Raw genomic sequence first — 72,089 nt, forward strand, 5'->3', positions numbered from 1 at the left:
GGAACCACACACAGAAATGGCAATGTCGGGTATAGGTACATTAGTAGCGGGAGGAAACACAAGGAGTTCAGTCTTTGACAGGTTCAGTTTCAGATATAGTGAGGACATGATATTAGACACAGCGTTTAGACAATCGCCAGTGTTTTCTAGAAAGGCTGGCGTGATGTCAGGAGAAGAAGCGTATAATTGGGTGTCATCAGCATAGAGATGGTACTGGAAACCAAATCTACTGATTGTTTGACCAATAGGGGCAGTGTACAAGGAGAAGAGGAGGGGGCCTAGAACCGATCCTTGAGGAACCCCAACAGTAAGGGGAAGGTGAGAGGAGGAGGAACCGGCAAAAGAAACAGTAAAGGAGCGGTCGGCGAGATAGGAGGAGAACCAGGAGAGAACGGTGTCCTTGATGCCAATGGAGCGGAGCATAGTGAGGAGGAGCTGATGATCCACAGTGTCGAATGCTGCAGAGAGATCCAAGAGAATTAGCATGGAGTAATGACCATTTGATTTAGCTATTAACAGATCATTAGAGACTTTAGTGAGGGCAGTTTCAGTGGAGTGTAAAGAGCGGAAACCGGATTGGAGAGGGTCGAGAACAGAGTTTTCTGAGAGATAGCGGATAAGACGGGAGTGGACCAGGCGTTCCAGGAGTTTAGAGATGAAGGGAAGATTAGAGACAGGTCTATAGTTAGCGGCACAGTTTTGGTCAAGGGATGGTTTTTTAAGTAGTGGATGTATGATGGCATGCTTAAATGAGGAGGGAAAAATACCAGCAGAGAGAGAGAGGTTAAATATTTTAGTTAGGTGAGGGGTGACAGCAGGGGAAAGGGACTGGAGGAGATGTGACGGAAATGGGTCACTGGTGCAAGTAGTTGGGCGAGAAGATGCAAGGAGCCTGCTTACTTCTTCTTCTGTGACTGGTTCAAAATCAGAGAGTGAGTTAGATGCAGTGGGGGAGGGAGGACAGTGCATGGTATGAGGGGATTTGGAGATAATTTCCTGTCGGATCTGGTCAATTTTTTCTTTGAAGTAATTGGCCAGATCGTCAGCTCGGAGCTCCGTGGTTGGGGCCTGTACTCTTGGATTGAGTAGAGAATGAAAAGTGTCAAAGAGACGTTTCGGGTTATTGGACAGTGAGATGATGAGGGTGTTGAAATAGGTTTGTTTGGAGAGGTGAAGGGCAGTGTTGTATGTTCTAAGCATAAACTTAAAATGGATGAAATCTTCGTGTAGATTGGATTTTCTCCACAGACGTTCGGCGCACCTGGAGCACCGCTGCAGGAAACGTGTTTGCACCGTGTGCCAGGGTTGTCGCCGTCTGCGTAGAGTAGAGTAGAGAAGAGTAGGGATCCTAGGACAGAGCCTTTATGGGCTCCAACAGAGAGAGGATAGGATAAGGAGGTAGAGTGGGAGTGGGAGAAGCTAAATGTGCGGTTGGAAAGGTATGAGGAAATCAAGGTTAGGGCGAGGTCTTTGATGCCAAGAGGAGAGAGGATGTGCAGTAGGAGGCAGTGGACAATTGTGTCGAAAGCAGAGGACGGGTCTAGAAGGAGGAGTATAGAAAATTGGCTTTGGCTGTAAGTAAGTCATTAGTAATATTGGTCAAGGCAGTTTCACTGGAATGTTTGTGAGGAAAGCCAAATTGTAGGTTGTCAAAGAGTGAGTTAGATGAGAGTTAGGAGGAAAGTTCAGCGGGAACATGTTGCTTAAGGAGTTTGGGAGCATCGATATGGGGTGATAACTGGACATAGCGGTTGGGTTGAGGGATGGTTTTTTGAGGATAGGAGTGATTGTGGCATGTTTGAAAGCAGAAGTGAAGATACCAAAAGTTAGTGATGGATTGAAGAAATGGATAGAGATGGGATAAATGTGGTGGTGAGGTTGAGGAGGAGGTGAGATGGTATCGGGTCAAGTGCACAAGTGGTGAGGTGTGATTTGGAGAGCAGATGACTAAGCTCTCCTTCAGTGATGTTGGGGAACGAAGTTATGGGGGAAGGGTATTGGTATGGCATATAAATGGGTTGTGGTCGTCGAACAATAAAGACTTGCCTTGTTTGCTTGATCTTATTTTTGAAGTGTGTGGCAAAGTCTTCAGCAGAGATTAGGGAGGTTGGAGGGGGTAGTGGAGGGCGGAGGATGGAGTCAAAAGTTTTGAATAACTGTTTGGGTTCATAGGATAAGGAAGATACGAGGGTTGTGAAGTAGGCCTGTTTAGCGGAGATGAGGGCTGATTTGAATACGAGTGTTGCTTATTTAACTGCACTGAAGTGATCTTGCAAATGTGTTTTCTTCTAATGCCACTCTGCAATTGTAGACACTTGCCAAAGCTTTTTAGTGAGGTTATTGTGCCAGGGTTTTGAGCAACACAAAAGAGGGCTGACTGCGTCAATAGCTGATGCGAGAGTGGCATTGTAGAAAGCAGTGTCACTGTCTTTGTCATGGAGTAAATATATGAATGCCAGTGGTAGAATAGAGACAGAAAGTGTATGAGTGCCTGGATGTGCAAAGTTTCTGTTGGGGTTCACTATTTGCTGGAGATTGATGACAGGTGAGGAGGACAGTGATGAGAATGTGAGTAGATAGTGGTCAGATAAGGTTAGCGGGGAGGTTGTGAGGTTACATAGGAAAAAAAGTCAAGTTAAGATAAAGTGAATAATATCCTCCATTTCTGCCCTTATAAATAAAGAATATCCCCCTAATTCCAGTCCCCATATGTTAATAATGTCTGGCAATTCCGGCCCTCATGAGTTTATATTGTCCTCCAATTCTGACCCCTATAGGTTAATAATGTGCTCCATTTCTATTCCCCATATAGTAACAATGTCCTTAAATTCTAGCCACCTTATAGTACTTTTACACCCCCACACACACACACACTCACAGTCTGTCCCCACAGTGCTTCATTATTATAAAAAAAACCTTGTCTCTCACCTGTAAGCTCTCCTATACCAAGTGTCTCAGTTATTTTACTTCTTCTCACAATTGACTTCTTACTTTCTCTACAGTTGCAGGCCTATCAGAGACATACATTACAAAGCTCGCTGTAATAAATTACGTCATGCCGGCTGTTATGCCCAATGGTGTTGCATGTGGATTTGTGGACCCACTGTACCGCCGGACCGGGCCTGCCTAGGAAGGGGCATAGCTAAGGGCTTACTAGCTGTTAACAGGACTGGCCGCACTGGGACTAGGGGACTTTGGATTCAGGACTGTCGATTCCAGGACTAGAGGACAATATTTGGGCACTGGCCACACCAGGACCAGGGGACTTCGGGAACAGGACTGGCTTTTCCCAGACCAGGGGCTAATGTCATGCTGCATCACTGCAGGTAAATGCAGAGTAACGCAAACTCCACTAGATGGCAGCAGAGTGAAGAGAGGGCTGAAATCCTGCTCAGAGCAGACCAGCAGAACTGCAGCGAGGCTACCACCAGGTGGCAGCAGAATAGTCAGACAAGCCGGGTCGATAGTAGCGTAGTACCAATGGTAATCCCAAACACAGAGCCATCGGAGCGCCAAAAGGTCAGTACTGGTCCGTAGCAGATGTGCCAGAAGGAATAGACAGAATCAGGTCAGAGCCAACACAGAGTCAAGAACCGAGGAATCCAAACACACAGGGACACACAGAGTAGGGATGGGTAGGAGAGGAGTGCACAGACACGGGCAAAGTCAGCTAAACGCAGCAGGACAAATCAGGGTTTCATCAGAGCCAGCTACACGCGCCGTAGGCAGGAAATATAACTGGCACTGCCTGCAAGATGCAGCGCAGAGAAATAGCAGACCCGACACCGGAACGAGGCAGAGAAAGTTAACCCCTGACATGACCAGACCGGGAAAGGAGAGACAAGACCCAAAACCCGGTCTGGATCATGACAACTACTTTCTGGCAGTGGCCACAATGGGACCAGGGGATGAGGATCAGGACTTTTGCCACATCGGGACAAGGGATTCGGGTTCAGGGCACTGGCCTCACTGGGACCAGGAGACCTCACAACTTCACTGGTAGAACACCAAATACCAACTACCAACTCCACTTGTTGCTTGTAGAGTTGAGCGACTTTTGGTTTTTTAGGGTCGCGTTTCGTTTCGTGAAACCCGACTTTTCCAAAAGTCGGGTCGAGCAAGATCGTCCGATTATAGGGAAAAGTCGGGGTCGTCCCGAAACACGAAACCCAATGTAAGTCAATGGGGAATAAAAGTCGGCAGTGAGAGGAGGACAGGAAACACACCTACAGTGCCCATTTGAATGCCAAAAGCATCAATTCTTCTTACTTAAGCTTGTCAACCTTAATTAACTTCATAATACAAGTTACGCACTGAAAAATGGGGGTTATTTGGCTAAAGTTGTGGGGGGGGGCTGGCTCCAGGTTTTCATGTGCCCTGGGCGAAAGAGTGCCCCTTTAACACATACCACAACTCATCATGCTCCGATACGGCAGAGAAATAGCGGTATAGTACAATGAAAAATACTTCACTTTTTACATCTCATGACAAGGCCCATCTATTTCTCCATACAGAATCATTGGTCCCATATAATGTTTGAAACAGTATATGATGAGCTCCACATAATGCTACAGTATATGTTGGTCCCCATGGATGAAGCTCCACTGTCTTATGGGCCCAAATAATGCTCCAAACATAATGGGCACCATTTCTAATGCTCTAGTGTATAATGGGCCCTGTAAATGCTGCTCCAGTGTCTGATGTCCACCTTTGGAATGTTCCAGTGTATGGTGGGCCCCATCTATCATTCTCCAGAGTATAGTGCTCCCCAAAAATTGCTGTCCCAACATTGAAAACAATCAAATAAGTCTCCTCGCTAGGGAATCCCTGTACTAGTCTGGACTCCTCGTCGTCCCCATCTTCCATCTCACTGCACAGTATTTCAACCTTGCAAGTGCTGTGATCCTGAGCAAGCAGGGGGGGCACACTCGTTGGCGACGGCACTGGCACAGGGCCTCTGATAGTACGGTGGTGTATCTGATGGCGGGTGGGCCGAACCTGCACTTTCATCTGCAGCTTCCTCTTTGTCACCGTGTAAGATGGAACTGTATATGGGAAGGGTAACCTGAGTTTCATCAGGGTCAGATTCAGGCCGTGTAGCGTGCAAGGGGAATGTAGTGGTCTGGGTCAATGTACCAGCAGATTCATCGAGCAGTGGCTGGGCATCAGTGCACTTGTGTCGCCCCCAGGAGTACGGTCGCCACAGTGGCATTACCTTCTTCCTAGGGAGTGTGATGTCATGCTTGGGAGCAACGAACGATCTCTCTAGCAGGTTAACTGATTGGGCGGCATTATTCCCACGAGTCATGACCCTCCAAACAGCATTCATGAAGGCAAAGTGTTTGTTTTACGTGGGCAGTATGGTTGCAAAGCTGAACCTTAAAGGAATGTCCAGAAGGGCACCACCAGGATTGGAGCCTACGGTTAAATTCGACTCCACCTGGGAAACCTCAACCATGCCAGCTACAGAACAGATGCACACATTGCAAGCTTAATTCCGTTAACGAACGAGACTTCGTCATGCCCCGCGGTCCGAGTCCGGCTTACTAGAGGGACACGTGAGGCTCTGGAACATGAGATTGGCCAATAACTGGTGTGTCATGCCCTTACATGTCCGTGGCTGCATGTGCGCTACACTGAAAAGGCCAGCGTTTGTCGCTTACAGGTGCAGATAACCCGCTGAACAACGTTAGTGATGGGGATCACTGATTACAATTATTACCCGCGAACAATGATTTCCCAGTAAGTGCAGGTCAACTGCAGTTCCGGAATTAGGCCTAACCGTCATTCCTGAAAAAATGAAAAACTTACGTGTGCAAACCACAGGTGCTGTAGCTTGCTTAACAGCTCGCCAGCCGTTCTCACGCCCAGTATGGATTACACGTGATTGCACAAAGGTTAGAAAGGGTACCGTATCCCCAGATAACATGTATGGATAGCGTACACATTCAAAATATATGTCTCAGGAGGCAGGCTCAGACGGTGTTAGGCCCAGTATAGATTGCACGTGATTGCACAAAGGTTAGAAAGGGTACCGTTTCCCCGGATAACATGTATGGATAGCGTACACATTCAAAATATATGTCTCAGGAGGCAGGCTCAGACGGTGTTAGGCCCAGTATGGATTGCACGTGATTGCACAAAGGTTAGAAAGGGTACCGTATCCCCGGATAACATGTATGGATAGCGTACACATTCAAAATATATGTCTCAGGAGGCAGGCTCAGACGGTGTTAGGCCCAGTATGGATTGCACGTGATTGCACAAAGGTTAGAAAGGGTACCGTATCCCCGGATAACATGTATGGATAGCGTACACATTCAAAATATATGTCTCAGGAGGCAGGCTCAGATGGTGTTAGGCCCAGTATGGATTGCACGTGATTGCACAAAGGTTAGAAAGGGTACCGTATCCCCGGATAACATGTATGGATAGCGTACACATTCAAAATATATGTCTCAGGAAGCAGGCTCAGACGGTGTTAGGCCCAGTATGGATTGCACGTGATTGCACAAAGGTTAGAAAGGGTACCGTATCCCCGGATAACATGTATGGATAGCGTACACATTCAAAATATATGTCTCAGGAGGCAGGCTCAGACGGTGTTAGGTCCAGTATGGATTGCACGTGATTGCACAAAGGTTAGAAAGGATACCGTATCCCCGGATAACATGTATGGATAGCGTACACATTCAAAATATATGTCTCAGGAGGCAGGCTCAGACGGTGTTAGGCCCAGTATGGATTGCACGTGATTGCACAAAGGTTAGAAAGGGTACCGTATCCCCGGATAACATGTATGGATAGCGTACACATTCAAAATATATGTCTCAGGAGGCAGGCTCAGACGGTGTAAGGCCCAGTATGGATTGCACGTGATTGCACAAAGGTTAGAAAGGGTACCGTATCCCCGGATAACATGTATGGATAGCGTACACATTCAGAATATATGTCTCAGGAGGCAGGCTCAGACGGTGTTAGGCCCAGTATGGATTGCACGTGATTGCACAAAGGTTAAAAAGGGTACCGTATCCCCGGATAACATGTATAGATAGCGTACACATTCAAAATATATGTCTCAGGAGGCAGGCTCAGACGGTGTTAGGCCCAGTATGGATTGCACGTGATTGCACAAAGGTTAGAAAGGGTACCGTATCCCCGGATAACATGTATGGATAGCATAAACATTCAAAATATATGTCTCAGGAGGCAGGCTCAGACGGTGTTAGGCCCAGTATGGATTGCACGTGATTGCACAAAGGTTAGAAAGGGTACCGTATCCCCGGATAACATGTATGGATAGCGTACACATTCAAAATATATGTCTCAGGAGGCAGGCTCAGACGGTGTTAGGCCCAGTATGGATTGCACGTGATTGCACAAAGGTTAGAAAGCGTACCGTATCCCCGGATAACATGTATGGGTAGCGTACACATTCAAAATATATGTCTCAGGAGGCAGGCTCAGACGGTGTTAGGCCCAGTATGGATTGCACGTGATTGCACAAAGGTTAGAAAGGGTACCGTATCCCCGGATAACATGTATGGATAGCGTACACATTCAAAATATATGTCTCAGGAGGCAGGCTCAGACGGTGTTAGGCCCAGTATGGATTGCACGTGATTGCACAAAGGTTAGAAAGGGTACCGTATCCCCGGATAACATGTATGGATAGCGTACACATTCAAAATATATGTCTCAGGAGGCAGGCTCAGACGGTGTTAGGCCCAGTATGGATTGCACGTGATTGCACAAAGGTTAGAAAGGGTACCGTATCCCCGGATAACATGTATGGATAGCATAAACATTCAAAATATATGTCTCAGGAGGCAGGCTCAGACGGTGTTAGGCCCAGTATGGATTGCACGTGATTGCACAAAGGTTAGAAAGGGTACCGTATCCCCGGATAACATGTATGGATAGCGTACACATTCAAAATATATGTCTCAGGAGGCAGGCTCAGACGGTGTTAGGCCCAGTATGGATTGCACGTGATTGCACAAAGGTTATAAAGGGTACCGTATCCCCGGATAACATGTATGGATAGCGTACACATTCAAAATATATGTCTCAGGAGGCAGGCTCAGACGGTGTTAGGCCCAGTATGGATTGCACGTGATTGCACAAAGGTTAGAAAGGGTACCGTATCCCCAGATAACATGTATGGATAGCGTACACACTCACAATATATGTCTCAGGAGGCAGGCTCAGACGGTGTCAGGCACAGTATGGATTTGACGGCCCAGATTACACAGCGGAGGAGCAGGGAGAGGTAAAGATTGCAAATGCTGGGGCCCTGCCCAAGCAAGGGGGGCCCACTCGTGGGCGTCGGTACTGGCACTGGGCCCCTCATAGTACAGCGGTGTGTCTGACGGCGGGTGTGCACCACCACCGTCAGAGACACTTGATTGCACTATGAGGGACCCTGTGCCAGTGCCCGCGCCCAAGAGTCGGCCTACCCACCTGTCCATGGCAACGGCACTCGCACGGTGTCGTGCGCTAGGTGGTGACCCCGGCCATGGGGGGGAGGCAGCACAGTTAGGGAGTTTTAGAAAGTGGCATATGTTGATGTTGGACATTCAGCTGATGCAAAAGGCGAAATAGGTCAAGTCCCAGGAAGAGGTGGACCAAAGCAAGCCATTTTTCTGTCACCCTATGTGTCATCAGGGGAAGGTGGGACAAAATCCTTGGAAACCCATGCATGGTTCATTTTAATGAAGGTTAGATCATCCACATTTTGGGTTGACAGACGGGTCCTTTTTTCTGTCAGGATTGATCCAGCTGCACTGAAGACTCTTTCCGATAGCACACTTGCAGCTGGGCAAGCGAGCTCCTGTAAGGCATATTGTGCCAATTCAGGCCAGGTGTCCAGTTTAGCGGCCCAATAGTCAAAGGGGAATGACCTGTGTGGGAGAACATCGATATGGGAGGAAAAGTAGTTTGTAACCATGGTTGACAACTGCTGTCTCCTGTCACTTTCCATCGATGCAGTATTACCAGTTGTGTGAGCGGTATTTGAAAAATCAGTCCACAACATTGTCATGAAACCCCTGTCTCCAACGCCACTTCTGCTGTGTGCACCACGAACACCTCGGCCAAGCTGCCCCCGGCCCGTACGGCTCGTGTGAGAACCATCACCGCTGCTGTGTGCTGGGAATGCCTCAAGCAACCGATTTACCAGAGTTGCTTGTTTATTAGCCAATATTAGGTCAAGGTTCTCCTGTGGCATGATGTTTTGTAATTTGCCTTTATAGCGTGGATCCAGGATGCTGGCCAACCAGTAGTCGTCATCGTTCATCATTTTGGCAATGCGGGGGTCCCTTTTTAGGATCCGCAAGGCATAATCTGACATGTGGGCCAATGTTCCCGGTGTCAATGATGCACTGCGAGTGCTGGTTGGAGGAGCACTTTCTGGCAAATCCACATCCCTCCAGTCACGCACAAACCCTGTACCAGACCTTGCCACGCCAACATTTTCACTTGCCCCATGAGATGCATCCTCCTCCCCTAAGTAATCATCCCCATCATCATCCTCCTCCTCCTCTTCTTCCTCCACCTCGTCCAGGAGAGGTCCCTGAGCAGACAATGGCTGAATGTCATCAAGGATTCCCTCCTCCTCTTCCTCCTCATCAACATTGGCTGCAGACGCCTGCTCCTTAAGGTGCGTCAAAGTTTGCATGAGCAGACGCATAAGTGGGATGCTCATGCTTAGGATGGCGTCGTCTGCGCTTACCAGCCGTGTGCATTCCTCAAAACACTGAAGGACTTTACAGAGGTCTTTCAGCTTCGACCACTGCACACCTGTCAACTCCATGTCTGCTCTCAAAGTGCCTGGCCGTGTATCCTCCCACAAATGCATTATGGCCTGCCTCTGCTCGCACAGCCGCTCCACCAGGTGCAGGGTGGAGTTCCACCTTGCTGCAATGTCGATAATGAGGCGGTGGTTGGGAAGGTGGAGCAATCGCTGCAGCTTCTGCATACGAACGGAGTGTACAGGCGACCGGCGGATGTGCGCGCACAGTCTTCGCACCTTCTGGAGCAGGGCTGTTAACTCCGGATAATTTTTGAGGAAGCACTGCACCACCAGGTTCAAGGTGTGAGCCAAGCAAGGTATGTGGCTGAGTTTTGAAAGGGCTATGGCTGCCACAAAATTACGGCCGTTATCACTAACTACCTTGCCTGCCTCAGATGTACACTGCCCAGCCATGACTCAGTTTGTCGCTTCAAGTACTCGGCCAGCACCTCGGCGGTATGTCTGTCGCCCAAACACATCATCTGCAACACAGCCTGCTGACGCTTTCCACTAGCTGCTTGATAGGGGGACACATCGTGTGCAACAGTGGCAGCTGCAGATGGAGTGCTCGTACGACTGCGCTCTGTGGACGAGCTTTCGCTTCTGGAGGAGGAGGAGGAGGGTGGAACGCCTACAGCCAACTGTTTCCTATACCGTGGGCTAGGCAGCACTGTCCCACCACCGCTGTCCCCTGTGGACCCTGCATCCACCACATTAACCCAGTGCGCAGTGATGGACACGTAACGGCCCTGGCCATGCCGACTGGACCATGCATCAGTTGTGAGGTGCACCTTTCCGCTCACTGACTGCTTGAGTGCATGGACAATGCGGTCTTTCACATGATGGTGGAGGGCTGGGATGGCTTTGCGAGAGAAAAAGTGGCGACTGGGTAGGTCATAGCGTGGTACTGCATAGGCCATGAGTTCGCGGAAAGCTGTGCTTTCCACCAACCGAAAGGGCATCATCTCAAACGAGATTAGTTTGGCAATGTGGGCGTTCAAACCCAGTGTACGCGGATGAGAGACTGAGTACTTTCTTGACCTACTCATAGTGTCTGGGAGGGTGAGCTGGACTTGAGAGCTGCATATGGTGGAAGTAGCGGTGGACAGGGCGGACTGAGAGAGGGTTGATGATGGTGATGGAGTTGGTGTTCTTTCTGATGGCCTAGAATCAGTCTTTCGTTGATATAACAGTGGGATTCCCTGACTGCTGTGGCCTTGCAACGACACCTCAACATTTGCTGCTGTGCTAACCGGTGGGCTTATAGTGGGGGAAACAATGTAGCGTTGATGACTACCTTCGTTGTGATCAGTTGCACATGTGGCACTTGAGGTTTGGTGTTGTGTCCACGCTTGCAAGTGCATGCTGGTTAAATGTCTAAGCATGCAACTGGTATTCAAATTTTTCAGATTTTTCCCTCGGCTAAAGGTCTTTGCGCACTTCTTACAGATAACCTTGGCCTGATCATGAGGATTTTGTTCAAAAAAGTGCCACACTGCACTCTTCCTACTTTGGCAGACATTTTGCGGCCTAGCACGCTGTGATCTTTTGACCCTCTGGACAAGCTGTCCAGCAACTCTTTTGATGTTTGGAACCTGTCTTTGGAGTGCTCCGGGCCTGCCAGATAACAGCTGTTGCGATGTCGATGTCTGCTGTGGATGCTCCTCATCTGAGCTATTGGAAGCAGCACCCTCTTCCCCAATGGATGCCAATCTGGGTCAACAACTGGGTCATCCATCACCTCCTCTTCTATGTCATGTGCACCTTCCTCTGTGTCACCGTGTATGGTGGTATAGTGTGCGGGAAGGGGCACCTGAGTCTCATCAGGGTCAGAATCTGGCTCTGTACACTGCGAGGACAATGTAGTGCTCTGAGTGAATGTACCAGCAGAATCATCCATCAGCGGCTGTGCATCAGTGCACTCCATGTCAGATTCATCTTGGCCTGGGTAATTCACCATTTCACTTGATAATCCAGGCATGGTATGTGAAAACAGCTCCATGGAGTAATCAGTAGTATGGCCTGCGTCATCCTTCAATCTTGGTTGGGGTGAAGGACACAAGGAAAGGTGTGGTTCATGAACATGAGCCTCCAATGACGACTCAGTGCTTTTACTTTTTACAACTGAAGAAGAGGAGGCGATAGAGCTGGAGGCTGAGTCAGCAATGTAAGACAAAACTTTTTCCTGATGCTCTGGCTTTAAAAGCGGTTTGCCAACTCCTAGAAAACTAAGCGTTCGAGGCCTTATGTAGCCAGACGATGACGCAGGCTCAACACCTCCTGCATTTGGTCCTATTTTGCTCTTGCCACTACCATCAGATCCACCACCAACACCATCATTACCAGCTGCCAACCCCCGCCCAATTCCACGGCCTCTTCCACCAGCCTTCCTCATTTTTGGTAGAAATGTAGACAAAATCCAACAAACTATATAGTATGTAAAACAAGGTACAAGGTGTCTATAGGACAGGGGAGATTTTGAATTTCTGCACACACTTTTGGACACTGGACACTTTTGGATTGTGTGAGGCCCACTGATATCTGAGCGCTATGTGACAGGCTTGATGGCACAGCTGTGACCTAAGTGACTAGAGGATAAGTGAGATTTTGAATCTCTGCACACACTTTTGGACACTGGACACTTTTGGATTGTGTGAGGCCCAATGAATATCTGAGCGCTATGTGACAGGCTCGATGGCACAGCTGTGACCTAAGTGACTAGAGGATAAGTGAGATTTTGAATCTCTGCACACACTTTTGGACACTGGACACTTTTGGATTGTGTGAGGCCCACTGATATCTGAGCGCTATGTGACAGGCTTGATGGCACAGCTGTGACCTAAGTGACTAGAGGATAAGTGAGATTTTGAATCTCTGCACACACTTTTGGACACTGGACACTTTTGGATTGTGTGAGGCCCAATGAATATCTGAGCGCTATGTGACAGGCTCGATGGCACAGCTGTGACCTAAGTGACTGGAGGATAAGTGAGATTTTGAATCTCTGCACACACTTTTGGACACTGGACACTTTTGGATTGTGTGAGGCCCACTGATATCTGAGCGCTATGTGACAGGCTTGATGGCACAGCTGTGACCTAAGTGACTAGAGGATAAGTGAGATTTTGAATCTCTGCACACACTTTTGGACACTGGACACTTTTGGATTGTGTGAGGCCCAATGAATATCTGAGCGCTATGTGACAGGCTCGATGGCACAGCTGTGACCTAAGTGACTAGAGGATAAGTGAGATTTTGAATCTCTGCACACACTTTTGGACACTGGACACTTTTGGATTGTGTGAGGCCCACTGATATCTGAGCGCTATGTGACAGGCTTGATGGCACAGCTGTGACCTAATTGACTAGAGGATAAGTGAGATTTTGAATCTCTGCACACACTTTTGGACACTGGACACTTTTGGATTGTGTGAGGCCCAATGAATATCTGAGCGCTATGTGACAGGCTCGATGGCACAGCTGTGACCTAAGTGACTAGAGGATAAGTGAGATTTTGAATCTCTGCACACACTTTTGGACACTGGACACTTTTGGATTGTGTGAGGCCCACTGATATCTGAGCGCTATGTGACAGGCTTGATGGCACAGCTGTGACCTAAGTGACTAGAGGATAAGGGAGATTGGATTGCTTTTAAAAAAGCAGTTTGCGGAGCAGTGGGTAAACAGCAATGCCAGCCTGTCAGGAAGCCTTAAAAGGCAGCCCAACAACCAACACCACTGATACACCACAATATAGCCTCCCCTTGCACTGCACACACAGTGACTGGTGTGTTGTGCATGCCAAATTGCTATCAGCAGCAGAAGCAGTTTTTTTTTCTTCTCAGCAGGACAAAAAAAAAAAATTGGGATTGCTTTTAAAAAAGCAGTTTGAGGCCCAATGAATATCTGAGCGCTATGTGACAGGCTCGATGGCACAGCTGTGACCAAAGTGACTAGAGGATAAGGGAGATTGGATTGCTTTTAAAAAAGCAGTTTGCGGAGCAGTGGGTAAACAGCAATGCCAGCCTGTCAGGAAGCCTTAGAAGGCAGCCCAACAACCAACACCACTGATACACCACTATATAGCCTCCCCTTGCACTGCACACACAGTGACTGGTGTGTTGTGCAGGCCAAATCGCTAGCAGCAGAAGCAGTTTTTTGGTCTTCTTCCCTGCCTAACGCTCTCCCTACAGAATCAGCAGCAACCTCTCCCTATACTGAGATCGGCAGAAGTAAGATGGCGGTCGGCGTGCACGCCCTTTTATACCCCCTGTGAAGCCCACCAAAGCAAGCCAATCACTTGCATGCCCTTCTGAAAGATGGTGGTGACCCGTGCCTATGTCATCACGTTGCCCACAGTGTCCGTGGATCCTGATTGGCTGAAAAAGAGCGCAAAACAAACTTTTGAAACGCGACTTTGGCGCGTAAGTCGCCGACCTCGTGGCCGACCTCATCCTAGGGTCGGGTTTCGTTTCATGAAACCCGACTTTGCCAAAAGTCGGCGACTTTTGAATTTTTTCGACCCGTTTCGCTCAACTCTAGTTGCTTGGCAACTCCCTAAAGGAGAGTGAGTCTTTTATACAGGATGAGTCCCAGCAATTGGCTGGAAGCCATCTTGCAGGTGCTCACATTTTAATATATGCTTCTCAGCTTCAAGCTGTGGGCATTTACTATATGAGCACTGCACCTTTAAGAGCACTAGGTACATCCAATAAATGACCTAATGTAAAAAGTATATCTATCTTTAGCATAGAAATTACAGCTTAAAAGTTATTACAGGTTATGAAGGCGAAACCAGATGTGTAAGTGTTCTGACAGAATGTCTTGACAGACAACTCAGATATAAATCATGAATGAAACATGTATTTGATTGGACAAGTTACAAGAAACCAATACTAAATAGATTTCAAGCCGATATGAGAAAGTTGTTACGTAGATACATAATAGATAGATGGATCTCCCTTCTGAAGAGGTCACCTTGTCATTAGCTATTAAGCTTACAATTTGATCAAGATATGTGCTAAGAAATCTACGCAGTATCAAATATACACATTCAATGTCCGCATATATGTAGCGCTCTCAGAGTGTGGTTGTATTTCTTTCTATGCTGTGTACTGCAGTCACTGCTAGATGCACCTGAATATTTTTCATTATTTTTGGAGATGCTTGTCATTGACATTTTTGGCGGTGTTCATTTCAGGGTCAATGACAGACAGACACGGAGGCAAAGGCTAATTTTTAAGAGGTATAACTTGATTTTAGTAATTTCCACAATTGGATTTGTTTAAAAAATGTTCCTGTGCTGAGATAATCTTATAAATGTGCCACTGCTGTGCACTGTGTAATGGCTGTGTCTGACTGTACAGGAACATGGTCTGATCATACCACAGCTCCTGGGCAGGGGAAATTATACAGACATTACAGCAGGGGATCACAGCTGATTCTCTCTTTTAGGTAAAACATTGCTTAAAAACAGGCAGAGAAATGTTTTATTCCACAAAAAGAATCAGCTGCGATCCCGTGCTGTAATGTCTGTTTACTCTTTTACTTCCTCCCCTGCCCAGGAGCTGTGGTACGATCAGGCCATGTTCCTGTATGGTCAGACACAGCCATTACACAGTACACAGCAGGAGCACATTTATAAGATTATCTCAGCTCAGGAACTTTTTTTAATCATATCCAATTAAAACTTAGAATAATAATAAGATCTATTGATTAACCTTCATCAGGCTGCATAATTTTACAACGTTAACAGGCTGCAGAGGTACAATTGTACCTTCATATATACCTCCACTGTGGGAAGACTCTCTCCTTTACTTGGTTTCAGAAACTAAAGTTCATTCAGCTACAAATGTTATGCTGATATCTATTGGCCAGTGTTGTTACTGCTCACTTATGTTGCTGTCAATTAAGTTGATTCAAACTGGGAGTGGCTTCTACTTCTCTTCCTGCCTCCCTCCTCTCAGTAACCATTTTGCTGTTCATCTCATTGCTGTGAGCACACACATTTCTAGGCTTGTGAAGTCTTCAATTTCTTGGATACGAAGGTAGGAAAGTCTCACAGCATCTCACAGCCAGTTATACCTTCATTCGCATTATGTGGGGACAGAACAGTCAGAAATTGTCTTTGAGCCTGGACTTGGCTTACGTATATTTTGTATGAAACTTATCACTATAGGTATGATTTTTATACGAAAAATGGATAATAATTAGTATCTACATATTGTTTTACGATGTTTTACTTATATTCAGCACAAAATAAAGATGGTGGCTCTGTTACAATTTTCCTATTGGTCGAAAAAACAGTCGAAGATGGAATGAAAATTCTGAAACCGTATACGGTTTACATAATATATAAATGACATTTATAAATAATTATCACTAGAAATAATTTACTTTTTTATCTGCACTTTAGAATTGAGTTTCATTCTACTTGCCACGTGTTACTGAACTAAATTACGAAGCCAAAATTCATCTACCAAGTCATCATGAGTGATAGTGATGCTGGATCTAGTTTCCGCCATAATCCAAGAAAACGTGTTTGCAGGTTAGTATCATTTTGTGAAAAGCCAATAATGTAGTATTGTGTAGTATTTCGGAAAATTATTTATTTTTCATTTTTTCATATTTACAGATTTACGTCTGACGAAATAATGCGAATGCTAGAAGAATCTGATTCTGAGCATGAGGAAGAACCATATGTTGCATCTGATGATAAAAACTATGTACCACAAGTGGATGTTACTGAAGAAGATTCAGACATTGAACAAGAAATGGTCATAGAGCAGGAAAAAGAATACAACTGAGACGAAAGTGTTGAGGATGAGTCTGTGCCTCAAAGTGCAGGCGACATTTGGACTGCTAAGGATAAAACTCAATGGTGTAGTGATCCACTGCCAAATGCACAAACAAAATCTCGTAATGTCCTACGACAAAGAGGTGGCCCTGCAGCAATCAGCAACCTGTATACAGCAAAAGAGATATTCAAGTCAATCATGACTCCCGAGATGTGTGACATCATATTACGAGAAACGAATCGAAAGGCCAAGAGAGTTTGTGATGCTTACAACAACGAACTGGTACAACATTTTCCTGATTCTTCTGAACAGCCACCACAAAAAACATTCAAGCAATTTACTGAAACTGAACTCCATGCATTTTTGGGCATACTGATTGCTGTTGGTGTGCACAGAGACAACAATGAGAATCTGGAGGAAATGTGGAATGTTGATGCTCTGCCTCTTATACGTGCAGCCATGTCTCGCGACCGCTTCAAGATGATACTCAGATTTATCAGATTTGACAACGAAAATACACGTGCAGAACGTGTGCAAACAGATAAAGCTGCACCAATACGGGACATCTGGACAATGCTGAACAGAAATCTGAAGAGAGCCTACAAGCCATATAACTGTATCACCGTCGACAAGCAATTATTTCCATTTAGAGGCCATACTAAATTTACTCAGTATATACCTTCAAAACCAGCTAAATATGGCATAAAGATTTTCTGGGCTTGTGACTCGTCAAACGCCTACCCATTACAAGGTCAGCTCTACACTGGGAAACCAACTGATGGTCCTCGACAAGTAAACATTGGTGAACGAACAGTATTGCACCCAGTGAGCTCGTATAAAGGCTCTGGAAGAAATGTCACCACCGATAACTTCTTTACAACCATGGAACTAGCTAAGGTATTGAACTCCTGGAACATGACACTAGTTGGTACAGTGAGAAAAAACAAAAGGTTCCTACCTAGCAACATGCAGCCTGCCAAAGAAAGGCCTGTAAACTTGACAAATTTTGCCTACAATCATGATGCAACAGTCTGTTCATATGTACCAAAGAAGAACAAATCAGTTGTGCTTCTATCATCTATGCACATGATGGGAGAAGTTGAAGAGACACTAGCAGCCAAGCCAGAGATATTAAAATACTACAACAAAACAAAAGGCGGAGTTGATGTTATGGATAAAATGTTGGGAGAGTACACTGTGAAACGACGAACATTACGTTGGCCTCTGTCATTTTTCTACAATATGATTGACGTCACTGGGTTTGCATCCTACATCATCTACAGAGAACACAATCCAAGCTTCAGGACAAAGGATCAACGAAGAAAGTTCCTGAAAGATCTCGCAAACCAGCTGTGTATGCCTGCAATTGAAGATCGTAGTACAAACCGAATGATGATGAGAAACCATTTTCTTCGAGGTGCAGTAGAAATGGTGCTTGGACGATGCATTCTGGTAGCATCGCAAGCAGCAGCTGGCCCTCAAATACCTCATGGTAGTCGTGGACCCTTCCCTGTTGTTGGTAGTTGCTATGTCTGCCGAGACCTGAGGCGAAAACAACGTAAGACTAGAAAGTCTTGTGTGGTTTGTGTGAAACCCATTTGCGATGAACACTCGGTAGCAAAGACAACATGCATTACTTGCAAAGAAAATCAATAAAAAAATTCTTACATTTTCTTTTATAATGTAAATGAACAGTTTTTTATTGTTTATAATAATAAAATAGCATTATCATTAAAAAAAATATTCTTTTTTTCTTGCATTATCTTCATTCAAAATATATGAGGGTACATTTGTACCTATGCAGCTTGTTATGGATGCAAAAATATCTCGACCCCTTATCTCGGAAGGGGGTGGAGATATTTTATTGAAATTTGGCCAATATATTCTGGACCAAAATTACAAAGATGTCACGAAATTTCAGCCCTCTACGGCTTTTCGAAAAAAAGTTATTGCAATTTTAAAACGGAATAGGTACAATTGTACCTACTCAGCCGGACGAAGGTTAAAATGAACTTTTGTTCATGGGAAAACCCCTTTAATTAGAGCTGGATCCTACCTGCTTTTTTAAATTTGTAGTCCTAAGCCCACTGTTATATTTTTTTTTTTTGGGGGGGGGGTACGAGTATCTTCTTTTATATTTTTCCATTCACGGGTATGTGAACTTACAAGAATGTATGGAAGTCTATCCCATTCTAATTGTTTACAAGTATTTTAACATAGAAATACGCAGCCCACACTTACTTCGTCTGGTGGCATTTCAGGTTTTTAAATGTGATTTCTCTCATTGTGTAACTCATCTAATGAAACCTCCATTCCTGGGAGCTGAGAGGGGAAAAGAAATACAATGTCTAAATTGTTTTACTACATTTTTACTTGCTAATCATTAACACTTATGGACTAGAAGAGAGGATTGGATGACAGCACCTGCATTTGGTTCTGCTATTTTTCACATGTACCCAAGCCCACGAGAGGTAAGTCTGTTAGTGTAGGGTTTCACCTGATGAGGTGGACTTGGCGCAGTCAGATGGGCTTACACAAATTGATCAAAATGTGTGTTTAGTATAGTCTATGTAGCAGAAAGGCAGTTCATAATTAACCTTAGGGTTCATCTATTTATATAATTGCCTTGTAATGTTTTCATTTCCTGTTCTGTCCAGATGTCACCGTATCCCAGAATTCAAAGCAGAGGAAGTTCACCGACCGCCATATTGGGACACCCAAGTGATGGTGTCTCAATATGGAAACTGCTGCTGGTACCAACCTATTGCGCGGTACCACCAGCGGAACACCGTCGCACCACACACACACTCACACACTCACACATTAACACTCTCCCACTCACACACACACATTCAAACACTCACACACACACTCAAATTCACACACACTCACACTCAGACTCACACACTCACACTTACACACTCACACACACACACTCACACACACACTCAGACTCACACACTCTCACACTTACACACTCACACGCACACACTCACGCTCTCACAGTCACACTCACACACATACACTCACATTCACACTCACACGCTCACACTCACGTTCACACTCACACACTCTCACACTTACGTTCACACAGTCACACTCACACACTCATGCAGCCTCTTGCGCGGTACCATCAGCGGAACACCGTAACACTGCACCTGCGCGAATTCCGCGCTAGCGCAGTGAATCATTCGGCTGATCCCGGTGGCAGATACGCAATGTGTCTACAGGCAGAGGAAGCCGGTCACATTAATGGGGTTTTCCCATGAACGAAAGTTCATTTTAAAAATTGTCTGTGTCTGACCGTGTACAGAGCATACCACATCTCCTGGGCAGGGGAAGAAGCAAAAGACAATACTGACATTACAGCAGGGGATCACAGAGGATTCATTTTATGAGATAAAATATTTCACTGACTGTTTTTAAACAATATTTTGCCTCACAAAATGTATCCTCTGCAATCTCCTGCTGTAATGTCAGTATTGTCTTTTGCTTCCTCCCCTGCCCAGGAGCTGTAGTATGTTCTGTACACGGTCAGACACAGGGGTGAGAGAAAAAAACACAAAAATTGAGCTTGGTTTGAGTTGGTATACATGCAGCATATAAACGCATGTTCACACTGGTCATAAAGCATACAAAACCTACAAAAGACAAAATTATTATTATTATTATTATTATTTATTGTTATAGCGCCATTTATTCCATGGCGCTTTGCACGTAAGGAGGGTATACATAATAAAAACAAGTACAATAATCTTAATACAAGTCATAACTGGTACAGGAGGAGAGAGGACCCTGCCCCCGAGGGCTCACAATCTACAAGGGATGGGTGATAATACAGTAGGCGAGGGTAGAGCTGGTCGTGCAGTGGTTTGGTTGATCGGTGGTTACTGCAAGTTATAGGCTTGTCGGAAGAGGTAGGTCTTCAGGTTCTTTTTGAAGGTTTCGATGGTAGGTGAGAGTCTGATTTGTTGTGGTAGAGAGTTCCAGAGTAGGGGTGATGCGCGAGAGAAATCTTGTATGCGATTGTGGGAAGAGGAGATAAGAGGGGAGTAGAGAAGGAGATCTTGTGAGGATCGGAGGTTGCGTGCGGGAAAGTACCGGGAGACGAGGTCGCAGATGTATGGAGGAGACAGGTTGTGGATGGCTTTGTATGTCATGGTTAGGGTTTTGTAATGGAGTCTCTGGGCAATGGGGAGCCAGTGAAGGGATTGACAGAGGGGAGAAGCTGGGGAATAGCGGGGGGACAGGTGGATTAGTCGGGCAGCAGAGTTTAGAATAGATTGGAGGGGTGCGAGAGTGTTTGAGGGGAAGCCACAGAGCAGTAGGTTGCAGTAGTCAAGGCGAGAGATGATGAGGGCATGGACCAGGGTTTTTGCAGATTCTTGGGTGAGGAATGAACGGATTCGTGAAATATTTTTGAGTTGAAGTCGGCAGGAAGTGGAAGGGGCTTGGATATGTGGTTTGAAGGAGAGATCAGCGTCAAGGATTACTTCAAGGATTACAAAATGAGAAAAACCCTGCTGTAATTAAATAAATAAAAAGCAAAAGTACATTTAAGGAATACAGAGTTCTTAGTAATACTGTATTTGATCAAATATATACAGGGGTGAGAGAGACAGAGCACAGGGAGGAGACAGCTCAAACGGGTCAGCACATGAGGGGAGAACACAGCACAGGAAGGAGAGAGACAGAAGACAAGGGGGATAACACATGGGGTAGACAGGTCAAAGAAAAGAGCACAGAAGGGAGAAGTCAGCACATGGGGAAAGAGAGAGTGAATAGGTGGGTGAGCACATGGGGGGAGAGAGACTTTCAACGCTGCAAAGCCTGCCCCATCGTGACATTACCGCCCTCCCGATGCGATAGCATCGGGCCTCCATCTAGTTTACTGATAATTGTTTAACCCATTTACCCCCCCCCCCAATGTGGTGTGCACATTAATGACCAGGCCAATTTTTAAAATTCTGACCAGTGTTACTTTATGTGGTAATAACCCTGGAACGCTTCAACAGATCTCACTGATTCTGAGGTTGTTTTTTGTGAAGTATTGTGCTTTATGATAGTGGTAAAATTTATTTGATATAACTTGCGTTTATTTGTGATAAAAACAGAAATTTGGAAAAAATTTAACAATTTTGCTTTTTTCAAACTTTGAATTCCTATACCCTTAAATCAGAGAGATGTGTCACACAAAATAGTTAATAAATAACATTTCCCTCATGTCTACTTATAGATCAGCACATTTTCTGAAGCAACATTTTTTTTGTTAGGAAGTTATAAGGGTTAAAAGTTGACCAGCGATTTCTCATTTTTCCAACAGAATTTACAAGACCATTTTTCTAGGGACTGCCTAACTTTTGAAGTCACTTTGAGGGGTCTGTATGACAGAAAATACCCAAAAATGACACCATTCTAACAACTGCACGCCTTAATGTGCTCAAAACCACATTCAAGAAGTTTATTAAGACTTCACTTGCTTTACAAGAATTTTTGAAATGTGTAAAAAAATTAACATTTAACTTTTTTTCACAGAAAATTTACTGTAGACCCAATATTGCTTATTTTCACAAGGGTAACAGGAAAAAAAGACCACCAAATTTGTTGTTCAATTTCTCCTGAGCATGCCTATACCCCATATGTGGGGGAATACTCCTGCTATACCATTTAACTTTTTGAATGCAAAATTTGCTGGAACAATTAGCAGACGCCATGTTGCAATTGGAGAGCCCCAGATGTTCCTAAACAATGGAAACCCCCGACAAGTGACACCATTTTGGAAACTAGACTCCTCAAGGAATGTACTTAGATGTATGATGAGCACATTTAACGTCCAGGTGCTTCACAGAAGTTTATAACGTTGAGCCGTGAAAATAAAATAATCACATTTTCTCCACAAAAATGTTATTTTAGCTCCATTTTTTTTCACAAGGGAAACAGAAGAAATGGCACCATACTATTTGTTGTGCAATTTCTCCTGAGTACGCCGATACCCTATGTGTGAGGGAATACTACTATTGAGGCATAATGCAAAGCTCAGAAAGGAAGAGGCGCCATATTGGAGTTCAGATTTTGCTGGAATGGTTTGAGGATGCTATGTCACATTGGCAGAGCCCCTGAGGTGCTTAGGACAACAGAAACCTCCGATTTGTGAAATTATTTAACAAACTACATTCCCCAATGAATTAATCCAGACGTGCAGTGATGATATTGACATCACATGTGCCTCACAGAATTTTATACCATTGAGCTGTGAAGAAAGAACAAATTACATTTTTACAACTAAAATGCTCTTTTAGCCCCAAGTTTTTAATTTTTCGAAGGGCTAATAGAATTTTTTTTTACAACAAACTGAGGTCCATTTTTTCCTGAGTGCGCCAATAGCCTACATGTAATGGGGAAATATTTTTCAGCCACAGTGCAAAGCTCAGAAAGGATCGAGCACCACACTGTAGTGCAGATTTTACTGTTATGGTTTGTGGGCACCATAACCCACTGGGAGAGCCATGAAGTGCCAGAACCGCAGAACCCCCCCATAAGTGATGACATTTTACATACTACACCTCTCAATGAATTCATCTAGTGGGGCAGTGATCATATTGACATCACGGGTACCATTGGGCAGTGAAGAAAAATAACTACATTTTTACCACCAAATTTTTGTTTTAGCCCCAGATTTTACATTTTCACACAAGAAGTGGGTAAAAAATGGCACCATAATTTGTCCTACAATTTCTACTGAACGTGGCAATACCCCATATGTGGCTGTACAGTACTGCTTAGCCATACGGAGAGACTAAGGAGGGACAGAGCGCTGAAGGGAGGGGGGCATTTGGATTTGGGAGTGGAGAATTTGCTGAATTTCTTTGGAGGGGTGAGCAGCCATTTGACTTTTCCAGAGCCTTTGTACTGCCGGTAACGTGGAAGCCCCCTATATTTCCGTTAACAGCTGACAGACCTGAATAGGGCTTGCATTTTTATGGATTGAGTTGAAGCTTTCATTGGGAACATTTTACATAACGTTTGGGATCACATTTATCCAGCGCTCTACACTGAGCACTGACTTTGGGGTTTCCATCTAAATCTACGAGTGATGTGACAGATGAAACCCCTGTGCAACCCAATCACTATAAATAGGCAGCAAATTTACTCTGGACTCCTATGGCGTCTGTTCAGCATTGTTCTTTCAGAAGTGCACAAAACTGTGGCCGACGGCACTTTTATGCAAACCTGAAAAGACGGCCCCCCGCTGGATCACAGGTCCTATGGTGTCCACAGTGCCTCCATCTGCCTCATTATAGGGAATCTTCCGCCAGAGGTTCAGTCTGAATCAAGTATTTCAGAGATTTACATGGAAACCCAGGTGTAAACGCTCAACGCAGAGCACAGGATAAATGTGTGCCGAGCCTTACTTATTTATTTTTTACGCCGTTCCTTGTGCGGTATAAGTCATTAGGCGACTTTATTCTTTTGGTCGGTGCGATTACAGTGAAACCAGATTTATATCGGATTTTTATGTTTGGCTACTGTCACGCACTAAAAGAAGTTGTTTATTGCAAAAAATAGTTTTTGCATCCCCGTATATGGAGAGCTATAATTTTTCCATATTTCAGCTGACAGAGTCATGTGAGGTCTTCTTTTTTGTGGGACGAGCTGACTTTTCTTATTGGTACCATGTTCAGACATGTGACATTTTTTGATCGCTTTCTATTCTGATTTTTGGGAGGCAGAATGAACAAAAACCAGCAATTCAGGAATTTTTGTGTGGGTTGGGGGTTTATATTGTTTCGTTTGTGGTAAAATTGATAAGGCAGTTTTATTCTTGGGGTATTTATGATTACAGCAATAGCACAGTTATTTTTTTATGTTTTGGTGCTTTTGCGCAATAAAAACTATTTTGTAGAAACAATAATTATTTTTACAATGCTTTAATCTGAGAGCTATAACGTTTTTATTTTTCTGCTGATGGAGATGCATGAAGGCTTGATTTTTTATATTCGTCTTTTTGATCACGTTTTATTCCACTTTTTGTTTGGCAGTATGATGATAAAGCTTTGTTTTTGCCTTAACTAGTTCACTAGTTGGGCAGTTTCATAGATCGGGTCATTCCGGACGTGGTGATACCAAATATGTGTACTTTTTGTTTTTATGTTCATAAAAAATATAGATTTATGGGTACAATATGTTTTGATTTTTTTATTATTATTTTTTGATTTTTAAAAAAAATATTTTTACAATTTTTTTTTTACTTTGTCCCACTATGGGAGTATCATTTTTGCAGGTTGATCGCTTGTTTATTATGGGGATGCAGCAGCATCCCTACGCTATGCAAACTGTCAGCTCTGCACTAACAGATAAAGTTGCTGATCATGCACTGTACATGATCAGCAACTTTCCTAGCTCTGGTGACCCGGATGTCGTCATGATGACATTGGAATCACCATGACGGCAATCATGAGTGCACAGCCCATGTGCGCGCAAAATCGCCTGGACATATCCATACATCCCAGGTCAATTAGACCCGGGTCATAGGCACGTATGGATACGTCCAAGGTTGGAAAGGGGTTAAACAATGACCGATGCGATCGTAACTCAATACAAGTAACATCAGACAAAGGGCACAGGCGGTTTTAGACAAAGTGGGGCCCTGGGCAAAAGTTTAAAGTGGGGCCCCAAATGCTCACATATTGCACCATCACCCAGGAATATTTCTGTTGTATTTACAGGCGCTGAGTTCAGGCCGTTAAACGAGTGCAATCGACAATATTGAAGTCGTTCAACGCTAGTTTCCCGGCCTCTTTAGGGTATGTGCACACGTTCAGTAATTGGCATCACTTTGGACGCATCACATGTCCGCTGTGTCCAAAGCGCTGCCAACTGCTGAACGCAGGTGAATCTGCATGTATTCATTGAACCGTGTGGATTCACCACGTCCAATACATTATACAGTTGAAATTTATCTTGTGCAGACTCGTGTTTCCACAAGAAAAATAGACATGCTGCAGTCTGGAGAGCTGCGCCGCATGTCCATTTCTGTGAGTGATTTGTGGGCGTCTGTGCACGCATAATGGGCATGGGATTTCTGGAAATCCCATCCACTATGCTGTAACATCTGAACGCTGCTCAAGTACGCAGCGTCCAACCCTCATCGTTTACTGACTGTGTGCACCTACCCTTACTCCGGCTGAGGAAGAATGATTGGTGCAGATAGTCTTCGATACAGGATAATACAGGTCCCATATAGTATATATAGTATAATGCACTCCCCATGGTCCTTGATAGCGTATAATGCAGCCCCCCTCAGAGTATAATGCAGCCCCCCTCAGAGTATAATGCAGCCCCCCTCAGAGTATACTGCAGCCCCTCTTAGAGTATAATGTAGTCCCCTCATGCAGCATAATTCAGCCCCTCTCAGAGTATAATGCTGCCCCCTCAGAATATAATGTAGCCCCCTCAGAGTATAATGCAGTCCCTTCAGAGTATAATGTAGCCCCCTAGAGTATAATGCAAGCCCCCTCAGGATATAATGCAGCACCCCAGAGTATAATGCAGCCCCCTAAGAGTATAATGCAGTCTCCTCAGAGTATAATGCAGCCCCCTGTGAGACAGAGACCGGCATGGTTGTAAATGGCCGGTATGTGTTGCAGAGGAGGAGATCCTCTGCGCTGTAAGCCTGAAGTTGCTCTGGGACCTGTAATTCCATGAGCTTTGCTTTGCTTTTAAAGGGGGGCTTACAGGGTTAGCCGGAGAGCTGAGCAGGACTGGCTAACCACACACACCTCCCACCTATGGGGGTGGTTTCAGCTATATAATGTGAACATGGTTTAGATCACATGATCGGTGTTGTAAGGTCCTGTATGAGGTCAGGCCTGTTTGTTGGAAGGTCCTATGGGTGGATGGACTTCCTGAAGAGCACATGGTGAAGCCATGTACCTCGAAGGTCTCTGTGTTGGAGGGTCCTGTAAGTGGACCGGACTCCTGAATAGCAAATGGGGAGACTGTGGACCAGGATGGTCTCTGTGTTTGAAGGTCCCATGAGGGGACTGGATTCCTGAAAAGCACAGCATGAGAACATTTTTGTGCAGAGTCTGTGACAGCACTGTGTTGGGGAAGCTACCGACCTTCTGAGGGTCTAGAACTGTCAGGAGTGCCCTGGTTACAAGGACATGATCCCAGTAAGGCAGCTTCCCTGGGAGAGAGGACTGACAAGGAGTCAGCGTGTGGAGCAGGAGCTCCTGTAAGGTAACTCCAGACAAGGGGGTTATGGTAACGGCTATTGGAACAGACTGTTAGTGCCTATTATGTTCTGTGGACGTTAATGAATTGTGCGGTCACCCACGGTAACTGGACGACATGAGGTCCAGCGTGTTTAGAGACTGCAGCCTAATGTTGTGTGTCGTGGAGTAAAGTTGTGAGAGACATTGGCACGGCGTGCAGTCACCCATGGTAACTTGACGAAGAAAAGTCCAGCGTGTTTAGTGTCTGCGATTTAAAGCCGTGAACTATAAAGTGGAGAATGGACTATAGGTTAGGTCTGTGATATACAACATGTCCTAGAGTGGTTTATGCTGAATAAAATAAACCAAATAGATCGTTTTAAGAGAAAAACGTGCCTGTGTGCCTTAATCCCGATGCCAAGCGAGTGTCCCCAACACCTCAGAGTATAATGCAGCCCCCAGATTATAAATCAGCCCTCTCAGAGTATAATGCAGCCCCCAGAGTATAATGCAGCCCCACACACACAGTATAAATCAGTCCCCCCCACACACACTGCATATTGCAGCACCCTCACATACAGTAAAATGCAGCACCCTCCACACACACACAGTATAATACAGCCCCCATACACACAGTATAATGCAGCCCTTTCAGAGTATAATGCATCCCCCTTAGATTATAATGCAGCGCCCTCAGAGTTTAATGCAGCTCCTTAAGAGTGTAATGCAGCCACCCACACAGTATAATGCAGCCTCCCACACACACAGTATAGTGCAGTCCCCACACCCTGTATAATGCAGCCCCCCACACATACACAGTATAGTGCAGTCCCCCACACACAGTATAGTGCAGTCCACACACACACAGTATCGTGCAGAAGACACACACACACAATACTTACGCACCTCTCCTCCTCGTTCCCCCAGCTGCTCTGGCTTCTGCAGAGCATCTCAGCATCTCATCAGCTCCACTGCTGGCACACGCTGAGTCAGAGGGGGAGTGATGGGAGAGGGAGCATCAGGGGCCCCATAGCGGCTGTGTGTTGTGCCGCTTTTAGCGGCACGCCACTGGCTGGGGGCCCCTGGAGGAGTGGGGGCCCTAGGCGGCTGCCTGGGTCTGCCTGCCTCTAACGCCGGCCCTGACAAAGGGCAATCTCATAAAAATGTACAAATATATACAATATAAGGGGACAGTACAGAGATCTTTCTAATGATCTTTTACACATAGGCCTGCGAAAAGGCATCCAATGCTGGAAGAAAGAAGGGTTAATCATGATCAGACGCAGATTCTTTACTGTAAGAGCAGTGAGACTATTCAACTCTCTGACACAATAGTAGATTCATTGCTAAAATTCAAGAGGGGCTTGAATGCCTTTCCTGAAAAATATAATGTTTCAGGTTATGATCACGAAATTCAGTGATGGGACGTTAATCCAGGGAACTAGTCTGATTGCCAAATGTGGAGTTGGGAAGGAATTTTTCCCCTAATATGGAGGTATTAGTGTCTGCCTCATGAGGTCTTTGCCTTCTTCTGATCAACATGTTAGGTTATAGATTGAACTTGATTGACTTAAAGGTACTGTCACACTTAGCGATGCACCAGCGATCCCGACCAGCAATATGACGCGGTCAGGATCGCTGGTGCATCGCTAAGTGGTCGCTAGTGAGCTGCCACACAGGCAAATCTCACCAGCGACATCGCAGGGGTCGGGGGTCGCTACTTACCTGTCAGACGAGGCGATCCTGACGTCCACGCGTCGCTCGTCTCCACAGCAGGAAGCCCAGCAGGAAGCTGACGACAAGAAATGGTCCAGGGCGTTCTCGCGCGATCAGCGATAACCAGTGGGGGAGCCGGTCGGAGGTAAGTATCAGACATAGCGATATCGCTAGCAATATCGCTATAACATCACAAAAAAACAGTGACGTTATAGCGATATTGCTAGTGATGTCGCTTAGTGTGACAGGTCCTTAAGTCTACCTTCAGCATTAAAAACTATGAAACCATAAGTGTTTTTACAGGATGAGAATTGTGATTGAAATGGTTGAATAGCGACCGCTGGTCTAATCGTTGAATGAGCGAACAATCCCCATTTACACTACACAATTTTTTCGCTCATCTAAATGATTTTCTGCACCATGAATGAGTGTCTCAGGACTTATCGTTCATGAACATTACACAATTATTCGTGATCAATGAGGTCGTTACCTTTAGCTTTTCGGTGGGTGTAAATAGTCCTTTATTATTATAAGGTTGTATCTGCTTATTTGTACGCTGTTGATAAGTAAATAGATTCGAGGCATGATCACACTTTGTAGCATTGTATACAACTGTCAGGTGCGTAACTTTAGGCTCATGTGCTCGAATGCAATATCTGTAACAAGATGCAGCTGCTTCCTTATAGCACATGGCAGCGTAACATCAAATCTGCTGGCCATTCTTCTACTTACCTAAAATATAATTAATGTTAAGGTTCATATACTGTTATTGAGTGTAAGAGTGTAACGTGGCATCGGGTGGTATCCGTGGGCAAGGTGATTATCTGTTGCACCCCGGCTGTCACGGGGTTTTCCACGACAAAGAGGAGCCAGAAGACCACAATGTCTGATTGCTCCTACTCCTGAGCTGAAAAAAAGCCCTACTACTTCTTTTTAAATGGTGTTTATTTCTTTTGGCAGAACAGGGTTATGGCTGGGTTCACATAGCGTTAAAGGGGTACGCTTAACGCATCTGTTACATAGCGGCATTAACGCTATGTAACAGATGCGTTAACACACTCTATACCCTGCTGTAGACGAGCGCATTGCTAATTCATGCCATAATCGGCATGGATTAGCGATGTGGACCCTCGGATGTGGGCTGCAGCGTCCGAGGGTCCGTCACTGCTAGCACAGATGAAGCATCTGCGCTAGTGGAATGACATAACGTGATCGCATTATGTGAGTAGCGTTAATTCAGTCCATCAACGCTATGCGTTGAACGGACTGCATTAACGCTATGTGAACCTAGCATTATGGAAACTCTGGGTGTCTGAGCTCTCAGCTGAGCTCAGTTAGCCACTCCTATTCCCTTTATATTCTGTGTCCTGATTCAAACACCTGTCAGAGATAGCTTCTGCTGCATGGCTGGAGAAGAGGTGTTCAACTGAGAAGTTTTGTTATCTGTGACTGTTGCATCATTTATAAGTGTGGTAATTCCCTTCCCTCTGCTACTTTGATTTTTCCCGTCCTCCACTCCTGCATTCCTCTGTTATATGTGAGTGGATATCTGTGTGCTTGGTATTATCAGTTTACCCTTGTTTGTGTTGCCTTGTTCGTCAGGTTGGTGTACTGCGGTGCACAGTAGTGCCCCTTTTCTCTTGGTGGGGGAAGAGAACAGACAGAGGGCTAACTCATGAGATACGGCAAGAGTGGCGGCCACGGCATCTTTACCTTCAGAAGTATCCAGGGAAAAAGGGCTAGCTAGGGCGCCCCCTAGTGGTAGGGACAGGGAAGAAGCCCCTGGTCTCAGGCACCCGACAGCTGAGTCGAGACACTGGCACACTACATGAAGGTGGGGGTCCTGGGTGTGTGGAGTTGTACTGTGAGGGCTCTGCACTCATGAGGGCTGCATGTAATCGATGATCCTGGTTTGCCAGGACCAGATGTTAACCAGTTTATGAAAGGAGACCTCCAGTTCTTCACAAACAAAGCTTTACCAAACAGCCATTGTGTGGCAACTATGTACACAGGAAAGCTGGTACACAACCTCTAGCATGGTTCTTCATTAATTCTGAGCATCTCAATACACAATCTCATTACTTCCTTGGCCTTACACATTCCTGCCTCCACTGATCTCATCTCCTTCAACACCACCCAGCTTAACACCGCAGTACAGTCCGTGAAAGTCATTTCCTCTTCCCATGGTTCCACATCTGAATCTCCTCATAGAAGAAATGATTTGCCAATATAGATGGACTCAGCTTCAAGCTTTGCGACGCTTAGGGAAGTCCCAACTGGGACACTCACTTCGTCTCACGCTCTATTCCATCCTCTCCCATTACCTTTAAAAGCCTTGCTGCTAGGTGTATCTTCTCCAAACCCTTCTCACTTGGTCACTCTGCTCTCTGGTCAGTTCTCTCTTCATTTATGTATCTCTCTCTCTGTTTCGGTCTGTTCCTCAGGATCACACTATCTCTGTCCTGAACTCCTTTCTCTCTTGCCACAAAACATCCGCTGCATGCGGCTCTGTTGAGCACTCAAAAACAATATCTACTCTAGCTGCAAGCTAAGCCCTGTCTGAGTCACTACCAGGAAGTCCTCTCTGATCCTGCTACATAGCCCTTCCCTCTCTGAGCTAGTCCCAACACTTAACTATATCTTAACCTACTCACTGTCTGTTGCTGGGCAGAACTCAGGTTCCTAACAGCACAGTGCAAAACATTAGAATACGCCACATCACAATCCTCTCAGCACATCACCATCACTGTAGCGCATGTGTCAGGAACCCAGCACTGCACTTGCTCACTGAGCCAGTGCGTGTGTCCTGAGTACAAAAACAGTGCTCAAAGATACCTGTGGAGCAGGGCAGCAGCGGTGACGATGCGTGCTTCAGAGTATCAGGACCTGAAGCACGTGACTGCTGGGGGTGTGACCTAAGCTCCACAGAGCTAGGAGCTGCAGGGAAACTCCTAGAAAGGTAACTATGGGACAAGTTACCAAGGGGCATAGACAGAGACAGAAACCAGATCAAGCCGGCTCAAAGCATGAGGTAGCAGGACAGTATCAAAGCAGATAGTCAGGACGTAGCAATAGATCAGAAAACCAGAACGGGCAATAGACGGTACAATAGGGACAAACTGTAACGGAGTAACAATAGCCAAGCCAGGAGGTCAGAACCAGAAAAGACAATAATACCAAAACGAGAGATGGAGTACAGAGTGAGGGAACAGGCCGGGTCATACACGGGAAGCAAACAAGCAATGCAGAATACACGCACACCAGGGGTCAGACACACCAGAACAACAGTATAGCTGACAGAGAACCCTGGTAAAGAGTGAGTATAAATAACCCTCCCAGATCCAGAAAGAGGCCACGAACACTTAACCCTGTGAGTGCAGGGCAAGAACCCTGTTCAAACCATGACAGCATGACTTTATACATGCTACAATTTACATTACACACAGCACTCATGTTTTCAAGGGGGAGCAGGGCAATACTGTCACGAGGCAGTTGGGGGAAAACAGTAGACGTGGAATGTGGGCCCCTGAACTGCCCCTCAGGCTAAGGGAACGCCCTGACTCTCCTTAACTTGGGGGTACACTTAATGGTAGTGAGGCCCAAGTCCCCGACCTGTACCTATCTTCTGTTTAGCGCTGAGCTAAACCTCAACCCCCCCCCTAGGAGGTGAGACAGGGAATAAAATAAACTACACCAATACCAAAGGAAAAGGTAATACAGACACCTCAGGGTTAAATACACTAAAAGAAAAGACTTAGCTTGCTCTGCTGCAATGCTCCAGGACAGCATAGTTAGCCACTTGAAAACAGCATACAACAGAAGAACCAAAGAACTCTGTCAGCTCCTGAACTCCAGCTTGATTGGTCTCCAAAGAAGAAAAATATCACCAACAGTGAGTCCAGCACCTGTTGACCCTTTATAGGAAGGAGGGAGTGTTCACACCTGCTGACTGATTGAACATGTAGCAACACCAGTGGTCACCGGGGGGGGGGGGGGGGGACCCAGCAGCAGACTCACCAAGCTTGTAGCAACACCAGCAGCCACCAGGGGCAAAAACCCATATTAACCCCCGAGGGTCAGAAAGGAAAAAGGTTTATATTAGAGAGTCCAGACTCTGACACAGATCCAAAAATGGATCGTGACAAATACGTCCATCTCCTTACAAGTGAAAGCTAAGAAAGGGAAACCCCTTTGGGTGGCCATGTAACAAAACCCTCTTGATATTTCCCTATTAAAGATCAGGACAAAAAAGGATCTGGCTTTTGGCTACCAACATGCTTGATCATTTTGCTCTTCCCATGTTCTTCCCATTCAGAATTTATGTATGCTCAACCAAGACAACGGTTAACCTATTTTGAAAGAAAGGAGATATGTATGATCAGCTTAATATGTTAACATGGCTAGAAAGTGCAATCAGAAGAAATCTGAATCTAAGTTCATAAGAAATTTGGGATCATAGTAAATTCTGGCAAAAGGAACTCCTATAATAATCACAAATGTAAATGTCACTTCTTCCCTGTGTTTAGCTTTGTGACGTCCCACGGTTCTCAGCCAGTAACACTTCCTCCTGTCTTAAAACAATGAAACCTAACGAGCCCTCGTTGCAGTATTTCCAATGGCTACATCAATACAATAAGTGTTTCCTGTAAAGCCAGTATTTACAGACACAAATGCTATTCACTACGCCAGCTTACCAGAATTCCCGGACTGCACTCGTTAACCTGTAACCGGCTGCTGGAAGGGCCGTCCTGGTAGATGGCTGAGAAATTAATTGCGTTATCCTATTGTCAAAAGCGGTGTTGATAGGGAAAAAAGATAAAAAAAGATGCCCCTTGAAAAACCTTGCTTTCTATTACCGTATATCTTAATATGCCAAAATGACGCCCTCATCCCAACTATTCTTCTACAGCACCATTTCTTTATTTTTCAGATTTTTTTACAGAATAGGAGACAGAAATCTTACAAAAATATTTTCCCTCTTCTTGTTAGGATTGATTCTTATTTTTAGTAAAAATAATAATAGCAGTAAAAGAAGAAAAGAACACAGAGCTGAAATAGCTGTGGAAATAATGTGCATCCAGACCTGTCACACAACTGTCACAGTAAGGCACGGAACTGCGATTTATGGTGGCTCTATTGTATGACTCCCGATTATATTCGGGGCCTTTGTAAATCTTACACTTGCCCGTAACCAATACATTTAAAAACACTACTTACCATTTTCTTCACATACGCAAATACTGTACCTACATAAAGTCTTCTTCATCCACATCGCTGGCACTGAGATTATTTGCTTGGTTTTCCGTAACCTCCAACATTGAAAAATCTGACTACACACAGCACTTACTACAAAAAATTACGACAGATTTGCGTAACTTTTCTGAAGCAATCTTTCTGACCAAAGTGAACCTAGTGCTTTACCTAGCCATGTATACTACTGTAGATGTACATCAGCAAATCTCTTCAAATTCTACAGGATCACCAGATACTCTGGAGTTATGGGGGTAACCCAACACTGTCCTAATAGTTCGTTGTCAGAAACAGGTAGCCAATTGTATAAATCATATTTTTGTGTTAAAGGGATATTCCCATCTGCAAGGAAAGGACATATATGGTTAAGAATAAATCTTCGATTTTATCGACAACGTATCGGGAGCTGGATCATTATTTTTTGCTATATATATGCTGTATGCTAATGCAATGTCCTGCACATGAGGTAAGAGACTTATCTAATCAAAAGAACTGTGCTACATTTCTAATTGGAGGTATTTGCTAATATTATTATTGCGCCTACTACATATTGGGATACGATCTTGGAGATGGGAATATCCCTTTAAATTGATTTATTTTTATTTATTTATTTTTCTCACTTAAATAGCTCCATAAGTGTACGTTTTACAAATTTTTAGCATAATTAAAACTAAAAATTCTCAGTCTTGCAAATCTTAACTTTCTATAATTTTAGGAAGCTCACATATACACTCACTGGCCACTTTATTAGGTACACCTGTCCAACTGTGTGTTAAGACTTAATTTCTAATCAGCCAATCACATGGCGGCAACTCAGTGCATTTAGGCATGTAGACATGGTCAAGACAATCTCCTGCAGTTCAAACCGAGCATCAGCATGGGGAAGAAAGGTGATTTGAGTGCCTTTGAACGTGGCATGATTGTTGGTGCCAGAAGGGCTGGTCTGAGTATTTCAGAAACTGCTGATCTACTGGGATTTTCACGCACAACCATCTCTAGGGTTTACAGAGAATGGTCCGAAAAAGAAAAAAAATCCAGTGAGCGGCAGTTCTGTGGCCGGAAATGCCATGTTGATGCCAGAGGTCAGAGGAGAATGGGCAGACTGGTTCGAGCTGATAGAAAGGCAACAGTGACTCAAATTGCCACCCGTTACAACCAAGGTAGGCAGAAGAGCATCTCTGAACGCACAGTGCGTCGAACTTTGAGGCAGATGGGCTACAGCAGCAGAAGACCACACTGGGTACCACTCCTCTCAGCTAAGAACAGGAAACTGAGGCTACAATTTGCACAAGCTCATCGAAATTGGACAGTAGAAGATTGGAAAAACGTTGCCTGGTCTGATGAGTCTCGATTTCTGCTGCGACATTCGGATGGTAGGGTCAGAATTTGGCGTAAACAACATGAAAGCATGGATCCATCCTGCCTTGTATCAACGGTTCAGGCTGGTGGTGGTGGTGTCATGGTGTGGGGAATTTTTTCTGGGCACTCTTTGGGCCCCTTGGTACCAATTGAGCATCGTTGCAACGCCACAGCCTACCTGAGTATTGTTGCTGACCATGTCCATCCCTTTATGACCACAATGTACCCAACATCTGATGGCTACTTTCAGCAGGATAATGCGCCATGTCATAAAGCTCGAATCATCTCAGATTGGTTTCTTGAACATGACAATGAGTTTACTGTACTCAAATGGCCTCCTCAGTCACCAGATCTCAATCCAATAGAGCATCTTTGGGATGAGGTGGAACGGGAGATTCGCATCAGGGATGTGCAGCCGACAAATCTGCGCCAACTGTGTGATGCCATCATGTCAATATGGTCCAACATCTCTGAGGAATGCTTCCAGCACCTTGTTGAATCTCTGCCACGAAGAATTGAGGCAGTTCTGAAGGCAAAAGGGGGTCCAACCCGTTACTAGCATGGTGTACCTAATAAAGTGGCCAGTGAGTGTACATTAGCCGCAGTGACTCTATCTATTGTATTGAAGCACCTACAAAGATCACTGTGAAGAGAGGAGGATCAGCTGACATTGTCTATTGTGATTGGTGGATCCAGTGATATCAGCGGTCTATAGAGGTGTACATGTCATTGTATACTGTCTCTGATGATAAGGAAACTGCTGTAAGCTCTTTCTAAAAGGACAGGAAGTATGTATCTAAAAATAGCCTCAGTGACCAGTGTAAAAATTGCATGATTACTAATTTTATTTTTATTTTTTTAAATGTTGTTGAAAAATAAAAGTAAAACATGTAACGCAAAGCTTAATTTAAACAATATGTCTTAATTTCCTGTCAACATATCACCTTAAAGGTCTTTGTACGTGGTAGATAAGACAACCAAAACTTACGGTTTTAGCAGGATCATACGATCATCTAATGTTTATGAGAACAGTAGGCCCTCCCTAGTGAATTTCAATGGCCGCTCCTTTTCTTCAGAGCAGAGATAAGCCTCTGCCAGATGAGTCTGACAGTGTCTCTTTCATGGGCATGTATGAGCATATGCATGATCCTTTAAAATTGAGAGATACCATTTTTGACCATTGACGGGATGCAGCAGTTGGTATGAACAAGGTCTAGAAAGCAGAGACATCACCCTCACTACCAAATGCAATTTGGTGAACACAATTGTCTTCCCAATAGAAACATATGGATAGGAGACCAAGACACTCAAGATGGTTGACAGGAAGAAAATTGATGCATTTGAACTTTGGTGTTGGAGAAGACAGATTCAGATTCATGGACAGCCAGGATCACCAACAGAGGCTTCTTAGATCAAGTCAAGCCAAAACTGTCACTTAAAGCTAAGAAAAGTAACCAAAAATGATATTAGCCACATTATGCAAAGTCAGTCATGGGAAAGACGTTATGCTTGGATTGATCAGTGACAGAAGAAGAACAGGATGAATGGCCAAGAACCTCCTGAATCAACGCCATCAAGAGCAAAATGGTAATGACCATTGGTAAACTGAAAGAAGCAATGCAGAAAAAACTGAAAAAACTGCCTGCCAAGCAATGATAGATGATAGTACTCGACTGAGCGGATATGGGTAAGAGTAGGTGATTGTAATCCAATAGGCGAAGCCTCAATTCTCATTTCATTGCAGTTTACAAGCAAAGAGCATCTAAATTAATACTTATTAAATGTTACTGCGGTAACTCGCCTGCATTTGCCGCTCATGCTGAGTCTATGCACCACTTCCAACTCTGCTTCATATCCCTGATGTCTCCACATGGCTATAGATGGGCTTGGCCATATCCTGCACAAATTTAACCCTGATGCGTCCTGCAGGGTTTGGACTCCACAGCCAATCTCCATCCAGCAGATGCTATATTAGGCAGCGCCGATCTCCTCACCTTTGACTGACCTTAGGCTCTTGGTTCCTATCAATCTAAGCAATCAGTTCTGTGTTATTTCATCTTGTTTCAAATGTTACCGATTCGGCTTTTTTACCTGTTCTGTCTGACCTCTCCGCTCATGACCTCGGCTTTGTATTCTGAACCTGTACTGGCTGCCCTGACCCTGGACTGTCTAACTACGCTTCTGTCATGACCCTCCTGTACTTTGTATACTTGCTCTGCCCCTGGGTCAGTTGCTACAGACCAGTGGACTGCCCTGGAGTGGTACCTAGTGTCTACCAAAGGCCCAGCCTATCCTCACCATCAGAGGTTCTAGTGAAGACCCGTTAGACACTTCGTTATGGTCCATCAGGGTAAGCCCGTCCCGAGGCGCAGTGGGTCCACACACATCAGCGTTACTCTAATTTTACACATACTTTGAAACTTTTTATAGATAGTTTGAAATGTATTGACCCCTGTTCACTTTTATAAATTAACTAGTATTACCTAGAATATATACTGTGAGATCTTTACCTTGTCAGTAATGGCCCCGTCACACATAGCGACTCACCACCGATCCCGACAAGGATATGAACTTGTCAGGATCGCTGGTGTGTCGCTACATGATCGCTGGTGAGCTGCCAAACAGGTCAGCGACACGCGGGTAACAAATGACGCACGTCGCTTAGTTACCCGCAGTGCACATTAAGATATCAGGGCGCTGGTGCAGGGAGCTGGTAACCAAGGTAAACATCGGGTTTCTAAGTGCCGGGCGGCGCTTAGAAACCCGCTGTGTACCTTAGTTACCAGCTCCCTGCACCAGCGCGCTGGTATCTAACATACAAATCGGGTTTCTAAGCGCTGCGCGGCGCTTTGAGACCTGATGTTTACCTTGGTTATCAGCTCCAGCTCGCAGATCGCTGGTCTCCCAGCTGCCACACGCAGCGAAGCGTGCTGGCCAGTGGGAGACCAACAATCAAAAAAATGTCCTGGCCATTCCAGCACAATCAGCGATACCCGGCGGGGGGGCCGGTCGCTGATAAGTGTCACACACAGCGATCTCGCTGGTGAGATCGCTGTAGCGTCACAAAACTTGTGACTCAGCAGCGATCTCACTAGCGAGATCACTGTGTGTGACGGGGGCTTTAGTTTGGCAGCTGCAGACATCGTATACTACATTAAAAAAATGGATTTTTTGACAAGAGTTATTAATAATAATAATGACCCTACTGTGTTACTTGGACTTTATTGTCAGTGATGATTTCACCATGGTAGATAATAACTAGATATGAGATATGTTTCTCCTGCTGTTTCCCCCCATTTACTTAGGTCTTTGAAACATGATTTATGAATCTCATGTGTTTCTTTCTGTTTATCATTGACCTCTGGTTCTCAGTAGTATAACATATGACACCTTGGTTAATACTAATTGAAAACAAACTAAATGCATGTAATGTCCTGGAGGTCATGACTGGGTTTCGCAAGAGTGACCTTAGACTGTAGGAGGTCAGCACCAGTACTGAAACCAGATGATAGCATAATCCCTAACCATCACTATATTCTAAAAAGGCAACAATGATCAATAATAGGAGCCTAATAACCCAGTCACATAAAAGAAAAAGGGAGAGGAAGAGGCAGACAAGCATATCAATTGGCCAGAGACAGACAAGAAACATGGCCCCAAGTGCTTCTACCTAGGGACATCTGTCATACATAGATATAGCATGGTCACTTCTCCCATCAGACATTTATATCTTGAGCACATGTTGGCAGTAAGATTAGCAATCGATACATCCATCTGATGTAATTTACATCAAGATACCTAAGGAAAGAAATCCAATTGGATAATTGGACAATATTAGTTGATTATCTTACAGTTGGTCTTTAGTAAAGATGAGCGACTTTGCCTTTTTTCGGGTCGAGTCGGGTTTCATGAAACTCGACTTTCGCAAAAGTCGGGTCGAACGAAATCGGCTGACTATAGGGAAAAGTCGGAGGCCGACTGAAACACGAAACCCAATGCAAGTCAATGGGGAAGCAAACTTGGCAGGGAGTGGAGGACAGGAAACACGCCTACAGTGCCCATTTCAATGCCAAAAACATCAATTCTTATAACTGAAGCTTGTCAACCTTAATTTACTTCCTAATAATAGTTACGCATTGAAAACTGGGGGTTATTTGGCTAAAGTTGTGGGGGGTTGGGCTGGCTCCAGGTTTTCATGTGCCCTGTGCCAAAGAGTGTCAGTGCGCCCCTTTAACACATACCACAACTCATGATGCTCCGATACGCCACAGAAATATAGGTATAGTATAATGACAAATACTTCACAGCTTACATGACATGACTGATCTATTTTAAATTGTACAATAGCTCAAAAACAGGACAGTATATTACTCCATACAGTGTTATGACCACCACATTGTGTGCCATACAGAATAATGAGCCCCATATATTTCTCCATACCAAATAATTAGTCACATATAATGTTCCACACCGTATATGATGAGCTCCACATAATGCTCCATATATAATGGGCCCCATTTGTAATGCTCCAGTGTATAATGTGCCCCTTAGATGCTGCTCCAGTGTCTGATCTGCCACATTTACAATGCTCCAGTACATGATGGGCCTCATGGATGATGCTCCAGTGTATGATGGGCTCCAATAATGCTCCATATATAATGGGCCCCATTTGTAATGCTCCAGTGTGAAATGTGCCCCTTAGATGCTGCTCCAGTGTCTGATCTTCCCCATTTACAATGCTCCAGTACATGATGGGCCTCATGGATGATGCTCCAGTGTATGATGGGCCCTAATAATGCTCCATATATGATGGGTCCCATTTGTAATGCTCCAGTGTATAATGTGCCCCTTAGATGCTGCTCCAGTATCTAATCTGCCCCATATACATTGCTCCAGTACATGATGGGCCTTATGGATGATGCTCCAGTGTATGATGGGCTCCAATAATGCTCCATATATAAAGGGCCCCATTTGTAATGCTCCAGTGTATAATGTGCCCCTTAGATGCTGCTCCAGTGTCTGATCTTCCCTATTTACATTGCTCCAGTACATAATGGGCCTCATGGATGATGCTCCAGTGTATGATGGGCTCTAATAATGCTCCATATATAATGGGCCACACTTGTAATGCTCCAGTGTATAATGTGCCCCTTAGATGCTGCTCCAGTGTCTGATCTGCCCCATTTACATTGCTCCAGTACATGATGGGCCTCATGGATGATGCTCCAGTGTATGATGGGCTCCAATAATGCTCCATATATAATGGGCCCCATTTGTAATGCTCCAGTGTATAATGGGCCCCTTAGATGCTGCTCCAGTGTCTGATCTGCCCCATTTACAATGCTCCAGTACATGATGGGCCTCATGGATGATGTACAAGTGTATCATGGGCCCTAATAATGCTCCATATATAATGGGCCCCATTTGTGATGCTCCAGGGTATAATGGGCCCCTTAGATGCTGCTCCAGTGTCTGATCTGCCCCATTTACAATGCTCCAGTACATGATGAGCCTCATGGATGATGCTCCAGTGTATGATGGGCCCTAATAATGCTCCATATATAATGGGTCCCATTTGTAATGCTCCAGTGTATAATGTGCCCCTTAGATGCTGCTCCAGTGTCTAATCTGCCCCATTTACATTGCTCCAGTACATGATGGGCCTCATGGATGATGCTCCAGTGTATGATGGGCTCTAACAATGCTCCATATATAATGGGCCCCATTTGTAATGCTCCGGTGTATAATGGGCCCCTTAGATGCTGCTCCAGTGTCTGATCTGCCCCATTTACAATGCTCCAGTACATGTTGGGCCTCATGGATGATGCACAAGTGTATCATGGGCCCTAATAATGCTCCATATATAATGGGCCCCATTTGTGATGCTCCAGGGTATAATGAGCCCCTTAGATGCTGCTCCAGTGTCTGATCTGCCCCATTTACAATGCTCCAGTACATGATGGGCCTCATGGATGATGCACAAGTGTATCATGGGCCCTAATAATGCTCCATATATTATGGGCCCCATTTGTAGTGCTCCAGTGTTTAATGGGCCCCTTAGATGCTGCTCCAGTGTCTGATCTGCCCCACTTACATTGCTCAAGTACTTGATGGGCCCTATTTTTAATTAACCCAGGCATGGTATGTGAAAAGAGCTCCATGGAGTAATCTGAGGTGTGTGCTTCCACATCCTTCACTTTTGGTGTGGGTGAAGGACACAAGGAAAGGGGTTGCTCCTGACCAGAAGCCTGCAGTTACGACTCAGTGTTTGTATTTTTTACAACTTCAGAAGTGGATGCGATAGAGCTGGAGGCTGTTTCAGCAATGTAAGCCACAAACAGTTCCTGATACTCCGGCTTTAAAAGCAGTCTACTTACACCCAGAAAAGGGAGCCTTAGGGTACTTTCACACATCAGTTTTTTCCCGTCAGGCGCGATCCGGCGTGTCGCCGGAGTGCCGGATCCGGCGCCAACCGGAAGAAACGGATGCGTTTTTCTGCCGGATCCGTCTAACGTCCGGTTTTTAATCCGTTTTTCGCCGGATTACTACGGATCCGTTTTGTAAAAACGCCCATGGGGGTGCTCAAAAACATGATTGGCTACGGAAAACCTATTTTTACAGTGTTCCCAGCCCATCTTTCACAATTTGTAGAGGAGCAAGTGTAGGTTGGAGAGAGAGAAGAGAAAGTAGCTGGCTGGCGAAGATGGACGTTGTGATAGCAAACATTCTGAAGAATTTGGTGGATTTCACTGTTGAGGCGAATCATTTGAAAGTAATTGCTCTTGAGATGGAGAGAAAGAGACAGCAGCGCATCATGCGTCAGCGCCGACGACGTTTGTGGATCCACCCCATCACAGCCCAGAGAATGACACGTTCTACACTCTACATGGAGCTAAGAGGAAACCCTGAGAAATTTTTCACATATGTTAGGATGAAAATGGAGAACTTTGATTTATTTTTGGAAAGAATTGGACTCCTCATCAGAAGAAGTGACACATATTGCCGCTTCTCCATTTCACGGCGGAGCGTCTGATGGTTACTCTTCGGTAAGCCATATTTAATTTGATCTGCTTGCTTGAGAGCACAATTGCACTGGAATGTTGTTGAGGGTTGTTTGGAATAATTGTTTCTACAGGATCCTCAACTGTTGTATTTGACTTATATGTTATGTTATTGCTGTGAATTGGAAATCATTTTAAACTTTTTTTTCACAGATTCCTTGCAACTGGAGAATCCTTTTCGTCACTCCATTTCCAGTACAGACTTGGGATTTCCACCATATCTGGAATTGTGAAGTACACATGCCGTGAATTGTGGGACTCTTTAGTTGACGAATTTATACCAGAGCCCACAATGGAGAGATGGTTTGAAATTGCTGACAAGTTCCAAAACATATGTCAGTTTCCTAATTGCTTGGGTGCAGTGGACGGGAAACATATCCGCATCGTCAGATCTGGATCTGAATATTTTAATTACAAGAAGTATTTTTCCATTGTCCTCATGGCCATTGTTGATGCAGAATACAAATTTATAGCGGTTGATATTGGGGCCTATGGCCGGTCCAATGATTCCCAAGTCTTTAAATTGTCAGCAATGGGCCGGCATCTCTATGGAAACACCTTCCAATTCCCATCCCCTAGACCGCTGCCTGAAACATCAGGCCCACCCATGCCTTTTGTTTGTGTAGGGGATGAAGCCTTCCAGCTCTCAGAACACCTATTGAAACCGTACTCCAGCAGTGCATTGATACCTACAAGAAGAATTTTTAATTACCGCCTCACACGAGCACGAAGAATGGTGGAGTGCGCTTTTGGTATTCTTACAGCAAAATGGCGTGTTCTATTGACCGCGATCAACCTCAAGACTGAAACTATGGACGAGGTGATCAAAGCTTGTGTGGTCCTGCACAATTTTGTTATCTGCAACGAACACATTTCCAGTGAGGACCACTCTGAAGAAACCACCTTGCATGATTACCAGAACATTACCTTTAGAAGTTCTGTGGCTGTTTCTAGAATGAGGGACAAATTTGCTGAATACTTTAATTCACCTGAAGGATGAATCGACTGGCAGGATGACAGAGTTTGAAAACTTCTTCCTTTACCTTTTTTACCCAAATTCATGTACCTTGTGTAACCACATTATTTGAAATTTTTAACAAATTGTTGCACCTTGCTGTTACCTACATGATGTTACCTTTTAACCAAAGTTGGGTACATGGATGTGTATTTTACCACAATATTTTGACCTTGTTGGCAAAGTTGTGTACCTGGTTGTGTATTATACAAAGTATTTTAACTTCTTTACCTAAAGTTATGTACCTGGTTGTGGATACCCAATCAATATAACCCTATGTAAAGAGATTTTTTTAACGTTTGTTTTACTATTTAACTTTTGAAATAAAAGACAGACAACTTTTTGAACCAACAAAATATTTTTTTTATTGAATTGTTATTAATCATTATTTCCTGAAAACGATTTTTATTACTCAGAAAAATTATGATTTTTTTATTGCAAAAAAATATAAAGTAACATAGTGTTGCGTGGAGATAATGCTGGTGGGGCTTTGGGACACTTCGACATTGGGAGTGTGGAGAGAGGACAGGGATGGTGGTGGTAATGGGGAAGGATCGGTAGGTAAAAGAGGTGAAGGGGTTGAAAAAGAATAAGAATGGGAGGACATGTGGGAGGCAGAAGAGGTGGTGGGTGGTGGAGGGGATGGTTGGGCAGGGACTGGAGGTGCAGAAGATGTGGTTGGGAAATGGTACGGGGAAGGATGTTGGAATGTAGCAGGTTAATGGTACGGGGCAGTTTGCTGGTATGGGGGAGGTTGCTGGTACTGGGGAGGTTGCTGGTACTGGTGAGGCTGCTGGTACTGGGGAGGCTGCTGGTATTGAATAGGAGATGCAAGGAGTGTGTAGAGAACAGAAAGAGTCTGGAGGCCATCAGATAGTGAGTATGTAATTTTTTAAAAATGTTTAGATCCTATCTTTAACTATTGAAGCTGAATCTACTTTACCAAAAAATATAAAAAAATTAAAACATTTTTTACCTGTAAGCGCTGTCGATGAGAAGGAGGGCTCCCAGAAGAAGAAGACATTTCCACTACTGCTGGTGGCATGTGATGATGGTGGCCAGCGTCTGATGCTGGTGGCGTCTGCTGCTGTGCGGCATCTGGTGCTGGGAGCGTCTCGTGCTGCTGCCCGGCGTCTGCTGCTGGCGGTGTTGGCTGATGCTGGGCGGCGTGTTCTTCAGCTGCGCGGCGTCTGCTGCTGGCAGCATGCACTTGAGCTGCACGGTGTCTGCTGCTGGCGGCATGCACTTCAGCTGCGCGGCATCTGCTGCTGCTGGCGGCGTTAGATCCTGGCCGCCGTCTACAACTGTAGCTGGCAGCATCTGCTGCTGGCTGGCTGATGCCTTGATGGCCTTTGGGATGCTTCCTTGGCAGGCTCCATGGTAGTGGCTGAGGGTGAGGGCCCCACTGGCATAATATATGTTTCCTGGGGGTTGGCCAACTTCTGAGCATGCTCAGACGTAAAAACCGGATCCGGCCACCGGATCCTTTTTTTGCCGGAGCCGGCGCATTGCGGCGTCCATAGACTTCAATTGTAGCAAAAAACCGGAATCGCCGGATCCGGCGTTTCTGGCTTTTTTTGCCAGAGACAAAAAACGTTACTGTTGCCGTTTTTTCCAGACACCGGAATGCAACGTTTTGCCGGATCCGGCAAAAACAGGACGAAACGCAAGGTCATGCGGCACGATCCGGCGCTAATACAAGTCAATGGGTAAAAACCGGATCCGGCTTCAGATTTAGCCGGATCAGTTTTTTTTTAAAAAAAAGCTGGATCGCGCCTGACGGGAAAAAACTGATGTGTGAAAGTAGTCTTATAGGCCTTCCAGAGCTACACCATGATGCTGGCTCAACACCTCCTGCCTTAGCTGCTATTGTGTTTTTGGTACTACCAGCAGATGCGCCACCACCACCATCAGTACCAGGTGGCCCTCCACACCCACATCCGCGTCCTCTTCCACCATACTTCCTCATGTTTTGGAAAATGGACCCAAAATACCAGCAGATATATGGTACTGTATCAGAAGCGTACAGCTCTATACAGTCTATGGATAACAGTAAATCTCCATATATATTTCATGAGGCATACACAAATGCTCACAGGCTCAGTTTCATGATCTCAGTGCGGGTTTGACTCGCACACGTGGGGTTAATGTCTGGAACCAGTGCTGATGACTGGCATTTCTGGGGTTAAAGGTTGTGATCCCGGTGCAGGCTTACCTGCACACCTGGGGCTATGATTGTGGCCTCTCCCTGGTTCTGGGAGACTCTTGCCCTTGGCATAGTGTGGTGACCCCTGAGTGTGTTTTTGCTGTGTTCTGGTTGCTTTGATTCCCTGTGTATGACTCGGTCTGTTCTCTGGATATTGCTTTGGATTCTGCTTGGTATCGTCTATGTCTGTTTGGTTTTTGACTGCTGCTTGGCCCTGACTATCCGCTCTGTCTCATCCTTGGTACGTTACAGCTATCTCTGTGTATGAACCCCATTTTGCCTGACTCTGAGTAATTCTGTATAGTGTCTTTCCATCTCACTAAGCAGGACGCTAAGCCCCGCCCCTTGCAGTCACATGACCGTAGGTCCCATGTCTGCTTGCTAAACTTCAGCATCCACAGGTCCTGTGCATCGGTACTTTCTGGCTGTACCTGACCCAGGTACCCCTACAGTGTGGGTGAGTCCCTGCTCAGCGGAGGCTGCAGCCCGGCGCTGACAGGATCCTGACACTCAGGACACGCGCACTGGCTCAGTGAGCAAGTACAGTGCGGTGTTCCTGATATTATAACTGACCATTAAGTTTTTTGTTTTTTTTTCCTCTCTCTGCTGAGAAATATGGATCCCATACAATCTCTTGCTGAGCAAATGAAAAATCTGAGTCAGATGTTTCAGGGTTTATCTCTGGAGCAGCAAGCTCTGGCTCGTTCTCAGCAGCAGTTTTCTAAGACAGTGCGGGGGGGCTTTAGCTGCTGGGTCTCCGGGGGCTGGGGTGAGTGATGCTGTTTTGGTGTCCCCAGAACCACCTGTTAAACTGCCTGATTTTTTTTCTGGGAACAAAAAGGAGTTCAGGGTCTTCATGGAGTGGTGCAAACTCTTCTTTAGTTTGAGGCCACGTTCCTCTGGGGACGAAAGTCAGAAGGTAGGGGTCATTATGTCTCTGTTAAGAGGGTCCCCACAAGCTTGGGCTTTCTCCCTTCCTCCCACTGCCCCTGAGAGAGTGTCTGTGAATGCGTTTTTTGAGGCCCTCGGGCACATATATGATGAGCCGGACCGAGTGTGATTGGCAGAGGACATGGTGATGAGTGTCTGCCAGGGGAAACACTCGGCTGAGTGGTTTTGCACAGAATTCCGCCGCTGGGCTGCATAGGTCTCTTGGGACGACGCCGCACTCCTAGGACTCTTTCACAGAGGCTTGTCCGAGCGTTTACAGGATGCCTTGGCATTACATCCCCCACCTAACTCTCTCGAGGACGCCGTGACCCAGGCCGTCCGGATGGACCGCAGGCTGCAGGCCAGGGGGGTGATGCAGGCGCAGACTCCATTGTTCCCTAGTGGAAAAGAGACTGTTTCTGTACCCATGGACGTAGGGGCTCTCTCCCTGAAGGAAAAGGAGAGACAACGCCGGAGAGAAAAGCAGTTATGCTTCTACTGTGGTAAAACGGGACATTGGAAAAGGGAGTATCTTGATTGTCCATCCTCAACCCGGTCGACGGGAAATGACTAGGTCTGGGTAGTCAGCGGGGAGACTACTCAGACCCTCAGGTACCCTTTTCCTCGTTTTCTAAGGTGTTGCTTCATGTGGAACTGTTAGTGGACGATTGTTGTTTTCCCTCTACAGCTTACGTGGACTGCGGATCATCCATCCATCTCATTGACTCCCAATTGGTCACACGCTGTAAGATAGGGACAGTTACACTTAAGTTTCCGATCAAAGTGGTGGCCATTGACTCCTCCCCCCTCACTAAAGAGGGTATTCTCTTTATGTCTGACTTATTTTCACTCAAAGTGGGCGCTACCCATGTGGAAAAATTAAGTTGTTTGGTTCATGACAATCTACCAGCAGGATTGGTGTTGGGCATGCCCTGGTTACAATGCCATAACCCAGTCATTAACTGGAAAACGGGGGGAGATTGTTCAGTGGGGGTTTAATGATTCGATGTTATGTGATAAGTCTGCACTATTGGTTGAACCTGTTAAATCTGTATCTGTGTCATCTGTCAAGCTGGAAGGTATTCCGGAGTACCTGAAAGAATTCAAAGATGTGTTCTCTGAAAGCGAGGCCGAGACGTTGCCGCCACATAGACCCCTTGACTGCGTTGTCGAGTTAGTCCCGGGGGCTAAATTGCCTAAAGCCCGTCTGTTTAATTTATCTGGCCCTGAGCACTTGGCCATGAAAGTTTACATTGCTGAGAGTCTTCGCAAAGGACACATACGTCCCTCAGTCTCACCTGTGGCAGCAGGGTTTTTTTTTTTGTTAAGAAAAAAGATGGTGATTTACGTCCCTGCCTCGATTTTCGTGAGCTGAACAAGATTACTGTATGAAATACGTACCCCCTTCCGTTGATTCCCGACTTGTGTAACCAACTTTCAGGGGCAAAATGGTTCTCCAAACTGGATCTTCGGGGGGCATATAATTTGATAAGGGTCCGGGAGGGGGATGAATGGAAAACCGCGTTCCACACGACCGAGGGACTGTTTGAAAACTTAGTCATGCCGTTTGGTCTTACCAATGCCCCATCCATATTTCAGAATTTCATCAGCGTGGTATTCTTGGATCTCATTGGTCGTTTTGTTGTCATTTACTTAGACGATATTCTGATATACTCACGCGACAGTCAATCTCATCTGAATCATGTACGAACCGTTCTCCAAAGACTGAGGAAAATCATCTGTATGCCAAATTGGAGAAATGTGTGTTTTTTGTTCAAGAATTGTCTTTTTTGGGATTAATTGTGTCCTGTGAGGGTTTTCGCATGGACCCCAAGAAGGTGCAGGCCATTGCGGATTGGGTGCAACCCCGAGACCTTAAGGGTCTTCAGCACTTCTTGGGGTTCGCCAATTATTACCGCAAATTTATTCGGGGGTTTTCACAGGTGGTCAAACCACTCACAGATCTTACTTGTAAAGGTGCGGATGTGGGAAACTGGTCCTCGCTCGCAAAAGAGGCCTTTGCGACCCTGAAAAGAAGCTTTATGTCTGCTCCTGTGTTAGTACAGCCAGATCCGTCCAAACCATTCGTCGTGGAAGTGGACGCCTCTGAGGTGGGGGTGGGGGTGGTGTTGTCCCAAGAGCCTGCCACTCTAACCAACCTCAGGCCATGTGCTTTCTTTTCCAAGAAGATCTCTGCTGCGGAAAGAAATTACGACGTAGGCAATAGAGAGCTTCTTGCGGTCAAATTGGCGTTTGAAGAATGGAGGCACTTTTTGGAGGGGGCCAGTCACCCGGTTACGGTGATCACGGATCACAAAAATTTGTCATACATTGAGTCTGCTAAAAGACTAATGCCCAGACAGGCCCGTTGGTCACTTTTTTTTTTTCCCGTTTTCAGTTTAAGATTACATTTCGTCCAGGGTCTAAGAATGTCAAGGCTGACGCCTTATCGCGCAGTTTTCAGCCGGTGTCGCCCCCTGAGCCACCGTCCTCCATTCTTCACCCTGGGGTTGTGATAGCAGAGGTCTCCTCTGAATTGGAACGGGAGATTCAGGGGCCCAGTCGCGGGCCCCGGCGGCCAAGCCCGAGGGGAAGTTGTTTATCCCAGAGTAACTTCGCCTGAAATTCTTGCAGGAGTTCCATGAATCCAAGCTGAGTGCTCACCCTGGTATTTCAGCCACACGTCTGGCGGTGGCTAGGATCTTTTGGTGGCCTACCCTTGGTTTGGACATAAAAAAATTAATTGCTGGTTGTGGGGTCTGCGCTCATTCTAAAAGCTCTCATAGCCGGCCGGCAGGGGAGTTCATGCCCTTGGCAGTGCCTGAAAGACCATGGACTCACTTATCCATGGATTTTGTTACCAATCTCCCTCCATCTAAGGGTAATACAGTGGTATGGGTAGTGGTGGACAGGTTTTCTAAGCAGGCTCATTTTGTACCCCTGTCTGCACTACCGTCAGCTGAGACGTTGGCCAGGTTGTTTGTGCAGCATGTGATCCGGTTGCATGGGGAACCCCTGAATGTGGTGTCTGATCGTGGTGTGCAGTTTGTGGCTAAGTTTTGGCGTGCTTTCTGCAAAAAATTAGGGATGTCTCTGTCCTTTTCGTCTGCATACCATCCTGAGTGCAATGGTCAGACAGAGCGCACTAACCAGTCCCTGGAACAGATCCTCAGGTGTCTAACCTCTGCTAGACAGAATGACTGGTGCGATGCACTGCCGTTGGCTGAATTTGCCTTCAATAGTCGGGTGTCAATCCACGGGTATGACTCCTTTTTTGATCAATTATGGGTTCAGTCCTCATTTTGGTGAGTTTTCTCGTCTGGACTCGGGGTGTCCCGGGGCTGAGGGCTCTGTTCAGCGATTACAGAATACGTGGTCAGAAGTTCAGCGGAGTATATCTAGGTCTCAGGGCAGGTATAAGTTTTTCACGGACAGGAAACGAACACTAGGGCCCACGTTTCAGGTTGGAGACAAGGTTTGGCTCTCCACTCGAAACATTAAGTTGAAGGTTCCTTCAGCCAAGTTGGGGCCCAAATTCATTGGCCCATACAAGATTGTGGAAAAAATCAATCTAGTGGCGTATAGGCTGTGCCTTCAACCCTCTTTCAAGATCCCTAACGTCTTCCACAAATCTCTACTGAAATCTTATGAAGCAGTCCGGGGAGACTCCGAGTCTGCTGCTTCTCCTGTTTTGGTCAAGGGGCAGGTGGAGTACGAGGTTGGTCATATCGTAGATTCCAGGTTGGTACGGCGGTCAGTACAGTACCTGGTTCATTGGAAGGGGTATGGACCGGAAGACAGGTCCTGGGTACTGGCCCGGTTGATGCATGCTGATCGCCTGGTGCGGGCTTTCCATGCTAAGTACCTGGGCAAGCCTGGGGGTCCAGAGGCCCCCCATTGAGAGGGGGGTACTGTCATGATCTCAGTGCGGGTTTGACTCGTACACGTGGGGTTAATGTCTGGAACCAGTGCTGATGACTGGCATTTCTGGGGTTAAAGGTTGTGATCCCGGTGCAGGCTTACCTGCACACCTGGGGCTATGATTGTGGCCTCTCCCTGGTTCTGGGAGAGGCTTCTTATAGCCTCAGGACGCTCCCATCCCTGTCAGTTATACTCTTGCCCTTGGTATTGTGTGGTGACCCCTGAGTGTGTTTTTGCTGTGTTCTGGTTGCTTGATTATCTGTGTATGAGTCGGTCTGTTCTCTGGATATTGCTTTGGATTCTGCTTGGTACCTTCTATGTCTGTTTGGTTTTTGACTGCTGCTTGGCCCTGACTATCCGCTCTGTCTCATCCTTGGTACTTTACGGCTATCTCTGTGTATGAACCCCGTTTTGCCTGACTCTGAGTAATTCTGTATAGTGTCTTTCCATCTCACTAAGCAGGATGCTAAGCCCCGCCCCCTTGCCGTCACATGACCGTAGGTCCTGTGTCTGCTTGCTAAACTTCAGCATCCACAGGTCCTGTGCATTGGTACTTTCTGGCTGTAACTGACCCCAGTACCCCTACAGTGCGGGTGAGTCCCTGCTCAGCGGAGGCTGCACGCCGGCGCTGACAGGATCCTGACACTCAGGACACACGCACTGGCTCAGTGAGCAAGTACAGTGCAGTGTTCCTGACACTCAGTATGGATTACCCAATAAAATAACAAGTTGAAAAAGGGTACAGTATCACCAGATACAAAGTATACATAGTATAGTGTAAACATTCTGATTCTCTGTATACATTTCAGGAGGCAGACACAAACGCTCTCAGGCCCAGTATGGATTACACAAGAATATGAAAAGCTGTAAATGGGTTATGTAACACAAGCGTACAGCTGTATACAGTGTTGGGGTAATCTTAAAGTTCCAAATATATTGCCGGAGTAACAGACAGACATTTACAGGCTCATTATGGATTACAGCAGAATCTAAGTAGCTAAAAAGGTTACTGTATCAGAAGCGTACAGCTGTATACAGTGTTGGCCAAATTGAAAATATCGGTATATATTTCCGTAGTCACCCTCAGACGCCCACTCAGTTTGGTATTGACCATAATAAAAAATGTTGTAAAAAAGGTCCTGGATAACAAGATAGCAAGTATATATTTTTTAGGGTACAATTGAAATCTCCGTATAAATAGTCCCGTAGTCACTCTCAGATGCTTACACAGTATGGATTGGACCATAATGCTAAATGTCGAACAAAGGTACTGTATAACAAGATACAAGCTGTATCAAGTAAAGTGTAAAAATCTGTTTCTCCGATTCACCATATATATAGAAGGCGTAACCCACACACTCACTCACTATGGATGATGTAGGGAAGGTGGACTGACAGACAAACCAGCCTGTAGTGAGAAGCAGAGGTGTAGCGCAGTGCAGGTGTGAAACCGCTAAGATAAAGAGAAAGGGTGCAGTGTTTTAGCTTGCCCATTGGAGGGCAGTGGAGAGTGTAGGAGTGGGACTGAATAACTGCCATTGGTCAGAGAAACTGTTGATGGTGGGCGGAGTTACCAGAACTGGAAGTATAAAAGACTGAGGGAAGGTTCTTATACTGACGGTGTGCTCTGACTGGTGCAGCGCTGCGATGGTTGGGCCTAGGCCATCCACAGTGGAAGAGCCACAGAGGACGCCACGATTGTAGTTACAAAGGAAGTGAAGGTACCGGGGCCTGTGTACAGAGAAATGTGAAACGGCTGTGGTGAATTGCTGTTGTCGACAGAAGGATGGGCACTAAAAACGGACCTGTTCAATACAAACTCTGTCTCAGTCTCGTGTTTGTCTGCGGCAACAAGAGGGTTCCCCCCCCACAGTTGGTTATCCTACAGATGATACCTTAATACAAATTTTTGAAACAAGGTACTGTATCAGCACATACCAGGTGTGTCCAGTCTAGGGTTAAATTTCCGTCTATGCTTCCAGAGTCAGACACAGACACTCACAGGCTCACTATGTATTACACCAGAATTAAAAAAGTGGAAAAAGGGAAAGGTATTCATAGCGTACACCAGTATACAGTGTTATGGTACTTTTAAATCTAATATATAAAGCTCAAGTGTGTGTATATGTGTATGTGTGTGTGTATGTCCGGGATTGGCATCCGCACTGTCGCAGCTACTGCCACAAAATTTGACACAGTCACACGTCTGGACCCCGAGAGTGTCATAAGCTATGCTGTGAGGCGGAATATTAACCCCGTGCGTTCCAATTCACCAAACAATTTTGCCCCTATCTACATAATGTGGAAAAAGTGTGTGTGTATCAAGCTCCGCCCCTCATTATGATGTCATAATGGTTGCCATGGCGATGCTGATCATAGGTTGCAAGCCCCGCCGCTCAATATGATGTCATAATGGTTGACTATGGGATGGAGGATATGTGATGGGTATATGGGCACTGGACTATGGGATGGAGGATATGTATGACGGGTATATGGGCACGGGACTATGGGATGGCGGATATATGTATGACAGGTATATGGGCACTCGACTATGGGATGGCGAATATGTATGATGGGTATATGGGCATGGGACTATGGGATGGAGGATGTGTTGGGTATATGGGCATGGGACTATGGGATGGAGGATGTGTGATAGGTATATGGGCACTCGACTATGGGATGGAGGATATGTAAGATGGGTATATGGGCACTCGACTATGGGATGGAAGATATGTATGATGGGTATATGGGCACGGGACTATGGAATCGTGGATATGTATGATGGGTATATGGGCATGGGACTATGGGATGGAGGATAATTATAATTTGCTATAACTAACCACAGTTAGTTACTATGCCCGGGCAGCGCAGGGCTCTTCAGCTAGTCTTCGTATATATTTCAATCTCAGTAAGCCAGTCCAGAATCTCCGCTACTGGAAACTACATGGATACAAGTATAGACGCAAAGTCGAGTGTTAGCAGAAATTTTGGAATTACTCATCGCGGGAAAACCTCCCAGTAGATGTTGCAGAGGTGATGCAGACCCTCAATTACTGTGTCTGTGGAGACAGCGAAAATGGTTCTTTGTGAAGAAAGGATTGCTTTATCGCAGTAGCGTGGATCACATCACCGTTACTTGTCTCCATCAAATTGTGATCACAGGGAGAGATGTACCCATGGTCCTCACTGCCTATCATGATGTGTCTGGTCATTTTGGAGTGCAAAAGACAGAAGCCACAGGCCGTAGGCGATTCTATTGGATTGGCATGAGAGGAGACATTGAAAAATGGTGGCAGGATTGTCACACGTCTGTGACTATCACAACTGTGAAAGGTGATCATAAACCACCACTGCATCCGCTTGTAAGTTGACGTCCATTTCAAATGATAGCCATTGATCATCTGAAGGTAGAGGCCAGAAGGACAGGCCATAGCTACATCTTAACCGTCATTGATCAATACACCAAATTTCTAGTGGCCGTCCCTGTGAAGGATTTAACTGCCCAGACTACACAGCGGTGGAGCAGGGAGAGGTAAGTATTGCAACTTGCAAGTGCTGTGGCCATGACCAAGCAGGGGGGGCACAATCGTGGTTGACGGTACTGGCACAGGGCCCCTCATAGTACGCTGGTGTGTCTGACGGCGAGTGGGCCCTCCCACCGTCTGAGATACTGTATTGTACTATGGGGCGGCACGGTGGCTCAGTGGTTAGCGCTGCAGCGCTGGGGTCCTGGGTTCGAATCCCACCAAGGACAACATCTGCAAGGAGTTTGTATGTTCTCCCCGTGTTTGCATGGGTTTCCTCCGGGCACTCCAGTTTCCTCCCACACTATAAAAACATACTGATAGGGAATTTAGATTGTGAGCCCCATCGGGGACAGTGATGATGATGTGTGCAAACTGTAAAGCGCTGCGGAATATGTTAGCGCTATACAAAAAAATAAAGAAGAAAGAAGATGAGGGGCCCTGTGCCATTGCCGTCGGTCATCAGTGGGCCCATCCACCTGTTCAGAGCAACGGCACTTGCCCAGGTGTGCCAGGTCTTGACCCCAGCCGATGGGGGAGGGGTGGGCAGCCCAGTTAGGGAGGTTTAAAAATTGGCATATGTTGATGTGTTGGCTGGACATTCAGCTGCTGCAAAGGGCGTAATTGGGCAAGTCCGAGGAAGAGGAGGAAAAAAACGAGGCACTTTTCTGGTAAACTATGTGTCATCAGGGGAAGGTGGGACAAAATCCTTTTAATCCCATGCATGGTTCATTTTAATGAAGGTTAGTTCATCAACATTTTGGGTGCTTGGGGAGGTGGAGCAATCGCTGCAGCTTCTGCATATGACTGGAGTGTACGGCCAAGCGACGGATGTGCGAGCACAGTCTTCGCACCTTATGTAGCAGGGATGTTAACTCTGGATAATTATTAAGGAAGCACTGCACCACCAGGTTCAAAGTGTGAGACAGGCAAGGTATGCGTGTGAGTTTTGCACGGGCTACGGCTGCCACAAAATTACGGCCGTTATCACTGACTACCTTGCTTTCCTCAAGATGTAGACTGAACAGCCATGACTCTGTTTGTCGCTGCAAGTAGTCGGCCAGTACCTCCGCGGTGTGTCTGTTGTCGCCCAAAGACATCATTTTTAACACAGCCTGCTGCCGCTTACCACTAGCTGTTCAATAGTGGGACACCTCGTGTGCAACACTGCCAGCTGCGGATGTAGTGCTCGTGCAACTGTGCTCTGTGGATGAGTTTTCGCTGATAGACGAGGAGGATGACCAGCGAAAGCCTACAGCCAACTGTGTCCTATACCGTGGGCTAGGCAGCACTGTTCTACCGCCGCTGTCCCCAGTGAAGCCTGCATCCACCACATTAACCCAGTGCGCAGTGATGGACACGTAACGGCCCTGGCCATGCCTACTGGTCCATGCATCTGTTGTGAGGTGCACCTTTCCACTCACTGACTGTTTTAGTGCATGGACAATGCGGTCTTTCACATGCCGGTGGAGGGCAGGGATGGCTTTTCGAGAAAAAGTGCCGACTGGGTAGGTCATATAGTGGGACAGCGTAGGCCATGAGGTCGCGGAAAGTTTCGCTTTCAACCAAATGGTAGGGCATCATCTCTAATGAGATTAGTTTGGCAATGTAGGTGTTCAAACACAGTGTACGCGGATGTGAGGATGAGTACTTTCTTGTCCTACTCAGTGTCTGGTAGGGTGAGCTGGACTGGAGAGCTGCATATGGGGGAAGTAGCGGTGGACCGGACGGAGTGAGAGGAGGTTGGTGATGGATTGGTGGTGATGGCCTAGATTCAGTGTTGTGTTGCAAAACCATTGTGATTCCCTGGGTTCTTTGGCTTTGCGACGACACCTCCACATTTAGTGCTGGTGGTGTGCTTAATGGTGGCGGTGGTCTTACAGTGATGGAGCATTGTTGGCTACCTTCAGTCGGAGCAGGTGCACATGTGCTACCTGAGGTTTTGTAGTCCGTCCACGCTTGCAAGTGCATTTTGATTAAATGTCTAAGCATGCAACTGGTATTCAAATTTCTGAGTTGTTTACCTTGGCTAAAGGTCCTGCCGCACTTCTTACAGGTAACCTTTGCCTCATCAGTAGGATTTTGGACAAAGAAGTGCCACACTGCACTCTTCCTAATATGGTAGACATTTTCTGGCCTTGCACGCTGTGCTAAGTTGACCGTCTGGTCACGCTGTCCTGCAAATCTTTTAGTTTTTGTTCCACGTTTTAGGACAGCTACGGGCCTGCTAGATAACCGCTGCTGCGATGTCAATGCCTGCTACGGATCCTTCTCCTTATCTGAACTATTGCCAGCGCCAACCTCCTCCCCCAATGGATGCCAATCTGGGTTCAAAGCTGGGTCATCCATCACCTCTTCTTCAAAGTCATCTGCATCTTCCTCTTTACCTTCCTCTGTGTCACCGTGTAAGGTGGTATAGCATGCGGGAAGGGGCACCTGGGTTTCATCAGGGTCAGATTCTGGCTCAATAGACTGCGAGGGCAATGTAGTGCTGTGGGTCAATGTGCCAGCAGAATCATCTAGCAGTGGCTATGCATCAGTGCACTCCATGTAAGATTCATCTTGGACAGGGGAATTCAGGATTTGACTGGATAACCCAGGCATGATATGTGAAAAGAGCTCCATAGAGTAATCTGAAGTGTGGGCTGCCCCATCCTTAACTTTTGGTGGGGGTGAAGGACACAAGGAAAGGGGTTTTTTATGACCAGAACCCTGCACTGATGACTCCGTGCTTGCAGGTTCAGAAGAGGAGGCAATAGAGCTGGTGGCTGTTTAGGCAATGTACGCCAAAACCTGTTCCTGATGCTCTGGCTTTAAAAGCGGTTTTCCTACTCCAAGAAAAGGCAACCTTACAGGTATTCTTGGGCCAGAGGATGACGCAGGCTCAACACCTCCTGCCTTAGGCCTCTTTCACACTTCAGTTTTTTACAATCAGTCACAATCCGCCAGGTTTTGAAAAAAAACGGATCCTCAATTTTCTTTTGAGGATCCATTTTTTTTCCCCATTGACTTCCATTATTGGCGGATTGCCGTCCGTTGCATCCGTTTTTTTTGCGGATCCGCCAAAAGTTCCTGTCCGTTGCCATCCTCAAAGATTTCAAAACGGAGCTTGCAACGTTTTTTTCTGTGGCGGATCCTCTCTCTCTCTCTCTCTCTCTCTCCTTTTCCAGGCTGCGATTCCTTTAAAATTGTTCATTTGTCGGATCCGTCAAAAAAATGGACGGGTGCCATCCGTTGTCATCAGTACTAAAACGGATCCGCCATCCGTCCTTTTGGCGGATTATGACTGATGCAAAAAACTGAAGTGTGAAAGAGGCCTTAGCTGTTATTGTGCTTTTGCCAGAACCAGCCGATGCACCACCACCATCAGTACCAGCTGTGCCCCCCTGCCCATGTCTGCGGCCTCTTCTACCATACTTCCTCATGTTTGGGAAAATGTACCAAAAATACCAGCAGAAAGATGGTATTGTATGAGGAGCATCCAGCTGTGTAAGGTGTATTAAACAAATTATATCAACGTATATATTATGTTAGTCACAGACGCTCTCACAGTATGTATTGGACCGTAATCCAACAAGCAGATATATGAAACTGTATCAGAAGTGTACAGCTGTATTCGATTTTTGTGCAACTAACAATCTCTGTATATGTATTTACGGAGTGTCACACACACACGCTGACTAGGTATAAAAGTGACTGTAATGCGAACGGCAGATATACAATACTGTTGGAGAATCGGACAGCTCTATACGATGTGTGTATGTAAAATTGTCAAGCCCCGTGTATTTGTATACGACTGACACACGCTGTCTCTGTCTAGTTTTGACCGTCATCAAACAGCAGATATACAAAACTGTTTGAAAAACGGACAGGATTCTAAGGTGTAGATCTGGAAAAACGGAAAAACTCCTCGGCTTTTTTTTCCAGAGTCACACACAGGTAGCTTCTATTTGTCCATGCTAGAAGGCGGTAAACGGTAGTGTGTGAGGAGCGTACATAGCTGTACGGTGTGTGTATGTAAAATTATCAAGCTCCGTGTATTTGTATACAGACTGACACACGCTGTCTCTGTCTAGTTTTGACCGTCATCAAACAGCAGATATACGAAACTGTTTGAAAAACAGACAGGACTCTAAGGTGTAGGTCTGGAAAAACGGAAAACCTCCTAGGCTTTTTTTTCCAGAGTCACACACAGGTAGCTTCTATTTGTCCGTGCTAGAAGGCGGTACACGGTAGTGTGTGAGGAGCATACTACGCTGTACGGTGTGTGTATGAAAAATTGTCAAGCTCCGTGAATTTGTATACGGACTGACACATGCTGTCTCTGTCTAGTTTTGACCGTCATCAAACAGCAGATATACGAAACTGTTTGAAAAATGGACACGACTCTAAGGTGTACGTCTGGAAAAACGGAAAAACTCCTTGGCTTTTTCTTCCACAGTCACACCAAGATAGCTTCTATCTGTCCATGATACCAGCTGGTACACGGTAGTGCATGAGGAGCGCACACCGCTAGATGGTGTCTGTATGGAAAATTGTCAAGCTCCGTGTATTTGTATACGGACTTACACACGCTGTCTCTGTCTAGCTTTGACCGTCATCAAACAGCAGATATACGAAACAGTTTGAAAAAAAAACACGACTCTAAGGTGTAGGTCTGGAAAAACGAACAAACGCCTCGGCTTTTTCTTCCAGAGTCACACCCAGATAGCTTCTATTTGTCCTCGATACCAGCCGGTACACAGTAGTGTGTGAGAAGCGTACACCGCTAGACGGTGTGTGAAAAAATGAACGCTCAGTAACTCACCAGGACAAAATAATAAAATTTGGAATACTTTGAAAAAAGCAGTTTGAACAGCAGTGTGCACACAGCAATGCAGCTAGCAGGTAGCCTTAAAAGGCAGCCTAATCACCACCAGCGCACACTAACTGTACAGTGAAAAGCACTGTCAGCAGAAGCAGTTTTCTTTTTCTTCTTCCCTGCCTAACGCTCTCCCTGTTCAGAATCAGCTGCAGCACCTATCCCTATTGTTAGATTGGCAGAAGTAAGATGGCGGTCGGCGTTCACAGCCTTTTATACCCACTGTGACGCCACACAAAGCCAGCCAATCACTTCAATGCCCTTCTCTAAGATGGTGCTGGCCACTGGGCATGTCATCGCCTTGCCCACAGTGTGCGTCCTCCATCATTGGGTGAGAAAAGGTGCTGAAAGCATCATTTGAAACGCGACTTTGGCACGCTGATCGGCAACCTCATGGCCGACCTCACGCTAGGGTCGGGTTTCGATCGTCGAAACCCGACTTTGGCAAAAGTTGGCGATTTTTGAATCTGACTGACCTGTTTCGCTCAACTCTAGTCTTTAGATTGTTTTAGAAATATCTGTGTAGGTTAACTAGTATTGGATTAAATTGTTTTCCTGAAGTAATATCCCTTTTGTCAATGGGGTTTTATGTTATTTCAGCTCAGTGTCAATTTTTTTCCACTGCAAAATAGCAATGATGCTGTGTTAGGAAACAAGCAAACTCTTTTTTTGCAGCTTAGGCATTCCTTTAAAGGAACACGTGACTTTTATGAGACTTTTATGAGACATTAGGTTATCAAAAGCATTAAATGAGACCTATCATGTTGATCGTGATGTCTGATTTGCCAGCATAATGTCATAGAGCAGTTGGAGCTGAGAAGATTAATATAAACTGATTAAGTATAAATTGTCATTATTAATCTAAATCACTGTTCTTTTTATATTTAGGAGTCCGGTGGGTGGTCTTATTTAGTTGTTAGCAACAAATATACTCCACGCAGGGAGTAATAGGGCATGAGGTGGTTGTAATAGGACAAAGGACAGGAAAGGGAGTTAGGATGGGGTGTAACTTGGAGTATGACAGGGCTGATAAGGGATGAATGAGAGTTCAGTAAGAAAGAGCTTAAACAAATGGGAATGCAGTCTTCAGATGTAGGGAGGTTCAGGGTTCCAACAGTGGCACCGACAACAGCGGTGCGTGTCGTCTTGACAGAGTCTTACCTGGCGGGAGTCCAATGGTGGCACCGACAACAGGGCTGCAGGTCATCTCGTCGCAGTCTCTGAGTAACACTGGAGTCACACACAACGTAGAGAAATACGCACCGTATTTTACGGCCATAAAATGCGTAAATGGTCCCTAAATAGTGCTCCGTATGTCATCCGTTGCCACGGTGTGGTCGCATATTTTTCTCATGTAACCATTCGTATGTAATCTGTATGTGATCCGTATAGCGTTTTTTTCTCGCAACCTTGCAAAATTGACATTTAACGGTTTTGAGGCCTGCACATAATTTAAATCATCAGCACCAACCCTATTTATTGCCTCAACATCAGGTGGCAGCCTCCAATCTGCCCATTTTGTTGCTGTGCTTGCGTTGGTGTCTTGATGGTTGTTAGCAAACATGTCAGACACACTTCAATTCACCCCAGTTGAACATGTTCTGTTCAACTGGGTTTTGTCCCGCCGCTTTGGCCACCCATACCCAGTGATTGTGGATCCAAGAAGGAGGAGATGCATGTGGGTGCATCCGCATTTGAGACAACGCCTCAATAAAGGCCATTTTCACAGGCTTTATGCAGCTCTGAGGACACATCCTGACAAGTTTTTCCTCTATTGTCGGATGACCGTTTCTACCTTTGATGCTTTATTGGACACAGTGCGCCCAGGGATCACCTTCCAGGACACCTGGATGCGCAAATGTATCTCTGCGGAGGAGCGCCTTCTCCTTACATTACGGTATGTATTTCTCAGCTACAGAATGTATGTAGATGATTATTTTCTCAACTAATTCTCTTACTCAGTAACCCCTTTTTGGCCAAGAAACATTGGGTATTGGTACCAAATATATGCTCTGAAACTTAGAACACTTTGATGTGTTATTCCACATTACATAGCCGTGGGACATGTGTATATGTATTGTTTGCCTAGCTTCTTACTTGCACACTGTTCTGGTGATCTATATGTAATGTGTGCATCCTTGAGCATGTATTTTAATGTATATCTTTTCTACATTTGTTTAATTGTAGGTTCCTCTCAACTGGCCTTTCTTATGCAGCACTCCATCTGGAGTTTTTGATTGGGCGAACGACAATATCCGGCATCGTTCGTGCTACATGTTCGGAAATCTGGTCCAGAGTTCATCATCTGGTCATGCCAAAGCCCAAGATGGTAGACTGGTTGAGGATTGCCAGCGGATTTGAGTTGCACTGCCAATTCCCCAATCGTATTGGAGCCCTGGTTGGGAAGCACATCCGTGTGCGTAAGCCGCCGAACTCAGGGTCCCAATTCTATAATTATAAACAATATTTTTCTGTAGTTTTGTTGGCTCTGGTTGACAGCAACTACAGGTTTATAATTGTAGACATTGGGGCTTATTGAGGAACTGGAGACTCTAGAGTCTTCAGTTCTTCCATTATGGGTCGGCGGCTGCGCAATAACCTGTTGGACCTACCACCACGTCAGCTGCCAGGCTCAAATCAAGAAGTGGTGCCTTATGTCCTAGTGGGGGATGAAGCCTTCCAATTGACCAGGCATGTAATGAGGTCATACCCGCGCAGAAACCTTGACCACCGGCGCAGGATTTTTAATGTGCGCCTTTCATGTGCCCGAAGACTGGTGGAGTGCGCCTTCGGCATTCTTTGTGCCAAATGGCATGTCCTCCAGTCTGCCATTCAGCTGAGTGAAGCCAATGAGGTCATCAAAGCTTGTGTGGTCCTCCATAACTTCACTAGACTGCATGATTGCTCCTCATCTGATATGACTGAAGGTGTGGTGGACAATGGGGATAGGCCTAGGCCACATGTGATCCCTTTACGGCGTCCTCTCTCAGGACTCAAAATATGTGATGTGTTCACCCAGTATTTTATTTCACCTCATGGTTCTACTACCTGGCAAGATCAGGCTGTATCTATGTTGTGATGTTTTTATGTGTGTGTATAGAATTTTTTTTTTGTTTGGTCTTCTCTGATTTGTGTTGTCTGTTTATATGTGATAAAGTTGACTTACTTATTCGAATGCCTAAAATAATTCAGGAAGAAGGCCAAAGATGCATTTTCAAAGGTTTTATAAATTGAAAAAATAGCTTACAATACGGTGTCATATGGCAGATATTGCCCAGGCCATTTAGCCTTTTCTGTATATAACATTGTCATTTTTTGACACACAAAGAGGTAACAAGAAATTATAAATACCAACAAAAAAAATTTACAAAACAATTAGCTATTTTATAACTGCTGGTAGCTCTTAGGAGGTGATGGCGGGAGGCCTTCATCTCTTTGTTGGGGGTTGGGGTGCCCAGCTTGTCCATCACCCTGTTGGGGTGGATGATCTTGGCCCTGTGGAAAGATGTGGCCATGTTCCTGCAGCTGCGCACCAAAGAGACCATAAGGATACTGTCGATTATAATCCTGTGGCTGATTGTAGCCACGTCCATCATACCCCCCAATATGACCATGTCGTCCAAACCCAGGTTGGGGCCAGCCTCCAACACCAGGTCTGTACAAGTGGCGATATTTGGCAGGTTGGTTATAGGCTGCCATTTGGCCCTGTTGTGACCAAGGTTGGTTTAGGGGGGGAATGGGTGGAAGTGTAGGCACACGTGCAGGCGGACACTCAGATCCTAATTGAGCATGCACAGCTGGTTGTCGGACAAGGCGGAGACGGTTACGGGTTGAGAGCTGCCACCTCTCAAGATACTCAAACAACTCGTATGGGTCATTGGGGTGTGCGCACGCATCAATTAGGATCTGAATGGATCCGCGCACACATAGCCTCACCTCACGGGGTAGGGGACGGAGGTACCGGGGCCAGGCTTCGGGAATATGCCTCTTCACCCTCATCCTGGGCAGCCCTGGACAGGTAATTTAGGACACCTGTGTCTACATGCCTCCGGGTATCAGAGGCAGTGTTGTCCCTTCTCCGTCTCCCACGGCGGCCTACGGCTGCAGGCTGGGGGGACCCCTCAACACGGCCAGTAGGGCTGCTGCTGTTGCCAGGGTCTTCTCAGTTGCTGGCTGCTGGTGGCTCTGCTGGGTCTGGACCAGGTGCAGAACCTGATGCTGGGCCTGATGCTGGTGGAGCTTGGGGGTTGCAAAAGCTCTGGTCAGATGATCTGGTCGGACAGGAGGAACTCCAGTGTAACCCAGTACTAGGAGTACTTCATTTAAAGGCACTATAAGAGGAGACTTCAGAATGGCACATGTTGGTGGAGTGTTGGGAAGGAGTATTCCATCTGGCCTGGAGGTTGACTGAGTCCCTGACCCGGCGGACACGGCACGGAGGCAGGCACCTGTTTGTACAACAGACTGTGAGTAAAGCTTTGGAACTACATACCCTGGTGTCCTCCACTTATTCCCTGCGCCAACCTGCCCAGCACTGCTACCCCCTCTGCGCCTGACACTACACCATTTACGTGTCACTCCACCTGCACTACCCTGGGACTACAGCCCTGCCTGTGGAGGGCTATAACATCATTGCTGCACCACACCATCTGTCCCAGAGGATCTGTCTGCAGCGTCGGCTTACATCTCCATTGCCGAACACCACAGGTGGCGTCACAAATCACTTATAAACTTTCACCATCACAAGCACACTGAAACAACTCCCCAAATACAATGGGCACCCAGGGCCACGGGCCGGGTCCCAGCTGCCGTGACATCTCCCATTGAAGTTCATCGGGCCGGGTACTGAGTACCCCACAGTACTGGGAGGGTGACCCATTTTCTGGCATCACGAACAGGATAACGAGACCCGATGCCATCGGGTACTGTGTGCCTAAGATCTGTTGGACTTAAAGCTTTTGGAAATGTGCAGAAGACCTAATTTGATAGACTGTAAAATGAATGCTAAAAATGGCCGCCGATGCAGTGAAGGAGGGTGTGACAATATGGGAGGTCCTAAGAAAAGAGCGCAGACTGTCCTGGGCCACCCTTGTCTGAACTTCTATGCAACAGCAACATGGCCCACCCCCCGAGGGGTTTGCATACTGGCTTGGTATGGAGGAGTAGGAAGAAGACGCCGCCCTCAGAAGGAGGGGTAAGAGCCAGTGGCGGGAAAAGAGCCGAGGCAGGAAGAAGAACGCCAGAACGCCATATTGGAAGGAGAAGGGATGAGGCCTGCGGAGAGCGAGGAGGTTGAGCTGAATCTCCCCGGCGCAATGGCTGAAGGCTCTGACCTGGCTTCCAGGATGGGCTGTCAACAGCTGGAGTAGGAGATTGCCCTGTTGACTAACGAACTGCGGCTGAAGCAGGAGGCGCTCTGGAGGAAGAAGTTGCAGCTCGGCCTGGAGGGGCCTACACCCGCGGTACCCCAGTCACCGGTACCCGCCATCGCTGCACCGGATCTCCCCCAGGCAAACCCTGTAGCGCCTGCGACCGCTGTAATACCTCCGGCAGCATCCCCTGCAATCTCTACATTGCCACCGCTGCAGTTTGAAGCGCTGGGAGCTGAAGCGGAGGAAGACGCGGCCGCACAGGTCCCACTGGAGATCCCTGCGGACCTGGAGCCGCCATCTGCCCCACCACCGCTGGCATCTGAGCCCACTACCCCTGTGGATACCCCTGCAGCTGCCCACTGTCTCAGGCCTGCACCGGAACTGCAGCACCGCCGGGAAGCACTAGGTATGCCCGTCGGCCCTGAAGTTAGGGAAGCCACTGGGTGCCCGCCGGCTACAGCGGCCGGACAGGTGGTGCTGGACTTGGTTTGGGACCGGGATATCAGTCCCCGGGGGGAAACATCTGAACCCCTGACAGTGGTGCCGCGGTCCACAGTGGGCAGAGGACGGTCCCGGGAAGAGGAGGAGGAAACGAGCACCCGATGCCAGGAGACCATCCGCCAGCTGGCAGCTGAGCAGCGGTAGAGAGAGAACAGCGGAGGTTGGCTGTGCTGGGCCCTGATCTGGAATCTGGATCGCAAGGAGAAAGCCCGTGCTGGTCACTATGGGTCCCGGGACTCAGCAGGATGGGGCCAGGTCCTTAATGTGAACCATGAGCGGGGGTTTGGCTTCATCGCAGACCCCACACGGATCTCTGACCTGTTCTTTAGCTGGAGAGATGTGGAGTCTCACCTCCGGAAGAGACACCCTGCTCGAGACCTGCAACCGGGGGAATATGTGACCTTCACCCGGCATGAAGGGCTTCGTGGCAGGTACGCTTTAAACGTACGCCGGATACCAGAGGATTTCCTTGCCATCTTTAAGAAGGAAAAGGCCTGCGCCTCCCCGGTACCTCCCACAGTGATCACCAAAACTGTGGTTGTACCCATGCCTGTGAGCCAAGCTACGTCTGTACCCATCCAGCATCCCTTGGTACAAATCACCACCCCTGCTGTACCGCAGGCAGCAGCTGTCTCCAGAATTCCTACCGAGGATCAGCGATTCATCAACCCATCTGGACACCCAGAGCATCTCCCCTGCAAGCAGCCAAAGCAACCAGCTTCCAGAACCCCAGGAGGGGATAACCAGCCATGATGTTGATTTAAACTAACTTTTGTTACCCAGGAGGGTATTTACACCTTAGTGCTTGTTTTTCTATTTTGGTTATCAGGTTTTTGTTTTCTTGTTTTTCCCATTGGATCCAGTTGTTGCCCAGTTTGATTGGCAGCCGTTACCCTTGAACTGTGGAGATCATGGATGCTGAGTGATCCAGAACTGCTAATGTAAATAGTTTGCCCCTCTTTAGGTGCTCTCTCTTGGTTTTACATAGGTACCTTCCCTTGGAACAAGGACTACCTCGTTATAGGGACATTTCCAGACATGATGGCCGGTCCAATGTCTACTCTTTGCACTTATTAATAATACTTCGTATTTCTGAACCAGAAACTAGAAAGTGATAGTGTGTAGTGAAAGTATTAATGGCAGATTTCATAGGGTTTAATTGAGAAAGAAATATAGTGAATGTTTTACCATGTTTGAATAAAGATGTGAGAATTGAACAAAAATATGCAGATGATGAATCAGATACCAGCAGTTGTCACTTGAGGGTAAGAAGAAGAAAAGTAGAAAATGTGAAAGATAACAGAAAAGAAATTTGTTGCTAGAAAATGTGTTCTGATAGTGAATTTGCTTCCATAGCACTTTAAATTAGGTAGCATAACTTTCAATATTGATAGACAGTTAAATTGTTTGTGACGTTCAAAAAACAGTGCCTCCCGCATTGGGAAGTTTAGTATAAGATATGTTCATTATGCAATATAAAAATTTGTATGTTCCTGTATTGTCAACTTTGTTTCCCTTGCAGCCCGCGGATGTGCTGTGTTTAACGGGGGGTATGTGGCGCCCCTGAGGCTCAGTCACCACAGAGGAACTGCACCTCCTCCTGATTTGTGGTATCCCACCATCCAGGTAAGGTGGAGACTCCTGACCACACTCCAACACCTGCAGCCCACACCACCAAGTAGTGTAGCAAAGCACCTTCGGCGGCTCCCTGCTTGGAGTGTAGCATAGCACCCCTTGGTGGCTCCCTGCTTGGAACACGAAACGTGCTGGGAGGTGGGTGGAGTTTAGTTTGCACTAAAAGAGAGGTAAGAGTTGAGCAGAGAGGTCAGTTGTGGAGGAAGTGAGTTGTTGAGTAAGGAGGGAGAAGATCCCCGGAGAGAGGGATAGATGGATGGAAGTGCTGCAGCAGATTCCAGTGACCTGGGTCTGCTGGCACGGGAAAGGAAGAGAGAGCAACATAGACTGAAAGCCTGATTTTTCCATAGAAAGAAAGATTAGTACGGAACGTGAGGCGTAAAAGGGAACAGAGGACGTGGGTTAGAAGAGAACCCTTCCTAGAAGTTTCAAGCGCAAGGCCGGGGCTCGGTCCCCGAGGTTGTATGGATACTAATGGTTCTGCAGCAGACACCGGAGGAATAGAAGTAGTGACCGCTTTATTCCCACACAAGACTTGGGGGCACAACAGCAACTGGATAGTGAGCCGGGACTTTGTAGCAAGGAATCCCCGAAGCAGACTACAGCTGTCTGCCGTACAAGTAGAGTTCATAAGAACATCGGACAGGAGGAACTCCAGTGTAACTCAGTAATAGGAGTACTTCATTTAAAGGCGCTATAAGAGGAGACGTTCAGAAAGGCACATGTTGCCGGAGTGTTGGGAAGGAGTATTCCATCTGGCCTGGAGGTTGACTGAGTCCCTGACCCGGAGGACACGGCATGGAGGCAGGCACCTATTTGTACAACAGACTGTGAGTAAAGCTTTGGAACTACATGCCCTGGTGTCCTCCACTTATTCCCTGCTCCAACCTGCCCAGCACTGCTACCCCCTCTGCGCCTGACACTACACCATCTACATGTCACTTCACCTACACTGCCCTGGGACTACAGCCCTGCCTGTGGAGGGCTATAACATCATTGCTGCACCACACCATCTGTCCCAGAGGATCTGTCTGCAGCGTCGGCTTACATCTCCATTGCCGAACACCACAGGTGGCTTCACGAATCACTTATAAACTTTCACCATCACAAGCACACTGAAACAACTCCCCAAATACAATGGGTGCCCAGGGCCACGGGCCGGGTCCCAGCTGCCGTGACATCTCCCATTGAAGTTCATCGAGCCCGATACTGAGTACCCCACAGCCCTGGGAGGGCGACCCAGAGGAGTACTTCCTTAATGTCTGGAGCGCTTTTTGAGCTAATTTGCACGTCTAAGCTTCCTGATGATGGATTGGCCCATTTCCTGTCACCTGGAGAAGTCTTGCGTATTTCTTGCAAGTCACACGGGTGGTCCATGTGTAGTGCGTTTTTTTTGCGCACCCATAGACTTGCATTGGCGTACTACGGTTGTAATACGCTGACAATCGCAGCATGCTGCGATTGGCATGGACCGTATAAAATATGCGGCAAAAATACGGTTGATGGGAGCTACCCCATAGAGAATCATTGGTCCGTGTGCAATGCGTTTTTTTAACACCTCTCACTCGTCCGTATTCCTCTTTAGTGTGACGCCGGAAAACGGGCAGTTTTCCTGCTCCTGACGATATCTGGCACGGTACTGAGTCCAATGTGAAATGCCACTAGAGCGAGCCTTTGCTCCGCGGTGTATGACGGTTCTGGCCTATTAATACCTGGCACCACCTGGTGCCTCTCCTGGCATTCGATCAATGGTCCAGTCAATGACTTCAGTTCTGAAACTGTCAGGGTGGAGGGCGGAGGTCTGTCTGCGGTTTGCCTGTCAGCCGGGAGTACCGCTGCAGTGGTCTGTCAGGGTGCTCGACACCCACGAGATACTCTGCCTTCTCAGCAGTGGCAGCACCAGATCCGCCACTCAGCTCCTCCGTGCAGGCTTTGGTTCTTTTCCCACCCAACGTGCTATATATGCCTGCCTTTCCCAAGTCAGTCACATGACCCGGTCTTTCCTGCTCTTTTAGTGTCCCCCCTGCAATGTGGGTGACAGTCCCGGCAGTCACTTCTCCTTACTGGAGCATGCTCACATTGTGGTCATTTAACAAATAAAACCCAAGATAAATATGAGAATATATACTGTAGAAAGTAAGTAAATAAATAAATGGTAGTAGTACATGTAAATAATGTAGGGGACTTAGTTAACGTTATTTTGATTAAATGCCAAAAGCCATCTCACAAGGTGTGCCCAATCAGGACGATCCTATCTCTAGTATTAAAACTTCACCTTGTGTGAGCCGACCTCAATATAGATGGGGGCAGAGCAGGACCCAGGCCTGACTGTTCAGTCACCTGCCCATGAGAAAGCTATATAAATGAAAGGCCTAGCTCAAAGGGAGTGCCAAGCTCCTGTTTGGGTTTGCCATAGTTTCTTTTACTATGTACAAAGAAATGAACCGGCCCATGAATTGGCATAAGTGCAATGTGTAAGAGCACGTTTACACTGTAGCCATTGAACAGAAAAAACTAGATAAAACAAAATGAGCATATACCCTGTAATATGTAAATAAATAGTAAAAGTAATAGTACATATAAATAACATTATGTACTTTGTTAACACTATTTTGATCAAAAAAGCGTAAAAGCCATCCCACTGTGACAAGGTGGACCCAATTGGGATGTCCTATCTCTCGTATTAAAACCTTATCTTGAGTCAACCAAACTCAATATAAATGTGGGAAGAGCATAGTTTTAACAAAGTGCCGTATATTATTAACATGTACTTACCACAAGATTTATGCTCTTTGGATTTTTATCTTGGGTTCCCTCTAAGACAGGAGAGTGCTAATGAAATGAGTGTGGAAGTCAAGTTCTTGGGTGAAAACTAAAAAGACATGAAGGCGAAAGACACAATCAAATTTACATTTATGGATAGCGATGAGTGGACCCGTGGATGTTTTCTCTCTTTCTCTGAACTTTCCCCAGGAACTTCGAACATTGCAACGGACTTCCGGAAGAAGTCCATGTTCGGTGTTTAGCACCGGACACTAACTGTCCAGTAGGAACCCTGAACTTTTAAGCTCAGGTTCGCTCATCTCTATTTATGGAGTCTGGCTAAATTCTGAATCTATTTTTAGTTCTTGTCTGGGATCCAAATTCATTGTGAGGTTTATTCTGGAGTGTGATACCTCTTCGATGTGTATTGTATATTTTCTAAATTTGTATGGTTGCTTTCTTCCACCTCCCCCCAGTTCCCTATATTATAATCTGCCCCTGGAAGCAGCACAAAATAGCAAAGGTCCAGGCAGTCAGCAGACCTTACACGGATGAAATCATGCCAGTGAAGGCCGCAGTCCATAGAAAACGAACATTTTTGGATAAATATCTCAAATGATAATCTATATTTTATCTTTTGTTTTCCCGATATGTCAGAAAGGCCAATTTTTATTTTGCTTAACTTTGCACTGGTTTATGCTGTATCTTTTAAACAAATCAGTAGAAGACAAGAAACATTCCTTTGTCTACCTCTGTGAGCAGCCGAGTGAGACAATCTAACACAGGGTGTACTTTATTTTTGTCATTACTGTATGTCACTACTACATAATATATTTAATATATTTATATACAGGATTGCGATCTTCAAGCACAAGACTGCATTTTTCTACTACTATTGATCTACTTAAAATGAACAGCCAAACACCCAACACAAAGAGTAGATCTTCCTATGAGCATGAAAGTTCAGGAAAGATATTTATATCAATGCAAAGTTCTTGGCTCCTCATAGCACAGGAAGAGATGGAATTACAGCTTGGAGGAGCTAAAATACAAACAGCCGTATGAAGGATGGTCCTCGTGCAGTGGACTAGACAGACTGCAGTATGTGGGAGGTAGGCCGGAGTCACACTGGCAAGGAATACGGGAGAGTGAGAGGCGCTAAAAGCACGCATTAGACACGGACAAATGATTCTCTATGGGGTCACTCGCACCAGGCGTATATTTCTCCTCCGTATCCTACGCTCCGTGCCACTCGCAGCATGCTGCGATTGTCAGCGTACTACGCCCGTAGTACGTCAATGCAAGTCTATGGGTGCGCAAAAAATACGCATTACACACGGAACACACGTGTGACCTGCGAGCAATACGCAGGTCTTTTGGCTAGTGAACAGGAAATGGGCCAATCCATCATCAGGAAGCCTAGACATGCAAATGAGCTCAAAAACCGCTCCAGACATCCAGGAAGTACGCCTCCACGGAGTACAGCAGCAGCATAGCGTCCACATATATTAATGTAGAGATGCTCATTGTGCTGGTGCAGGAGCGTCCAGAAATATGGGACCCACGCGACGCAAACTATGCGAACCGCACACGAAAGGAGGCGTCATGGAGGCGCATCTGTCGCCAGATGTACCATGACTTTGGTGACAGACCACGTGATGAGCAGCATAAAATTCGTAAGTGCAACCATAAAAATATAATTAACCTTAGCGCGCGCTATAAAATGAATCTACAATCAGCACCCCCCCTTCCTGTGCATGTACTTTTATTAGCCTCATGAGGCCGTTACATTAGGATGTGACACGTGGCTTCACACAGCCATAATTAGGGGTTAGGCCACAAGCTCCTCATCCTCCTAGCCACTAAAATTAGTTTCAGGGGAGCTAATGAGACCCTGGGTATCGGCCCAATTACATATGCCACCATGGGTAGAACCTGATTGACTACTGTTTGAAAATGTGTCCTCTCAAATATGTGATTTTGACAATCTTTCCTGTCACATTGCAGTGGAAGATGTGATGAAACGGTGGAGAAGCATCCGGGACCAATACCGCCGGGAACGCCAGCAGTGGTCCAGGAGTGGGGATGCTGGCCATGTAAAGCGCAAATATATCTACTATGACCGGCTGAACTTCCTCGCCCCAATTCTGGCTCTGAGACCGTAAGTACATACCTCACACCACATGACACAAAAACATTACACAAATACTTTACAGGGACAAAAATATTGATGTATTTTTGCCTCTGTTCTATTTCATTACAGAACTCAATCCAACCTTACGGATCGAGGAACGGCCTCAGAGGCAGAGTCCATTATAGATCCTGTAGGGGATGAGGTGGCTGGCCCATCTTCTCCCCCTACAAGAAGGATGGCTGAAGAGGAGGCATCACCAGAACACACAATGGCTGCCCTACACAACACACCACCAGGACGGTCTGCTGCTGCAACCTCACCCATCCTGGAAGAGCCGGGCAACTTGAGCAGCAGCCCAACTGCCCAGATCAGGCCCTCCCCACAGGCTGCTCTAGCATCACGGCGAATAAGAAGAAGGCGCCAGGTCACCATTCAAGAGAGCAGGACCAATGTGGACACTGGGGTGCTGAATTACTTGTCCAGAGTCACTACAGATGATGGTGAGGAGGCCTATGCACGTAGCCTCACCCTTTATCTCCGTGCCCTTACCCGTGAGGTCAGGCTCCGTATTAGGGGATGTATTCAGATCCTGCTTGATGCAAGCACCCCCCCAATACCCCATATGAGGTGTTTGAATTTCTGGAGAGGTGGCAGCTCTCACCAAGAAATTTAATGCGCATGAGACATCCACACAGATGCTTGCTCAAGCAGGGTCTGAACAGCCCCTACTACGTGGGCCAACACCTCAAGCCCTTCCTCCCCCCTACCCATCCTTCTATTCCGCAGCCCCAAATGTCTTCCTCAAGCCAACCCCACCAATATGGCCACTTGTACCCACCCAGTGTTGGAGGCTGGTCCCAACCTGGTTGGGGACGATCTGGCTATCTTGGTGGGTATGAGCCACGGGCCTACCAGAGCCAACAAGAAGCCCCTCACCATCATCATTACTCTGGCCAGTATCACCAACAGGCCCAGGAGGCTGGACAACAACAGCATCATGGGCAACAGTATGGCCCCACACAGGGCGATGTTGC

Source organism: Dendrobates tinctorius, unplaced genomic scaffold (genome assembly GCF_039654945.1).
Source record: "Dendrobates tinctorius isolate UK_male_01 unplaced genomic scaffold, ASM3965494v1 ptg000049l, whole genome shotgun sequence".
Taxonomy (NCBI): domain Eukaryota; kingdom Metazoa; phylum Chordata; class Amphibia; order Anura; family Dendrobatidae; genus Dendrobates; species Dendrobates tinctorius.